The sequence below is a fragment of the Sceloporus occidentalis genome, unplaced genomic scaffold, assembly GCF_023333645.1.
Source record: "Sceloporus occidentalis isolate IW3139 unplaced genomic scaffold, rSceOcc1.0.p SCAF_1, whole genome shotgun sequence".
NCBI lineage: Eukaryota > Metazoa > Chordata > Lepidosauria > Squamata > Phrynosomatidae > Sceloporus > Sceloporus occidentalis.
In genome coordinates this window covers 287,600,545-287,665,260 of record NW_028316981.1, presented here as the reverse complement: position 1 = coordinate 287,665,260, position 64,716 = coordinate 287,600,545, and the positions used below count along the sequence as shown (strand labels likewise).

The following is a 64,716-nucleotide window of genomic DNA, read 5'->3' as shown; positions in this document are numbered from 1 at the left end:
TGCACCTGTGTGTGTATATATTTGTGAACGGAGAGAATGCTCATATATATAAATATATGTATTTATTTCATTTATAATATATACACATATGCACACATTCACACGTATACTCATATATATATATATATATACACACACACACATATATATACACACACATCCCCATATATATATATAGATCACACACACACACACACATATATATACGCATACACACACACATCCCCATATATATAGATATACACACACACATATATACGCATACACACACACTCATACATATACACATATATACACATATACTCATATATTTATACACACACACACACACACACATACACTCATCCCTCCATATTTGTGGCTTTGATATTTGCAAATCTGATTGTTCATGGATTTTATTAATATGTTCTCTCTGGGAATCTCTAGGTCCTCCAGCAGAAATCTATGGTCAACTTTAACCAAAAGTCGCACTGAAGGACCTAGAGATTCCTAAAGAGAACACTCCTCTAGGCATTTGAAGCTCCTCCAGCACAACTCTAGGGTCAATGTGAAGTTGAACTATGGTCAATGTCTATTGAACGTTGACCACAGAGTTGCATTGGAGGACCTAGAGATTCCTAGAGAGGTGTCCTCTCAGGTAAAAATATGTGTTTTTGTTATTGCGGTTTTTCCACATTCACAGGGGCCCTGTACCCCTAAACCCCAGCGAATGTGGAGGGATGGGTGTATATATTTGTGAAGAATGAGAATACTCATATACACACACACATTCAACTTGAAATCTAACTAGTCTAGTCATACAAATGCACACACTCTCTCTCAAAGGGAGTTAGGTCAAAGAGTGTGTACTGTATATATTAGTGAAGAATGAGAATACTCTCATATCTATCTATCTATCTATCTATCTATCTATCTATAAAATATTAACCCCCTCTGTTTGCTCCCTGCGAGGAAGCAAGGGTCACGGATGTGAAGTCTGCGAAAATGGAGGTGCAACTATATGAATATTCTGTCTATATAAGTATTTGTGTGTGAAGAAAGAAAATACTGTAATACATACACACACTCTCTCTAATATTTATTTCTCTCTCTATATATAATATGTGTGTGTGTGTGAGAGAGAGAGAGAGAGAGAGAGAGAGAGTTCAATCCCAGCCAGGGGCTCAGGGTTGTCTCAGCCTGACATCCTTCCATACGTAGGTCACTAAAATTAGTACCTAGCTTGCTGGGGGCAATGAGATAAGTTTACACTTTGTAAACTGCTTAGTACACTGGTAAGCAATATAGTAATGGACTTGCTATTGCTATAGGTCCAAAACACACTGCAGAAACTATCCAGTTCAAGACTGCTTTAGTTGCCCTTACTCAGTGCTAGGGTAATCCTGGGATTTGTAGTTTGTCGTGGCACCAGAGTTCTCTCTGACAGAGAAGACTCAATGTCTCACAAAACTATATAGAGACAAGAGATCTTTGTGGTCCCAAACAAACTGCAGAAATAATCCACTTTGAAACATAATCTGCTCTTACATGGTCGAATAGATGGGTGGTTGTTAAGTATAAATAGGAGTGGATAAATAGATTCCCCATCTATCAAGTAGTGTCAGATATAAATGAGGATAAAGGTAGCAAAGTGACGGAAAAATTTAAGGTACTAAGACTGGGAGACCAAACAACTAAATATGTGAAACACAATAAAGTTTAGTGTAACTAGAAGATAACAAGGAAATCTTAAATACTGAAAAGTACTTTTAGATTTGTCTGATGTATGATTTAAATCAGGAAGATGGAAGAATGGTAAGAGTGGATTTGATTATTAACAAATTTATGTATGGTATTTTTTACTGTCTTGTATTGTTATTTTAATGTAATAAAATGTGAATAAAGAAAAATAAAATAGAAAATAAATAATCCACTTTGAGACCTCTTTAACTCTCCAGGTTCAGTGCTAGGATATACTGGGAATTGTAGCTTATTGTGGCACCAGAGCTCTCTGATAGAGAAGGCTAAATGTTTCACAAAACTACCTTCCCAGAATTCCCTAGCATTAAATCAGGGCACTTAAAGCGATCTCTAAGTGGATTATTTCTGCAGTGTGTTTTGGGCCTAAAGTCTACTTCCTCAGATGCATAGTTCCCCAAATTCCCTAGCACTTTCCCAAATTCCATAGCACTGAGCCAGGGCACTGAAAGCGATTTCCTTGGATTATTTCTGCAGTTTGTTTTGGACCTTAGTCTCAAAGATGTTACAAGAACTCTCTACGGAGTCTCAAACAAGATTATTTCTGCAGTGTGTTTTGGACCATACTGGATTGCAAAGGAAATATCTGCTTTGTGTTGCAAATGGATGTTAAATTTCCTGGACTTTGAAAATCTCCCAGTTGCCACATGGCCAGAAGGAGGAGGCACCAGCCTGGAAGAGGTACCCCTCCAAACCATCTGAACTGAGAACAGAAACAGGGAAATGCAGGCCTATGACTAACATCTTCAATTTTTCCCCCTTCTGTATGGTTTTTAACACCTTGCCCAATGAAGAAGAAGCCAGTGGAGCTTCGAAAGCTTGCAACATGTAACTGTGCATTTTGGTTGGTCCAATAAAGGTATCATTGTTCGATAGATTTTTGTTGTCATTGGATTTGCTGTATGGTCAACACAGCTATCCCTTCCACTGCATCATTCATACCCAACCTTCCTTTTGATTTGAACTCTGCAGTCCCAAACCTATTGCAAAAATAATCTAGTTTGAGACTGCTTTAACTGCCCTGGCTCAGTGCTAGGGAACTCTGGGAACTGTAGTTTTGTGAGACATTTAGCCTTCTCTGTCAGAGAGCTCCGGTCACGGTGCCACATTAAACTACAATTCCCAGGATTCCTAGCACTGAGCCAGGGTAGTTAAAGTGGTGTCAACTGGATTATTTCTGCATTGTGTTTTGAACCTGAGTTTTACTCTGAAAATACTGTGTGTCTCCTCAATTAATGGAGCTTGAGTCGTATGATGTCTGTCAGCTGCTGATTTTGAAGGGATTGTTAGATGGGAGGAATCACTCTTCAAGAGGGGGAAGATTTGAACTTGAGGTTTAACTAGTCCAGTCATAAATGTACATGCATATACAGTACTGTGTGTGTGTGTGTGTGTGTGTGTGTGTGTGTATATATATATATATATAGTATATATTTTAGTGTATATATACACACACAGACACACATATATGACTGGTCTAGTTAGATTTTGAGTTGAAATTTTCACACGACAGGGTTACCATAAATCTAAAACAACCTGAAGGCACACAACACACAGAAAACACATAGACTCAAAGAGACTTAGGTCAAAGTGTGTGTGGATGTGCATGGGTATGTGTGTTTGTGTGTGTATGTAAATACAGTACACACATTTGTGAGGAATGAGAATGCTCATATAAGCGCAGGGCTCGCATGCATGTACACACACGCACATGTGCATACACACACACATATATCTGAATACCCATATATCAACTTGAAATCTAGCTAGTCTAGTCATATATATATATATAGAGAGAGAGAGAGAGAAGAGAGAGAGAGACTCCCACACACTTTCAAAGGGATTTAGGTCAAAGTGTGTCTGTGTGCGTGTATTTGTGAAGAATGAGAATACTCATACATACACACACACACACACACACATATATATATTTCAACTTCAAATCTAACTAGTCTAGTCATATAAATACACAGACTCTCAAACAGGTCAAAGAGTATATATATAAATTTGTGAAGAATGAGAATGTTCTCATATATATATTAATACGTCTGGGAAAGATACTGCTGCTCCCACTGGTTGCTTGTTGGTATGATGTTGTTGACCTTTTGGTCAGTTTTTAACTTGTATGTTTGTTTGTTGTTGTTTTTTGTTCTGGTTTTTAAATATTGCATTGAATTTAATACTTTTTTAAGGAGGGGAGGGTACCAGGGATGTTATGTTTTGTATTTTTAACTTTGTTAGCCGCCCCGATTGTTCTCAGAGGGGTGGGATAAAAATAAATTTTATTATTATTATTATTATTATTATTTGAATATATGTGTGTGTGTGTGAAGAATGAGAATACCTATATATATATATATATATATATATATATTACACACACACAAACATTACTATTCTCTCGCTATATATATATATATATATATATATATATATATATATATAGTATTCATATATGTATGTGTGTGTATATATATATATATATGCAGTATATATATGGGTATGAGTGCGTGTGTGCATATATCTGTGTGTGTGTGAAAAATTATAATACTTTCTTATATACAGTTGGCCTTCCGTATCCACGGATTTTTTATCCACGGATTCAACCATCCACTGTTTGAAAACACTAAAAAATACATAAATTCCTAAAGCAAACCTTGATTTTGTCATTTTATTTAAGAGACACCATTTTATTATGCTGTTGTATTTAATGGGACTTGAGCATCCTCAGATGTTGGGATCCACAGGGAATCCTGGAACCAAATCCCAGTGGATACCAAGGGCCCACTCTGTGTGTGTGTGTGTGTGTGTATGTGTGTATATATATATATATATATATATATAGAGAGAGAGAGAGAGAGAGAGAGAGAGTATTCTCATTCTCATACCAATAAAGGTATAGTTTTGCAGGATTTTGGATTATATTGTTCTTTGCGATATGGCCAACAGAGCTACCTCTGGATGTGCTACCCCTGGATGTGCCACACAATAGTTTGTGCAATCTTTCCCAGAGAAGAACGCAGTAAACAGAGCTAAGGAGATGCAAAAGAAGACAACATATCCATGGGTCCGGGTTATCTTCCTTACAGAGAAAAGCTTGAGAAATAAGGGAGTTTAAGTAACAGATAACACAGAACAGCACATGACAGAGGTTACAAAACAAACAGTATGGAGAATGTAAATATTTAAATATCTGTCTCTCTTCAATCACTGGAGCTCAGATTAATCCAGTTTTGGGCGGGGGGGGGGGGAGGTGAGTTCAGTAAAAGCAGAATAATTACATATAAAATCTTTTAACAATGAAAGAAAGAAATATTTCACAATGCACAAACTGGACAAATTTACAGATAAGTCTGTTCGTCACTGCAAGATAACAAAGCAAATACTGGATGTGAACTCCAAGAGGAACAGGAAGCAGAGCTTGGGAAAATTACTTTTTAGACCATAGCTCCCAGAATTCCTCAGCATCGCCAGTGGCCATGGTGGCTTCGAGAATCTCAGAGCCGTAGTCAAACAAATCAACTGTTCCAACCTGTGTGCAAAGCAAAAGGTTTGTACTTTAAATCCTCATACAGCTTATACATCTTTCTCTATGAGGGAGCATTGCAACACAACTTATTTATTACTTTTTCCCAGCCTTGGGAATTCAGGCAGCTTGCAAAAATCAAGGTTGTTTTCCCACAACACTACACCAATATAACACTATGATACTACATTAGCAGATACAGATAAAAGCATGTGTCAGTAAAAAGATGCAAAAAGGTAAGAGATGTTAATAGAATTTAAAATAATTGAAAACATATCAATTAAAAAGCAAGAAATAAGACTGGTATGGCATATTATTAAAAGCAATGTCCTCTCAAACCCTCTGTTTCCATATCGGACTTTTTTAAAAAACAGTTTGCACCTGCCAACAGAAGGACCCAAGGAAAGTCTGGGAACAGCCACGAAAAAGGCTTTATTTTACAACATTTCAGAGATAAAACTAGGACATGTGTAGCCAAGCAACATCAGAGTGTGGTCAAGACAGCAAGAGTTACTGTATTAATAAGGAAGAGCACACAAGCCAGGAAAGGCTGTAGCACTCTGCTTTTGTCTAACTCACAGGGAAGGGCAAGATTCTGCTCTCTTCTCCCCTGAGTTACAGTAACTGAGTGCAAACTACTTTTGCACTTTGAACTCTGTTTGCAGCAAGTGAAGCAAACTGAGGACAGAGGAGGAAAATGGGAGGAGAAAGAAACTGGGACATTTTAAAAGGTGGGACAACAGAGTAATTTAACTGGGACTGTTCCTCCCAAATCAGGACAGTTGAAAAGTATGAAAGACCTTCTCCCACTTTCCCATCAGATGGTCTGTGAGGTTACAGGACTGATAGAAAGATCTCGCCTGAAGAACTTCAGCTGTTATATGGTACTATGTACTTTGATGCTACCAGTACCAGATGCTACTGTTGAGTAAGGGGGCATAGTTAGCATCATCATGCCCTATCTACAAACCTTCCAGGGCAGAAGTGGGCAACTTGTGGCCCTACACTTGCTGCTATTCCTATCACCCTATAACATTGGCTATGCTGGCTAGGAGCAATGGGAGCTGCAGTTCAGCACTATCTGCAAAGCCAGCATCTGCCCACTCCAGTTTTACTGTCATATCGTTGGCCACTGTTATATAAAGATTATGAGCCAGCGTGGTGGTTTGAGCATTGAGCTAGGACACTGGAAGACCAGGGTTCAAATCCGGGCTCGGCCATGAAAACCCATTGGGTGACCATGAGCAAGTCACACTCTCTCAGCCTCAGAGGATGGCAAACCCCCTCTGAAGAAACTTGTCTCAAAAACTCCCATGATAGGTTCATCTTAAATTCATAAATTACTTGAGGGCACACAACAATGACAACAACAACATAAAGATGACTGGACTAGTTAGATCAGAGTAAGCAATCTGCTGCCCTTCAGGTTATTTCGGACATCTAGAATGGAGCTGATAAGAGCTGTACTGCAAAACATCTGAATTACATCTTTGATCTGATTGAAGGTTGTAACAATTATGCGAGCATAACAAAAGTACAAGAGATGGTATTGCTCCCTTAGCAGTTATGCATGTTCATCTACTACAACTATGCAACTATTACCACTAGCACAGTTACAACCTAATTGGTTGTGGAATGCCTTGTACTGAATTTCACACTTGGGCAAGGAAGTGGTATAAGGGAGACAGTATTGTGTGAATTGCAGTGCTCCAGGCCATGGTATAAATATAGCTGCTGCATTTAGTGCAATAAATTTTATTGTTTTCGTAAAGAAAACTGAACAGTTTTCTAGATAAACTTGATGGCGAAAACCTAATTGAAGCTGCAATTCTTGGGCCTGTTACAGACAGCCAAAATAAAGCTGCTTCGAGTCACAGTGGAGGTATGGTGTTTCAATGATGCATGCGTCCTAAGAGTCCAGAAGTCACACCAAAGCCACGCTCCAGTCTGGAGCGTGGCTTTAGTGCGACTTCTGGACTCTTAGGACATATGCATCATTGAAACACCATACCTCCACTGTGACTCGAAGCAGCTTTATTTTGGCTGTCTGTAACAGGCCTTGGACTGCTAACCCGGGAGTAAATCTTCTTAAATTAAGGTAGCCTCATGCCTGAGTAGGTGCATAAGAAAATGTGCTGTTAGATGGCAAAAGAGGGTTGTTGGGCAATGACTAATGGAGTCTGCAGGTTGTTTATATTATTTTTTAAACTGTGGGAATGTTAGGCTCAGTTCTCTCCTGAAAATGTGTAACCCCCATTAATTATTGGTTTGACCCTGTTGGTGAGGAAACTTAGTTCAGTTCAGAAGGAAAGAGAGACAGTTGGAGAGGAGCTGTAGTTAGCAGGGATTAAAAATTGTCATCTTGAATTAAGTAATATGTTTTCAATGTCTAGATTTAGAAAGCAACAGAAGGGTAAATTTTTTATACTGGACTATGTATTATGTTTTTGTATCTAAGTTGCATGTTGAATTAGGGTGTTGAGGCTGCCGTGACAGTTGTATACTGTTGAGCAGCATATGCAGAAGAGATTGACAAACAAGACTTGCAGCAGTATCTCATTTGATGCAGGGAGTTTTGAGATTGAATTTGTGTTGGCTTTAGTATATAGAATGTTGTATTCTTCTTGTTTAGTATCAAATTCAATATAAATTGGCAAACTGATTTAACTATTTTGATTGAGTTTGTAGTATTCATTTATTTTTGGTTCAATAGAATCCAAGGAGTTGGTACAATTGCACCACCTGAGAAATCAACAGAAACTATGCAATGCTGTTGGAATAACAGATATATTGCCATGATAGACACATTGGCAGAATCATTTGATGGAGCTGCTCCATCTGGCGATATACCAGTGGAATGGCAAAAATGGTAATGGATGCCACATGGAAAAGTATTAAAGCCTTGATGGTGTTAAAGGTTTGACACTAACCTTGGACCTGGAACATATACAAAAATCACTTTTCATAATATCAGTAGAGGAAGGGGGGTATTTTTTAAAGCAGCTACTTTGTGCATATTGCTTCAAGAGCATTTGATATGGTATTAATTGACTCTATCTGCTGACAGGGATAGTTTATTTTATGCCATCTACTCTTATTTTTTTTCTCCCTGCTTCCATTCTCATAAGTCATAATTTCACTAGATAAAATCGCTTCAGAGGAGAGCTGCTCTGCTACAGAGTCTGTGGTGGGAAGCCTCTCATCTGAAACAGATGTGGATATGAAATTTCTAATCATTAACAATAGAACCACCACCACTACCATTCCAGGAGAAAAATAGCAAAGACATACAACTGAGTGCTAAAGTCAGAATCGTTCAAGCCATTGTATTCTCAGTTACATGCAGATGTGAAAATTAAACAGTGAAGGAGGAGACGGAAAGAAAATCAACTCATTTGAAATGTGGTGTTGGGAAGAGTACTTAGCATACCATGGACAGCCAAAAATGCAGACAAATGGGATCAGACCAGGGCTCTCCTTGGAAGCAAAAATGATCAAGTTGAGACTATCGTACTTTGGCCACATAATGAAAAGGCACAGATCACTAGAAAAAAAAATAATGCTAGGAAAGGTAGGGAGTACAAGAAAGAGAGGAAGACCACAGGCCAGATGGATAGATGGGCAAGGGCTTGCAAGACCTGGGCAAGGAACTGGAGCATAGGGTTTCTCTGAGATGTCTCATCCACAGGGTTGCCATGAGTCGAGGTCGACTTGAAGGTAGCTAAAAACAACAATCCCAGGACAGTTTTTGTGGGTTTTTCGGGCTATGTGGCCATGTTCTGAAAGAGTTTATTCCTGATGTTTTGCTGGCATCTTTAGATGGCATCTCTGAAGATGCCAGCCACAGATGCAGCGAAACGTCAGGAATAAACTCTTCCACAACATGGCCCAAAAAATGCACAAGAAAATATGGATGCAAGCCATTAAAACCTTCGACTTCACAGTTCCAGGAGAATCCTAAACCCCCTTTCTCCTTCCTGAACACATGAAAACAACAAGACCAGTTTATTCTGCTAAGGAGTGATCTCCATCCTCATACACATTCTGAGAAGCCTTGAGGGGGTTGGTCAAAGAGAAGAGTAGACGTACCTGTTAACTAGTCTAAATAGTTACATTTTTAATAAGAATTCCTCAGATAGGCTTGCTATTAAGAGGGCTTGATTGCTCAGTCCCTCTGAGACTGGTCCTTGCCTTTTAGCACAACAGCTAAATTTTTGCTTCCATTGTTATAAGATTAGTTAGTGTGGGGGAGTGTGTGCAAGGCTTTAGGTCATTTCTAACAAGGCTTCTTGCCAAGACCTTTCAAAGATACCCTCCTTCCTCACTGCCTCCCTCTGAGGCTGGAAGAGTGAGTCTTGCTGGGGCCACCTGTGCTCTCTTCAGGTACACATGCACAGTTTTAGTGTACTGTACAGCATGTAGAGAAATCTTGTAGCACTTTTGAGACTAAGCTTTTGTAGACTAAAGTCTACTTTCTCAGATGCATTTGATCTGTGAAAGCTCATGCCGCCAACTTCTTTCTTTCAGTTAGTCGCAAAGGTGCTACAAGATCTCTCTACATACTGATCCTACAGACTGACACTCTGAAATGTATTGTACAGTTTTCAGATAGGGAGCTAGTGTTTAACACTGAGGTTTGTAGGTTTATCTTTTTTGACAGATATTCCTTGGGGGAATTCCTCCCTCTGCTATTCTGTAGCAGAAGGTTAATCCCACAGAGTCCTTTGTTAGTTTTTCATGACCCCAATCAACATGCATCTGAGGAAGTAGGCTCAAGTCTATGAAAGCCCCCCCTTTTGGGGGGGTATACTTCCACACCGCTTATCAGTGAACTCAGCACTCTCTAAGCAGTTTATAATCTGTAAATTAATTGCCCCCAACTAGCTGGGGCCTAATTGGTAGCTCATACTATCAATTTATTTCTTTCAGTTAGTATCCAAGGTGCTACAAGATCCTTTTGTATACTGATTTTCCAGACTATATCTTTGAATTCCTTAGTCAACAGATAATTTCAATGTGGAATTCAGTTTTCCAGTAACACGATTATAATCTGTTGGCATGGAGTTAGAAGGTTTCAAGTGGCTGAGCAAGGTCTTCCTCAGATTAAATCAAATATAAATTCAAGAACTGACATGTTAACACAGGGTGCATCTATATGGACTCACCATCATCTGCTGGGAGTATAGGTTAACCCAGTCCTCCGTTACCTAACCATGGCAATAGTACAGGTGTACAGATGATCTAGTAAAGAGCTGCACACCATGCTATCTGATGCCAGACTTTAATTCTCCTTTTCCATAATGGTAAATACTCATTGCTACAAGGTGGAACACCTAAAGTTAGTGTAAATGTTTTAACGTGGGAGGTGGCATAGCCTTAGATTGGATCAGGTGTGATTATGGTTGATTATAGAATCCACCAGAGTGAATTTTAGACAAATTAAATTCCCAGGGGCTTGCTGGAATCCTTTTTCTCCCCATTGGGACTGCTAGTCTCTTGAGTCCTAGACTGAAAAGAAAGGGGTAAAATGGGATTACATTACAAACAACGCTTTTTAACATTTAAACTTTTCATATTTTGGTTCACATTGGTGAAAAGCATTTGTAGCACTAACCACGAAGTTGTTTTGTTGAGCTGCACAACAATATGCCAACTTTCCCCTTCCTCAAAGTATCTATGACCTTAAATGTTATAGAACTGGTAGATACCCAAGAGGGCATCTTTCTCCATAACAGTTCTGTTAGTTCTGCTAGTTTATTTTCTGCCCTGCAGCTGTTAAAAGTAAAAGGAAATAACCAGAAACAAGTGTCCAGAAGCAGACGGCACCTTTGGGACTAACTGAAAGAAGTTGGCAGCATGAGCTTCCAAGTCTACTTCCTCAGATGCATTTGGATATAATAATAATAATAATGTAGAGAGATCTTGAGAGTAACTGAAGGAAAGAAGTTGGCAGTAGGGGTTTTTCTAGACTTAAGTTTACTTCCTCAGATGCATTTAAATGCATATATAATAGACATAATAGATGCAGATATAAAATATGTATAATATATAATAATGATGACGATAATGTATAGAGATCTTGTAGCATCTTTGGAACTAACTGAAAGAAAGAAATAGGCACCATGAGCTTTCCTAGACTCAAGTCTACTTCCTCAGATGCATTTGGATGTAATAATAATAATAATAATGTAGAGAGATCTTGTAGCACCTTTGAAACTAACTGAAATAAAAAAGCAGGCAGCATGAGCTTTTGTAGACTTCAGTCAACTTCCTCAGATGCATTTGGATATAATAATAATAATAGAGAGATCTTGTAGCACTTTTGAGACTAACTGAAATAAAGAAGTTGGCAGCATGAACTTTCATAAGACTTAAGTCTATTTCCTCAGATGCATTTAGTGGAGTGGAAGCCAGGGACAGACATATATATGCCATTGGCATACATGCCTGGCTTCCTCTCCACTAAACCTATCTGAGGAAGTAGAGACTTTAGTCTAGGGAAGCTCATGCTGCCAACTTCTTCCTTTCAGTGAATCTCAAAGGGGCTACAAGGGCTCTATTATTATTATTATTATTATTATTATTATTATTTCCCAATGCCAACTTCTTCCTTTCAGTGAATCTCAAAGGGGCTACAAGGGCTCTATTATTATTATTATTATTATTATTATTATTTCCCAATGCCAACTTCTTCCTTTCAGTGAATCTCAAAGGGGCTACAAGGGCTCTATTATTATTATTATTATTATTATTATTATTATTTCCCAATGCCAACTTCTTCCTTTCAGTGAATCTCAAAGGGGCTACAAGGGCTCTATTATTATTATTATTATTATTATTATTATTTCCCAATGCCAACTTCTTCCTTTCAGTGAATCTCAAAGGGGCTACAAGGGCTCTATTATTATTATTATTATTATTTCCCAATGCCAACTTCTTCCTTTCAGTGAATCTCAAAGGGGCTACAAGGGCTCTATTATTATTATTATTATTATTATTATTATTATTTCCCAATGCCAACTTCTTCCTTTCAGTGAATCTCAAAGGGGCTACAAGGGCTCTATTATTATTATTATTATTATTATTATCATTATTTCCCAATGCCAACTTCTTCCTTTCAGTGAATCTCAAAGGGGCTACAAGGGCTCTATTATTAATGTTATTATTATTATTACTATTTCCCAATGCCAACTTCTTCCTTTCAGTGGGTCTGAAAGGGGCTACAAGGGCTCTATTATTAATGTTATTATTAATGTTATTCATATTATTTCCCAATGCCAACTTCTCCTTTGGAGTGAGCCTCAGAGGAGGCAGGCGCTCAGTCCCCTGAGAAAGGGAGAGCGTCCCTACTGAGCCCCGCCCTGGCGCCTCCTCTAGGCCGTCTCCCATTGGTGGAGGAGGAAGGGGAAGAGCACGTGACCCTCGGGGGGGGGCGGGGCGAGGCATGGAACCTGGAGGCTAGCGGCTGCAATAGCAGTGGCAGCGATAGCGGCACGTGCGGCGTCGGTTGTTTCGGTTGGCGCTCTCCTCGCGGTTGGCGTCCCGACTAGGGCTCGAGGCCTCCGCCTCTTGGGCCTCCCAGCAGAGACTCTCCGTGGGCACCATTTCGTTTGCGGGCGAGTGAGGCGGCGTCGAGAGAGAGAGAGAGAGAAGAAGGAGAAGAGGTTTGGGCGGGAAGCGGTCCGCCTGCCCGGGAGGGAGGGAGGGAGGGAGGGAGAGAGGAGGAGGCGCGAAGGCGGTGGCAGCGGCGGCGGCTGCACGACGGTTAACTGAGCGGGGCTCGTGTGGGGAAAGGAGGGCGCCCCACTGACTCTCTCTCTCCCCCGCAGGCTCCGCTGGGCGCCATGGCAGACGAGGACTGGGAGAACGAGATCAAGGGCCAGGCTGGGGCCGCCAGCAAAGCAGAGGACGCCGCCGCCTCCTTCCCGGCCTTCCAGCCCGGCTTCCAGAAAAGGGTGAGCCCAGACTAGGCACCGAGTACCCGCCCTCCTTTTCCAGGACGGGTGCCCTACTACATGCCAGCCTTCTGATCCAGGAGGAGCCCCAAAATGGCCTCCACGATTGGGATGATGATGATGAAGAAGTATGGATGCGGTTGTCATTCTCCCACTCTTCTCCCAAGACTGACTGGGGCTTCACAACATTAAAAAACAGACAGAAACAATAGGTCAAAGTAGGCTTAAATTACTACAACAGTTAAAGTCAATGCCAAAATATCAACTACTTTTAAAAGATAACGAGAGGCTTAAAATACATAATGTTGGAGACTGGAAATGTAGGGCATGTCCTGGAAAAGGAGGACGCCTGGTCACCCTTAGTTTAAAAAAGTAATGACTGTTTTTAGCTAAGGGTGACCAGACGTCCTCCTTTTCCAGGACATGCCCTACATCCCAGCCTTCTCTCCAGGAGGAATTCCAAAATGCCTTCCTTCCTGAGCATGGCTGTGGAGCATGGGTTACATTTAGATCAGTGTTCTCAGTTTTTATTTGGTCACGTCTTCAGTTTTCCTTGAATGCCCTACATTTTGGGGTGCCTGGGCCTCCTTTGCAATGAGGGCATCTGGTCCCCCTGCTACCCTGAATTATATTACCCTCACAAAATTTATTGTAATTCAGATTTATATGAAGCACCTGGGCCCTTGCTGGGCTGGGAGACCAGATGTCCTTCTCTTCCAGGGTGTTTCTTACATGCCAGCCTTCAGTCCAGGAGGAATTGCAAAACATCCTTCCATTTTGAGCATGACTAGTGTGACGAAGAGTGTTGGACCGTCCCTTTGGAGGCCAGGGTTTGATCCAGAGCTCAGCCATGAAACCCACTGGATGACCAGGGGCAAGTTGCACACTCTCAGCCTCTGGGGAAGGCAGTGGCAAACCACCTCTGAACAAATCTTGCCAAGAAAACCCTGTGATAGGGTTGCCTTAGGCTAGCTATAAATCAGAATACTTGAAGGCATGCCACCAACACAAAGGAACACGAATTACATTTATATTAGTGTTTTCAGCTTTGATTTGGTGGTACATTTTTCTTGAATGTCCAACATTTTGCAGTGCCTTGTCCTCTGAGGTTAGGGCATTTGGTCACACTGGGTGGATGGCCGTGAGGGGTGGGAATGAGGTGGCCGAGGGGCTTGCCTTCCCCCTCACTCTCTTGTTTGATATTTATCTTAAAAGGGTGTTACTGTGCTCCCACCGCAAATCCTTTATAGCAGTGTTTGTCTGAAATGGAGAAAAAGTTTGGAAGCTCATCAACAGCTCAAAAGTTTTATTTAATAAAACCTTTGGTGGACAACAGCCAGTAGGCTTATTATTATGCCAGATAATACTTTGTAGGGTGTCACAAATGGTTTTGTTTCTGCTACAACACACTAACAGAACAACAACAAAAAACAAAACAAAACTGGAATTTGAAGTTGAAGGCTTTCATAGCCAGCATCCATATATTTTTTGTGGGTTTTTCGGGCTATGTGGCCATGTTCTGGAAGGGTTTCTTCCTGACGTTTCGCCAGCATCTGTGGTTGGCATCTTCGGAGAATGCTTGCCTGGAAAAAGGTGGTTCTATATATACTGTGTGAGCCTGGGAATGCAGGAGTGATTTGTATGTGTATTGTTCTGTGCTGATGGCCGGCCTCAGGCTGGCAGGCTAATGCAAAAGAAGATTAGTGTCTGCTAATTGGTGATCATTATCTGCTGGGAAAGCCCTGATTCTGAGTGGTTTCCCATTTGCATTTGCTGAGTCCTTATTTTGCTGTTCCTCAGGACTGGTAGCCAAATTTTGTTCACTTTAAGTAAGGGTTTCTTCTTTCCGGTTGAAATTATGCAGATGTTTGTGGATTTCAATGGCTTCTCTGTACATGAAAGTGGAAAAAGTCTCTTGTGATGGTCCAGAAACTTTTATTTTTATAAAAGTTCAACTTATTTCAATCTTATCACCAGTTGGTCTTCTTCAGGGACTATTAGAAAGTTTTGGAGTTGCAGTCTGCACTCCCAATCTGAGTCTCCTTTCATTTTTCTACAATACACTAATATACTCCTAAAATATTATGTTAAAGGGCTTTGCCAAATGTAGAGGTGGCTTTCTTTCATTCCTCAGAGAAGAAGCAGGGACTTGAAAGCCAGTGCAAAAAACCACGAAAATCCCTTAGATATTTAAACAGTATTGTATTGGTGATTTGTGGTCGAAAAAAGGTAGGATGACATGTGTCATTATTGAAGACATGCAGTAATGTACACATCCCTCCTCCCAGATCACAGGCTACTGATACATATTTTTTTTGGTTTTTTTATGTATGCCAAATGACCGCTTTATTTATCCTGAATGCTTGCATGCATTGACTTAAAATGAAATGGGATTGAGCTGCTTATTGTATTAATTGCTGGCAATTTGAATGGGCTACAGCAGGGGTAGGCCATCTTTTTGAGCCGGGGCCCGGGTTGCTGTCACTCAGACAACTGGGGGGCCGAAGCCAAAAAATAAATAATTAAATAATTTTTAAAAATTAAATATATAAATAAACCAGGACAAATGTAGGACAAAATTTTCAAATGGAAGACACTTTTTTTTAAAAAATGGAGGACACGTGAAAAAATTTGCTGATTTTTTTAAAAAATGTTAATATAAATGCATGTTTCTGAGGCTTCTATAGACAATTGCTCCCCAAAGGCCCCGGCGGCAATTGGCGGCAGGACTGGGCTGGGGCCGGTCCCAAGGCCTCGCCGGGCTGCATCCAGCCTGCAGGCCACAGGTTGCCTACCCCTGGGCTACAGTATGATGTTAGTGTAGCAGTCCATATTGGGAGCAGCAGTGTTAAAATGCTATGAGAACTCTGCAGTCTGGTGTATACTTATCTGAGAGTACAGTCCATTGAATACAATAGGACTTGTTCAAATAAACAAGTATAGCATAGCATTTTAAATTTTGTGACAAAACAAATGGTAGAATCCTACACTAGTAGAGGTAAGAGTGATATAATAAACTGAATATGGATGTTGGGTTACTGCTAAATGCCCGGCCATGTTTTTAAAACAGACTGCAATATCCCTATAAATCTGGATTGGGACTTGTGCAGCCTTCCAAATGTGAGATTGAAACTATCAACATTCCTCACCACTGGCTAAGCCAGCTAGGCTGCTGGGAGTTGCAGTACAACAGTTACCCCAGCTGTAAGTAAAATATAGCACAAAAGGCAAGAGCATTCTGGCACAGCCCCTTTCCCTGTGATCTTGGTGAACTATTTACAGAAAGGTTTCTTTTTATGACTAGAGAATGTTAAAATATTAAAAGTAAAATTATAATCTAAAGTAGTACAGTGCACTCCCGCTTCTTTTTATGGCTTGGGTAAACAAAATCTAATTTCCTACCTCTTAGAGGTACCTTCTCTACTTGGTGTTTCTTGCACTAATGACTAGACTGTAATTGTGTGAATGATACTTGGGAAGGAACCACTTTTATCTTAGTGGGTCTTACAGCCTTACAGACGGGCGTCATATGCCAGCATGGGAGGTTGGCATACGCATGCCGGCTGCCTTCACGCCGACGTCATGCCGCATGTCCAGCTGCATGGCAGGGGCATCAAGATGCTCCGTTGGCACAGTGTTTAAGCACTTTAGGGGCTGTGTGTTGAGTCCCTTAGTTACAGGCCCGTATGTGCAGGATTGGGTTGTTTTATTCTGTTTTGGTATTTGTTATTGCTTTGTTCAACTTGATATCATAAATATTTATTTTTATGGACACTATTATGTCTTTGGAATGAAGGCTTGCTTTATAATTTTAAAAAAATGGAGAAATGATATTTCAGGGATTAGTTGTTCTGAAATGCTATGATTCACTTGACTAATTCTTTTAAAAAAGAAGTATTGTTGGTATAGAATTATAAATGGTTTTATTTTCTTAATACATTATAGCTAGCAATTGTTTTTTAAACAATAAAAATAATAATTTCATTGTGGACTGACTCCTTTTTTCTTGTTCTAGGGGAATTTATCTGGCAGAATAAATGAAACAACATGTGATTTCAGCCAGATACCAGGTATGTGTTAAATAATTCTGTAAGAATTTAGAAAAGATTTGAGTGCGAACACTTCATGATAAGAGTGAAATGATTCTTTCCTTACTGTATGGAAAGCTTGTTAAAATTAGTTCTTGAATATTATTGTGAAATTTTAATGTGGGATCTCCATTTGGGCTGAATTGTGGCATTGGTAGAATGTAGTAAAATTAATTTGATGCAGTGGAAAGCGCTGTACCTATTTTTGAACAATCAGAGTGAAGAAAACAATTGGAATATAAATTGTAATTGAATGAACCAATAGTTATGAAGCAAAAATAGTGTGTTTCTTAGTTATTAGATTATTGCATGTGTTACAGCATGTGCTGTCTTCGAGGCATTTTCTTCTGTGAGAGAAGAAAAATGGCACTACTAAATACTATGCCAATTGCCAGTTACCAGATTAATCAGAAGATCCCTTAATAGCTTAAAACACTTTTAGCTGATTGATTTAGACAGATAAGTGAATTTAGCAGTCCTGCAGAGAATACCACCATCTGGACAAATGGAACTTGAGTTCTGAAGATATTGCAGTCCTCCCTCCATTTTCATGAGGGATCCGTTCTGGACCCCCCTGAAAACAGAAAACCACGCATATTCAGGCCCTGTTGGCTTAAATCGAGATGCGCTCCCACGGGGGTGTGCGAGCATGCGCAATGGGCACTTCTCCCCATTTTAACCCCCTCTGTTCGCCTCCCATGGATATTCAAGGGTCACGAATACCAAGTCCGTGAGAACGGAGGGAGAACTGTATTTATTAATAGGTTACAGGTTAAAAGCCTGAGGCTTGAGTTGTTACTCTATATTTTCTACGTTAAGTGTGTTCTTGCATTGTAGCAGTCCCTCATCCTCATTGTAGCTAAGGGATATCTAAGGCTAGTAGTCTTGATGACCACATATTATGAGATAGTTTTCTCAGTGTGTCCTTGTAGAACCAGAACAGAGAGAGTCTTCTAATCACCACAGACTGTTTAAAATTTTATGAGTTCTTGATAACCTTTCAAAAAGTCATATTTTCACACATATTTTTCATGCATTTGGGAGTAGAACTCAACATTGCCTTATGGTTCTCTTGGAAGAGCCCAGGCATGCTCCTAGAACTGGAGAGACTTACCGTATATACTCGACTATAATATAAGTCGAGAAATTTATGCCCCAAAATTTTGGGTAGATTTATATAAGGGTCAATACATCTTTAGTGCTTAGGTCCTAAAGCAAACAAGGCCTGATGCCCCAATCTCCATTGAACACCAATTCCTCCCCCCTCCAGTTCCGTTTTGCAAGCCTTTGCTTCTTATCGGAAAAACTCCCAATTTAAATCCACTTGCTTCTCTCTTTGTTCCATTTTGCAAGCCCTTGCGTCCTGTGGAAAAACCTCTCCATTTAAACCCACTTGCTTCTTTCTCTAGTCCATTTTGCAAGACCTGGCTTCCTATGGGAAAAAAACTCCATTTAAATCCACTTGCTTCTCTCTCTGGTCCCTTTTGCAAGACCTTAATATGTTTATTTATTAAGTTTCTATGGTTTCTATGGGGGAAAAACATCTCCATTTAAAACTACTTGCTTCTGTCTCCAGTCCATTTTGCAAGACCTTGCTTCCTATGCAAACAACTCTCCATTTAAATCTACTTGCTTCCTTTCTCAATCTGATGTTAAAACCTCTCCTCCAGTACCTGGGAATCAGTTGGGAGAGGTCCGGAGAAGGAGAAGGAGGGACAGAAGTGGTATTTCCCCTTTTCCATCCTTCCTTTTAGCCCCCTAGGTTTTACCCTCGACATCCACGGGTCATATCAAAATCCAGGATTTTGACCCTGAAACCTTCCCTCGGCTTATAAATAAGATTAACTTGTACACGAGTACATATGGTAATGGATTTATTTCAACTACTGGGATTTCTATTTTCAGTACTCCAGCTTGTTTTACATGCCTGATTCTGCCTAGGAGTTTAGTTGTTTGCTAGGACTGGGCAGCTTGTCTTTGTTTTGCTTTATTTTTCTCAGCTCATACATAATCAACATACCTAAATCAGAATAAATAATATCAGTATAAACGCGCATAATTGATGTCATGGTGCCTGTACACTGCATGGGAAGGCAGTTCAACTCCTTAAGTGGACAGAGAAATGAATTTATTTCATTTCAGCACATAATATACAAGACATTCTTGGCATGGTCCAGAATTTCAGTGTTTTCAAACAGTATTTTATGCCCAGGATGGTTTGTGGCATGTTCTGCTACTGCTGATTTTTCTGGCTGGCCCAGTCTGCAGTGTCTCTCGTGTTCCTTGATTATTGTTTGCACACTGCGTTTGGTGGTCCCTATGTAGACTTGTCCGCAGCTGCATGGTATGAAATTCTGGACCATGCCAACCACTACCATGTCAGGATGCACAGGGAAGCCGTTGAAATCCACAAACATCTGGATAATTTCAACCAGAAAGAAGAAACCCTTAAAGTGAACAAAATTTGGCTACCAGTCCTGAGGAATAGGAAAATAAGGACTCAGCAAATGCAAATGGGAAACCACTCAGAGTCAGGGCTTTTCCAGCAGATAATGATAACCAATTAGCAGACACTAATCCTCGTTTGCATTAGCCTCCCAGGCTGAGGCCAGCCATCAACACAGAACAATACGCATGCAAATCACTCCTGCATTCCCAGGCTCACACAGTATATATAGAACCACCTTTTTCCAGGCAAGCATTCTCCGAAGATGCCAACCACAGATGCTGGCGAAACATCAGGAAGAAACTCTTCTAGAACATGGCCACATAGCCCGAAAAACCCACAAAAAACTAAGAAATAGGAAGGTTTTTTATTACTGTGAGGGAAGAAGAAGCACACATTCAAAACTCATGCCTGTTACTAAGACAGTGTAATGTTGTGTCTTACGTTTAATGGTGAGACTAACCATCATTAGGAATATTTTCATACTGCAGTTCACAAGTGAGCAAAGTGTGGCCTTGGGACCTCAAAGTGCAGTCCCAGAAGCCTCCCACAGAGCCCTCAGCCTAAAAAATATTATTGTTTTTAAAAATTAGGAGCCGGGTTTTGCCCAAAAAACACTTTAGATGTGATCCTCTTACGACCTTCAAAACCTCAGAAATAGCATTTAGCAATAGCATTTACATTTTTCCAGTGATGGAGGTGGAAACGTCCTATAACATGGGTTGATTCCATCGCTTGTTCCGAAATAGGCAGGAAAAACAGACTTGAAGGAGTCGATGCCACTAGGGAGCAACCCCCACTATCCCTCAGTCTTTTTCTTGCCTCACTCCGAATAGGCTGTGTTTTTCCTTTTCTCCTCCTTCTTTGACTTTGTCTTAAATACTTTAATATTACTTCTAATATTTCTTCTAATATTTCTTCTATTCATGATCTGTTCTCTCCTGCCTTGACAACTACCTGAAAAAACAGCAATGTTTTCTTTAGTCTTGCTCTGTCCCTCAAATGAAACAAAGCCAGGCAGGGAAACAAAGCCAGGCAGGGAGAGACAGTTCAAAAGCTGCTGTGTTGTAAGCCAACTAGGCCCAACTCCAGCATTAAAGAAGAAGAAGACAACCCAGCCCCGTCTGGCTGAAGGGGCTAAATAGTGAACTCAGAACTCTCTAAACTGTTTACAATCTGTAAGGCAATTGCCTCCAACAAGCTGGGTACTCATTTTACTGACCTATAAAAGGATGGAAGGTTTGATCATATGGGAAAGGCGGCATATAAATCAAATATTATTATTATTGAGTCAGCCTTGGAGCCCTGGAATTGAACTCACAATGTTGTGGCTGCAGTACCGGTATTTAACCACTGTGCTACCAGCGCAGAAATCACTGAAATTGGTGACGAGAAGTGATGTCACATCACCTCAGGTGCATGGAAATGAACCTGTGCAGCAAAAGGGGGCCCAGCATAGGAAATGGTTCCTGCCACGTATATGATTGCCCATCCCTGCTGTAGATGTTTAGAGGTGTTTCTATCAGTTGAATACACAGACACACATGTATCCTTTAAATTGGGAAAAAACACACCCTTTTGAGACATATGCAGTGAGGTACTGTTCACTATTTTATTTATTTATGGTATTTATACTCTGCTCTTCAGCCCTAAAGGCTCTCAGAGTGGCTTACAGATACTTATTTAGGGCTTACAGATACTTATTTAGACGGTTCTCTGCCCTCAGGCCTACAATCTTAAAAGACATGACACAAAAGGAGAAGGGATTGGTGGTGGGGAAGGGGATCGAGTCCAGTGGTTCTTCTCTCCCTCTGCGCTTGGACCATGGAAGATGGACTGGAGGGCGGGCCCTTCTTGCTCTGGTTAGCCCTGATGGAGCTGGGCTTGCCTTTTCACACCCTCCCAGGCCGGATGATGACACATGGCTAACAACTGTAAACAATGGCTAGCAACTGTAAACAATTTAGTGGCAAAACAGATGGCGGGTAAGCATCGTTGAGTGTTGGGTCGGGGCTGTAGCAATCGCACACTGTGGCCCCAATCTGGCATTTTTCTGGCCCCAAAAGAAGCGGCAAAAGGGCACCTTTGCTACCCTGTTGACACTTTTTGTGCTCCTTTTGCCGTGCGACATTTGAATGCTGCACCAAAAGAATACCGTGATGCCGGGAGCTTGGGGGTGGAATCAGGCCCAACTACATGTGTGGTGTGCTGTCGCCATGCCCCCACTCCACCCCGAAGCCAGCCCTTTTGGCTGGTCTGTTTAGCATCTTAGTTATATGCAAGACAACTGATTAGAAACAAGTTTCAACCAATAAACACCTTCCTTATAACATCTCAGGTGTTGGTGAAAAACCAAATGGAGAGGAGAAGCTAACACGCAAATTTGGAAGTGGAAAGGTGTTCGGAAGTAGAGGTAATTTTACTCTTTTTTTCAGTTAGGGATGTCAAGACAGGGCTATTGATGATTCCTGAAATTTTATTTTAATGTTTTGATGAACGAACTTAGCCAAATAGCTTACATTATATTAGTAACTTACAGATCATACATATATTTTATACAAATACTTTTTTTGGTTAATCAAGATTGAGAATACAGTGAACCTGGTAAAACTAGCCCACTGTTCTGCAGTACTTGATAAAAAAACACATTCAATGCTGAATGTAAATCATGATAATTGAATCCAGTGTAAATCTAAATAGAACTATTTATTTTAATATAGAAATAATTAGTTGGTGATTGTAGGTGCAACCTTGTTTGTAAAAATATGTATGTGACGTGACACTGTTTTGCTTCTTTTCCCTATTGAACATGTCTTAATACTAGACTAATAGAGTTCATAGAATCATAGAGTTGGAAGAGACTACAAGGGCCATCCAGTCCAACCCCCTGCCATGCAGGAACTCTCAATCAAAGCATCCCCAACAGATGGCCATCCAGCCTCTGCTTAAAGACCTCCAAGGAAGGAGACTCCGCTACATTCTGAGGGAGCGTGTTCCACTGTTGAACAGCCCTTACTGTCAGGAAGTTCTTACTAATGTTGAGATGGAATCTCTTTTCTTGTAGCTTGCATCCATTGCTCCGGGTTCTCTGGTGACACTAGGGGTGTGGATAGTCATAACAAGACATAGAAATTCTGGAAATATGACTGTTTCTCAGTGGTACTTTGGACATTCATGTAAATTATGCAAACTATGGTCAGAATTGTAGAATACTTGTTATAGATTACTCTTGCTTTCTATAGGTGTACCAGGAAATAGGTTTGAAGATAGAAAGTGTTCGCCTTTTGAGAAAGGTAAGCTTCCCAGGAAACTTTTAACAAGCTGTGATATGGATAAATGCTGCTAAGAGTTTTGAACATAATTGCACAGCTGTGTCTCTTATATTAGCACACACTGCTATATCTCATCTTTAGATTTATGAATTGTAGTAACAGGTATCTTCTGTCACTCATGACCAGGACGTTCATATGATATACAAATAAATTGCTGTTGAAGGTAGTTGGGTTAGCTGCTTGGGGAAATACAATGTAGAGGTATTCATATTGTGGGACCTATAATTTTAGGGCATACTCAGAGTATTCAAGATAAATATTCTGGCTACTTTTGTTCCTGTAGACCAGGGATAGGCAACCTTTTTTGAGCCGGGGCCCGGGTTGGTGTCCCCCAGACAACCGGGGGGGGGGGGGGATAAAAAAAAATATATAGGACAACATTTTCAAATGTAGGACACATTTTTTGAAAATGGAGGACATGCAAAAAAATTTGGCGCTTTTTAAAAAATGTTAATATAAATGCATGTTTCTTAGGCATGATCAAAATGGAGGACATTTCAGCATTATTCCTAGACAGATGGCAGAAATGGACTTCCCTTTCTGGCCAATCCCCCCTCCCCCCATTCCAAACAGCACATTTGGGCATTGAACATGGCTTTACTTAAGATGGCCTCTTGCATATTTCAGAGGCTTATTGCATAACCAAACTCTTTGGGTTTCACACTGAACATGGGTTCACATGGCTATGCATATTGAACATGTCAAGGTGGTTTCACAGTTCTTGCACCAAGTGTACTTCTCAGAAGTGTGTACTTGGTCAAGGGACTTTGGTTTTTCTTCACTGTGCATGAGTTTGTAAAAATCACAGCAATTTACATTGGCCTTGCCTCAGAGGCTTTCTGATATCAATATCACCATTAAAGAACCAAAAACACACAGAAAAGGCACTTTGGAAAGTCACACTCTCTCGGCTTAAGAAACAGTGCCTGCATGCCTCTCAAGCTGGCTCATATCATCATCATCATCATCATCATCATCATCACACTATCACTGTCAAACCAAGGGAGACTTGTTAGCATTAAAAGCACCCAAAATAAAAATTTAAAAAACCTTGAGGCCTCTGACCACTCACCACCTCTTCCTTCCTCTTCCTCCTTCTGCTCCCCCCTCCTCCTCTTCATCCTCTTCTATCTTCTCCTCCTCCTCCTCCTTCTGCTCCCCCTCCTCCTTCTGCTCCTCCTCCTCCTCTTCCTCCTCTTCTTTCTCCTCCTCCTCCTCTTCCTCCTCTTCTTTCTCCTCCCCTCCCCCTCTTCCTCCTTGATGTGTTTGCTGGAGTAAATTTTTTTTGACAAATAGTCTTTATTTTTACTGATGCGTTTTAATGTAATTTTTCAAATTGCTTTGTGCTGTGTTTAAATAAAATTATTTGGTATTGTTTTTATATACAAAAATATTTTGAACAATATTTTTAGTAGAAATAGTAGAAAAGTGCATAATGTATCAGTGTAACTTTCTGGGTTGCTGTTTACTGGAAAGTGGTGGAAAGCACCAGCAGCTGCATTTCTATACTGCATTACACTGAACAAAGCAGTCTAAGTGATTGAAAGCAATTGAAAGGGAAGTTTGGTAAATGTTTATTGGGTGGTTATTGTTAACACTGAAATAGAATAAAACCAATCTGTATGTGATAGAATTGTTTTGTTATGGAAGAGATGATTGGCTAATTTATGCATTCAAAGAAACTAGAATTAGTTTCAGTTGATTTGAAGATGTTCATATTTTGACACGCGTCAGAAATTGCGGCTAGCTGTATTTCATAATGAGCCATTGCTTCTTCTGACTAGTTGCAGAGTTCAGTTCTGTCACACTATTGCTACACTCAGCAATAAAAAGTTAGGTTGATTTAGAAATCATTTCATACACATAGAACTGTGTTTATGAAAGGATAGTTATTTAGGTATTCTTTTTCATTTATTTAAATCATACCCTAAGCCATAAGACTTCAAGGCAATGTGCAAAGAGCCATTTAAAATAATTTAACTTAGTCCAAAATGTATAACACAACTTAAAACAATTTAAAAGTGTATAGTTAGACAGCATCTATAGACCCCAAAGAGTTTTTAGCCAAAATGAAGTCACTATTAATGCCAATCAGGCCACCAGAAGGAGTGCATTCAATTAGGGTACCACAGTCGAGGGAAGCCCTCTTCAGTTTCTCCACTTAGTACGTTGTTTCCAGTACTGGAAAACAGAGTGGGGAGGGCATCTAGCAGGTCTTAATTGTTTGGACAGTGACAGATACTATATCAGGAACGGGAATTCTAGGTCATTCAGGACTTTAAATATCAACACCAGCACCTTAAATTCAGACCAGAAGCCATTTTAAAATATTGATTTTTTAAAAAATGTTTTGGTAATATGGGTTAGGCTTATTTTTAGATACTGTTTAGCATAAAGTCCTAGGTGCTCTTGCTGGGTAAAGGGTGGTTTGGTGGTGTCTTTTCTGTAGATAGCTCTGCCTTTGTTTTTAGTTTACCTTTGGAAAGAAAACTGAAAGAATCTATAGCAGCACTATTGGCTAATAACTTTGGTTACATGACCTTCCTGTCTGTTTCTGGGCAGTGATGGATGTAATCTTTCTGCATTGTTTCTTTTTCTGCACTACCCTAGAATGGACTTCCAACAGCTTGTAATCCAATGTGCCATTTTGAAGACGCACTCCCTGTTGATTTGTTTCTCTGCTCAGTCCAAAGGGCTGGTTTTGACACAAAAAGCTTTGCACGGGTTTAAGCCGCTAGTGCTTTATGGATGAGCTTTCGCTAAAGCAGAGGTGGGCAAGTGTGGAGGTCTAAGGGGCTGCATTAGCCCTCCAGGAGACCTTGAAGACCGTTCCCAGATGTCTCCAGACAAAATGCCCCTTCCTAGGCCCCTATAGGGTATTTTGAGGACATGCAAATGTTCAAAGTTTTGTTTTTGCCCCAGGAGAGTCTAAAGGGGGTCGTGTGGTGAAAATGCTACATCTCCACAGCCTCAAAAGGTATTTTTGGGACGTTTCAGGGGTCAGGGGATATAAAAACAGCCCTGTAGTCACATGTAGCCTGTGGCCTGCACTTTGCCCACCCATGGCTCTAAAGGAACCTTACCAAAAGTTATTATTTTATTATTATATTTACATCCTGCCTTCTATTAACATTTAAGACCTTTCTTTCTGCAATCCACAGGGCTACTCTGAGTGTAGTGATGAGATGGAAGCCTCCCGCTGCCCTTAGTATATTGGATTTCCCCTTCATTTATACTTGACTGCTCCCAATTTTTTTCATTTTTGATGGACTATGCAAAGACATTTCCCTTCTCAAAAACTTTTATTAATTTAGCAGGCTGGAGGCTGTGATTATTTTTGCTGTTTACTCTCTTTCTGTATGGGGGATGGCTCGAGTCCTGTGGGTGACTTTTAAAAGATGTAATTTGTGTTTTCATCTTTTTTTAAGTCACTTCAGGGCCCCTTTTGGTTGTGGGAATCTATTCATAAATTTAATTAATTGTTTATAATGTACTTTTTTCATCATGGAAGGAGTTGTTGATAGTGAGGACAGCCAGTCACACAGAGCAGGTCTAGGGAGAGGAGGTAAGTGCATAAATTAAAACAAAGAGTCTTACTTCTTAATTCTTGTTTGTTTCAAGACAAAAGAAATGGGATATATAGAGAATACAGAAAATCTGTTCATATACTGTTTGTGTAATGAATTCTATTTAGCAGAATTAACTAGAATCATGGTCTTTCAAAATACTGACAGGCCATGTAGTATTTACTACATCTGGTCATTCCTTCACAAAAATAAAAGTATTTGTGTTTTGCAGGAGCTCTATAAAGTATGTTAGGATGAACGGCAGTAATTCAACCAAAGACAGCCTAGCAATCTTCATAGTACAGTAGATTTGTGTCTCAAACCATGGTTTGTGCTTACAGTGGCTTAGAGCTTCTTGTTTGCTTCTGTTTGTTATTATTATTTTATTATTATATTTACATTCTGCCTTTTTCTCCATTTGGGGCTTGAGGCATCTTACAACATAGCCAAAAATTCACAGTATACAAAGTTAAAATTGTAATAAAAATCAGATTGAAGTCAGTTAAACATAAAAAAATAGACAGTATAGCACAACACAATACTTGTTCCTTCTAACCAGTCAGTCCTCAAAGGCCTGTTGAAACAAATGTCTTCACCTGCATGTGGAAAAATAGCAAGGAGGGTGCCACTCTTGACTTCTCTGGTAAGGGTGGCAGATGTTCTACAGCGTGAGAGCAACTGCCAAGAAGGCCCTTTCCCATCTTCCACCTGATGTACAGAGAAAAGGACCTCCTCAGAAGATCTCAAAAATGGGCATGCTCATATGAGAAAATACTGTCCTTCAAATAACCTGAACTTGAACTGTATAGGACAGTGATGGCAAACCCTCCCAGGCACACAAAGCCATTTTGGAGGGTCCGGAAGGTGGGGGAAGAGGAGGAACAGTCGCGTGCCTGTTCCTCCTGTTCCCCCACCGTCCTGTGCCTTCAGCTACCTCTCTGGAGACAGCAAAAAGGCCCAGGAAGGTGGGGAGAAGAGGAGGAACAGATGCACATTCCTCTTCTCCCCCTCCCCCCAGCCTTTAATGTCTTTGGGGAAGGCCCGCCATCAGAAGTCCTGCTCTTGGAAGGCTACCTGCCCCTGAAAGTAACACCCAGTGCTGGAATACCTTAGAGTTTGGGCACTCAGTCCCTAAAAGGCTCACCATCACTAGTATAGGACTTTATAGATCATAATTAGCAATTCAAAAAATACCAATAACCACTGGAGCTGTTGCCTCAAGGGAGTTGTATGCTTTGCATCTCAAAGCATCTTTGCATCTTCTGTGGCAGTCAGCTATCAATACTGCTCATCTTACCATCCAAAACGGGCCTCTTTTTATGGCCTCTACAGGCCTAGTCTTGCATGCTTTGGTACCATCATTTCCATCTGCCACCAGGCTGGGAAAGGTATAGCCCATTCAATGACAGGTCGGTAGAGACCCTACTGTCCATATCCTTTATTACCAAGATTTTCCTGTGATTGTACATCTGCTGAATTTGGAGGTCCCCTGATCCCAAGGACACCATCATAGGCATCCTTCTTGTGCCCATTTCCATCTCTTCCATCTGATCAGTTGCCTTCTCTAGGTTGACTAGGATCAGCTAGGTCTGAGAGTGCAATGCCTCCGGCTCCTTGTCCCTCACAACTATATACTGCTGCATTGGCAACTGGTTCAGTGCAGTGCATGTGACTCTTCCTCCATCTGATATCTTTATTTGTAGACATTCCTCCTCCACTCAGTCTTGGTTCTCTGTTTCTGACAATTCTGATTGTGATTTGTGTTCTACCACCTAATCAGTCTCCGAACCTGACATAGCCAACGAGGACCTGCCATTTTCACCAGATGATGTAGATTCATATGCTGACTGAGGATAGCCAAGGCATTGGAACTGAAGATCCACCAGCCGTATACCATAGTTCCTGACCCAGTCTTTTGTTGTACTGACTCTAAAGCTCATCCTCCAGTGGCTATTCCATTCTTACCTGGTTTAGTACCGTATTTTCCGGCGTATAAGACTACTTTTTAGCCCAGGAAAATCTTCCCCAAAGTCCAGGGTTGTCTTGTGCTCCGGGGAAAAACAAAAGCCAAGCCTGCCGGCTGGGTCCTAAAAATAGCCCACAGTGGCAAGCCTTCTCCTGAAGGCAAAGGAGCCGCATGGTGTGTCCCTTCCCTTTCCTTCCTCCCCTTTCTTCTTTCATCTCCTTCTTTCCTTCCTACCTTTCCTTTCCTCCCTTCTTCCTTCCCCTTCCTAGGTTTCTCTCTCTTTCTCCACCACTTCCTTCCTTCCCTCCCTTTCTTTTTCCCCTCCTTCCTTCCTTCCTTCTCTCCTTCCTTCCTCCCTTCCTTCCTTCCACTTTTCCTCCTTTTCTTCTCTTCCCTTCCTTCCTTGCTCTCTCCCCTCCCTCCCCCCTCCTGTCCTCCTTTTCCTGGGCGGTGGCATTCCTCTCTGGGGAGGGATGGCAGGAGGTCTTTCTACCTTCCCTCCTGAGGCTCAGTCCTTCCCACGAGAAGGAGCAGAGGGTTTCCTGCGCTCTGCCTCTCCTTCTCCTCTTCCCTTCCCTTGTGTAGAATGGAGCCTTGTTGGGGGAAAGAAAGAGCTCCGGAGTCATTTGGGAAGGAAGGACCCACTTTTTGTTGCCAGGCAAAAACACACTGCAGCAATAATCCAATCTGAGACTGCTTTAAGTGCTCTGGCTCAGTGCTAGGGAATTCTGGGAAATGTAGTTTTGTGAGAGATTGAGCCTTCTCAGAGAGCTCTGGTGCCACAATAAACTCCATTTCCCAGGATTCTCTAGCACTGGGCCAGGGCAGTTAAAGTGCTCTCAAACTGGACTATTGCTGCCCTGTGTTTTGGACCTTTGTTTCTTTTCTTTGGCTAACTGGAGAGAAAAACAAAAACAACAACTCTTGGCACACAGAGAAACCAGCCAGGCTGCTCCTTAGGAGTCTGGCTGGAGGCTTTCTTTCTTTCTTTCTTTCTTTCTTTCTTTCTTTCTTTCTTTCTGTCTTTCTCACATGCCTCTCATGGTGTATCTACACCGTAGAAGTAGAATGCACCATCCACTTTAATTGTCGTGGCTCCATCCACACAGAAGCATAGGATTTGTAGTTTTTATAAGTTTTATAAAACTACAAATCCTAGGATTCCAGTAGGAGCCACTTGAACTGCCACAGCTCCATCCATACAGAATCCCTGGGATTTGTAGTTTGGAGCAGACCCCCCCCCCCACATTCTTTCGACAGAGAAGGCAAAAGACCTTATAAAACTACAAATCCTAGGATTCCAATAGGATGGAGCAGCGGCTCTTAAAGTGGCGTCAAACTGCATTAATTCTACATTGTAGATGCACCAAGAGGAAGGGCAGGAGGAATTGTTGAGGCGGGTGAAATAACGTTGTGTATGCTGTTATTTCAAAAGTGGAACACACTCCTTCCTTGGAGTGTACTGGAGTCTCCTTCTTTGGAGGTCTTTAAGCAGAGGCTGGATGGCCATCTGTCAGGGATGCTTTGATTGTGATTTCCTGCATGGCAGAAGAAGGGGGTTGGACTGGATGGCCCTTGGTGTGTCTTCCAACTCTAGGGACATTATCAGAAGGCCAAGCCAGCTGGTTGAGTCCTAAAGAGAGCTTGCAGCTCCCCTGACTCGGGAGAAGGCAGCCAGCTAGCTTGGGCCTTCCTCTTTCTCCTCCTCTTCCCCTCTTCTTTTTCTCCTCCTCCTCCTCCCCTTCTTTTTCTTCCCCTCTTCCTCTTCTTCTTTCTCCTCCTCCTCCTCTTCTTCCCCTCTTCTTTTTCTCCTCCTCCTCCTCTACTTTTTCTTCCCCTCTTACTCTTATTCTTTCTCCACCTCCTCCTCTTCTTCCCCTCTTCCTCCTCCGCTTCTTCTTTCCCTCTTCCTCCTCCTCTTCTTTTTATCCTCTTTTTCCTATTCTTCTTCTTCCTCCTCCTTTTCTTCTTTCTCCTTCTCCTTTTTTCTCCTCCCCCCTCTTTCTCCTCTGCCACTGCTGCTACTGTTATTGTGTGCCTTCAGCTCCTTTCTGACTTATCATGGAAGAGAGGGGTGGTCTTATACGGTGAGTATATCCCAAACACTCTATTTTAAGTTGTAAAGTTGGGGGTCGTCTTATACGCCTGGTCGTCTTATACACCGGAATATACGGTACATGGTAAATGTTCCTGGAGGTCACCTTTGTAGATTAAACATCTTTTTTACTGTATCAATAACCTGTGTTGCGTCGATTCCAGTTGTACCATGCTTTTTAAACATCCATTGCCTAACTCAGGCAGGTTACAGACCGCCGAAAAGCGGCGCCCTGCACCCGCCCCTTTCCCAGCTGGATCGGAGTCTCAGTGGCCAGAGCGGCAGCCGCTGAGGCCCCGATCCGCCACTTTCCAGGCTGCGGGGAAGCGGCAAAAGGCCCCTTCCCCACAGCCTGGAAAGGGGTGTCCTTGGGGCTTGAAGCCCCAAGGACACCCCGTGGCGGTGGGGAGGAGGAGAAAGGGGCCACTTGGCCCCTTTCTCCTCTGTGTCGCTGGGCGCAGCCGTCTGAAGGCTGCACCCAGCGACGCAAACGGCAAGAGGAGCTCCGTTTTGGAGCTCCTTTTGCAGCCGGGGAAGGGACGCACTATGCGCCCTGGCGCGGTGTGACGATGTCACGTCCGCCCCACCCCATGATGACGTCACGTCCGCCCCGCCCCGTATAGAGGTGGCACTGTCGTAATGGCGGCGGCCGTGTGGAATGGCTGCCGCCATTTTATGTGCGCTCCGTGCGTGCTAGGGTTGGGGGCGTCTGGAAAGGACGCCCCTTTTTAACCCTAGCACGCGCAGAGCACGCACTTTTAGGCCCGTTTGTAATGGGCCTCAGTCATCATGAAAATGGCTGTTGCTACACTATAAGGGAAGCTGCATTATATCCCTGGCGATAGTGCTGGCTACAAGCTTGACTCCATGCTTTGAAAGGCCCATGTCATGTTTTCTCTTTGAATTTCCAACAAACAGGTCTATATGGGAGGGTATCAATAGTGTCTCTGAGAGGAAATGTGCCCACTTTCTGTCAAGGTTCCTGAGGAGGATAGGAAGACTGCCTCCACTTTCCTTCTTGACATTCATGCCTTACATGTTTAGCAAATCTCTACTTCTAGGCATGCTGCTGATTGTGTGGTGAAATAGATTGCTGGAGCTAATGCTTTGAGATGTCAGACTTGGCTTTATTTGTGCAGTCTCTCCACTGAAGCTAGAGCCATTCTTGGAAGATATTTCATTTGATGTAGTGGGCCTTTTCATGCCACCATGAATGAGAAGTTGGATGTGGAATAAGACTAAGAAGTATACTCTCCAACTATCTTCTCCCCATTACAATTTTATTTATTTATTCATTTATTGGATTTTTATCCCACTTTTCTCCCAAAATGGGATTCAGAAACAAATAGAACTCTTTGTGGACTTGTCATTCCTGTTCATCTTCTACCCAACACTTCTCTTCACCTCTGAAGCAGCTATGTCAAGGATCTTCTAGACATGTCCAACACTTGGACAAGTGTCATTCTTACAGAAAGAAGCAATCTGATTTGCAGTGTTGTGTTTGACTGTCCTTGTTTTTCCATTGACCACAGTCCCCCCTATGAGTGCACATCTGTCTCAGTCCCTTCCAACTTGGGATTTGATAACCTTGGATTCATGGAGAATCAACGCTGTTGCCCATGACTGTACTAACAGGTTCTGTACTATCCCAGCTCACAGTGTTTATCATGCACTAATCTCAAACTTTGTACAAAAAGATGAACACCCTTTCCCACAAGAGCACCATAAAGATGGTACACAGCTTCTGCACCAGATGTTATTGCAGTCTCCATGTTACCATGTCTCTGCTCCACAATCTTGCCCAAGGTAGTTATGGAACTCATAAGTGAGGTTATAAAATTTCCTTACAGTGCGTTTCTAAATGGGTGGCATCCACCGTCGTAGTGTACCAGACCTCCGGTAAGCCAACCTTCCTCTGTTCTCATTTCATGAGAGCTGTGTTCATCTGCTTTTTTGGCTGCATGTCCATTCAGAGTATCTGACAAACAGCTACTTATGCTCAGCCACTTACCTTTGTAAAACACTATTATTTACAGATTTGATGTTTGTGCCAGAGACACTACTACTTTTTGCTTGTCTGTGCTTTTTTGTGAGCATAGTCATCCTTCATCTAGGTGTGTCTAATTTGCTTCTGAGTTTGCCTGAGTTTCCATGAATGAAAAGAGCCACTGTAAAATAAGTCCCATTGTAGTAAGGCAGTCTAGAAGGATGCTGTAGTTTTTGCTATCAAAAGCTGTTGAGAAATCCAGAACCAATGGAGGAGATCCACCTGCCTAGTCCTGTCATGAATCATCTACCAAGATGATTGCCACCTTCTATCATTTAATTTCGTATGGTCCTTCCCTTGTTATTAGTATTTATTTATTATTTATTATATTTATTTGTATCCTGCTCTTTTCCCAGGACTGGGGCTCAGAGCAGCTTCACAGCATTAAAAACAGTACAATTAAAACATTTTTTTTAAAGTACATTAAAAAGGAATTAAATTATTGTGGTATTAAAAGAGATAGTTAGTAAAAGAATACAACATATTTTAAAAAGATAAAACTATATATAGAGGAAAAAATGGTAGCAAATTTTTAAAATGGTCCAATATTCCAGCCTGTCCTTATAGTAATTCCTTAAACACCTGTGTGAACAGGTAGGTCTTCACCTGTTGGTGGAAGACCATCAAGGAGGGAGCCATTCTGATCTCCCTGGGCAAGGGGTTCCAGAGTCTAGGGGCAGCCACTGAGAAGGCCCTCCCTCATGTCCCCACCAACCGTGTTTGTGATGGTGTTGGGACAGAGAGAAGGATACAATGTGCCCTTGCCTTATGTGGGCAATCCACTCTGGACCCCTCTGCCTAAGGCAAATAGTGCATATGCTTGAGCCCTATTGAAAATAATGGGGCTCGTGCATGACGCGTGGTGTGCATAAGCTGAAAGCCGCATAAAAAGTACCCACGTATGACTCAGGCGCACTGTACTGTGACTTCTGAAGAGATGTGTAGAGATGTGGTTTGTCAGTTGAGATAATGTTTTTAAAGCACTATAATTGAAGTGCCTCAATTATGCTTTAACATAATGTCTGAATTGGGTTGATGTGCCTACCAATATCCTTTGATGTTACTGATTAAGTATTATTTTTCCTTTTGGGTGTTCAAGGAATGAGTGATGGTGTTCGTAGGGGTGGAAGAGGATCATTTCGAGGTGGCAGAGGAGGATTTGGGCTATTTACAAGTATGTACTGCAGCTTACTGTTGATTTACATTATGATTGAATTATTCCAATCCTGTCTTTAAAAAAGGTAGGATTTTGATTGAGATGCAATTTGGTATTATCCATAAATCCATTTGTTTGAAAACCATTTTGTGTGTACTTCAGACTTACAATTCATATGGTACTCATTCTGTCTTAGAAATAAACAATTCATTATTAGAATTTAAAATAATAATAATAATAATTTTTATTTATAGACCGCTATTCCGCAATGATCATAGCGGTGTACAGTAAAATTGCAATACAATACAAAAAATTGCAAGGCCTCTCTCCCCCTCAAGATGGTGGTTGGAGGAGGGCTCTTTTTCTTCCAGGCCAGGCCTCTCTCCCCCTCAAGATGGTGGCTGGAGGAGGGTTCTTTGTCTTCCAGGCCAGGCCTCTCTCCCCCTCAAGATGGTGGTTGGAGGAGGGCTCTTTATAAATACTCTTTATTTTTCTATGAAACATTTCTGATTCATAAAACTGAAGAAGTCTTTGTGTGGATTTTCTTATAATAGATGATGAAAATGAGAAGCAGGATGTAAGACCAAATTCTGGTAACTTTGGCTTTAAAAGAGGAGGCTTTGGTGCTTCAGCAGGTAAGAATTAGAGTGAAATATACTTGCTTATGGTTGGATTAGTATTTTCATATATATTGGTGCTAGTCTGAATTTGGAAATTGTGCATGGGGATGTTGGCAGTGGATGTGGATAAGTGGTGGCACAAGGGTGGTCAACCATACGTATGCACAATCATGTGGAAGATATGCACTCCACCTTTTTGAAAAAAAATCTTGCAAGCCACCTTGAATCCTTTCTGATAAATAAGATGTGGTAGTTCATTTATTCTGATGGGTAACCATTACATTTTTCTAAGAATTATCATTTATTTTTCAGGTGACTTTGAAAATAGAGGTAGAGGAAGCAGAGGTAAACTTCTGTTTGTATAGTTGCTCTTATTGTATAAGAAAGACGAACAGCGTACAGAGATACATTGCAAGTTCTTGTTTCATGGTTTTTTAAGACCATAAGAATTCCATCAGATATTCCTCAAAACAGTCCTGTTTAATTTTGGTCATTGTTTATTTTGCGGCCTAATAATCTGTTTCATCTCAGTTAAGACCATCTGTAGTTTGAGCTGTAAGACTAAGGTTCTTCCATATAGCTAATGCCACATTCTTGCCTGTTCCATTTCATTGTATTGTTGTGTTATATTCCAAATCATTGCATTATTTACCATCACACACATATCCACTATAACATTTAACAGGGGGATACAAAGGAAACAATGAAGAAATAACAGGAGGTCCTGGAAAAAGTAAGTATTAAAAAAAAAAGCAATTTCCAAGAATTTTTTATTATTTATTTCATCCTTCTTTTAATGAGTTGTTTTTTCTTTTCCTAATAAAATACTTATTTCATTTAAGGTATGTGGAAATCAGATGGAGACACAGAAAAGGGTGACTGTGGAGGTATGTTTAGTTAAAAGAAATGAGATTCAGAGAGTGACCATGTTCAAATGATTGTATGATCATTGAAAGCTTTCATGATACAAATTATACTCTGAGAGAAGAATATGCTTAATATTTTTGGTTTTCCTAGTGGTGATTAATAAGTTTTCACTTTTATATTTGCAGGTCCAAAGGTGACATATGTACCACCACCACCACCAGATGGTGAAGATGCCATCTTTGCACGTTACCAGACTGGAATAAATTTTGACAAATATGATAACATACTTGTGGAAGTTTCTGGACTTGATCCCCCACCAGCAATACTGGTTAGTGAACTTTGTCTTTAAATACATCTATTTTAAACACCTACTAGTAAACTAATAATAAAAACAAAATGAAATTCAACACAGAGAAATGTAAGGTACTGCACTTAGGGCAGAAAAATGAAATGCACAGATATAGGATGGGAGACACATGGCTGAATGAAAGTACATGTGAAAGGGATCTAGGAGTCCAAGTAGACGATAAGTTGAACATGAGTCAACAGTGCGATGCGGCAGCTAAAAAGGCCAATGCAATTTTAGGCTGCATCAATAAAAGTATAGTGTCTAGATCAAGAGAAATGTGGCATTGTATTCTGCTCTGGTCAGGCCCCACCTGGAATATTGTGTCCAGTTCTGGGCACCACAATTCAAAAAGGACATTGAGAAACTGGAGCGTGTCCAAAGGAGGGCAACTAAAATGGTGAAGGGTCTGGAAACCATGCTCTATGAGGAACGACTTGGAGATGGGGATGTTTAGCCTGGAGAAGAGAAGGTTAAGAGGCAATATGATAGCCCTGTTTAAATATGTGAAAGGATGTCATATTGAGGAGGGAGCAAGCTTGTTTTCTGCTGCTCCAGAGAACAGGACCCAGAACAATGGATGCAAGCTACAGGAAAAGAGATTCCACCTCAACATTAGGAAGAACTTCCTGACAGAAAGGGCTGTTCATCAGTGGAACACACTCCCTCGGAGTGTAGTGGATTCTCCTTCCTTGGAGGTCTTTAAACAGAGGCTGGATGGCCATCTCTTGGGGATGCTTTGATTGAGAGTTCCTGCATGGCAGGGGGTTGGACTGGATGGCCCTTGCGGTCTCTTCCAACTCTATGATTCTATGATTCTAATAGATGAAAACCAGTGGCAGGTTTTCTTAAGGACAGTTTATATTAGTTTTGAATCTAAAAATCTAAATCTAAAAAAAATAGGAGCCCTGGTGGCGCAGTGGTTAAATGCCTGTACTGCAGCCATTCACTCGAAACCACAAGGTTGCGAGTTCAAGACCAGCAAAAGGGCCCAAGCTCGACTCGGGCTTGCATCCTTCCGAGGTCGCTAAAATGAGTACCCAGACTGTTGGGGGCAAATTAGCTTACTTGCTAATTAGCTTACTTGCTGTTCACCGCTATGATCTTTGGAATAGCGGTATATAAATAAAACAAATTACTATTATTATTATTATTAAAATGGCACAGGTTGCTTTTTAAACTCCTCCTTTATAGTTTTTCCACATTACAACATGTGTAATGTTGTATGTTCTATGTGTAATGCAATTTTTAAAAGATCGCCCAATAAAGAGGAAACAAAATGTCTGATTAAAGTCACTTGAATATGGATCTAAACCTTTTTGAGGATTTGATATGAATCTTGTAAAGTAAAACATGCAGAAACTGTACCGTCATACATAATTTAAGTTTTCTGAAATTCATCATAAATGTAAGTTTTATGTCTGGGTTTTCTTCTTGTCGGAAAAATTAGGCCAATATTTTCTTTCAACCATTTCCAGCAGTAGAAATAATTACCTATATATGGTGAAGGAGACATCCTATATTGGGTTATCTCCTGTCACCACCCAGGCTAGGCAAGGGTCACATGAGAGGAAGTTAGATAATGCCATGCTCCTAACTCCACCCCCAGTTCCAGGTTGTAACTGAGAGGGAGTGGAAAAAGGAAGACGATAGGACAAGGCAGAACCAAGAGAAGAGAAAAACAGATCATGCCACTACTAGAGTGGGCTGGATATCTCCTTCCTCATACATGAATGGACTTTAATGGTAAGTATTGACATGCCATTCTCTGTATGCAGTGAAGGAGACATCCTGTATTGGGATATGTCCAGTCTTACACAGTTCTGTAGGGTGGGTGGCTCTTAAGGTGGAAGGATCTGCTGAAGGATCATTCTGCAGAGAGAAACGTCTACTTTATATTCCTAGTGGATCTAGAACAATTCGACCATGTTGCTACCTTGCAAATCCATCCCAGCGAGGCATTGGTGGAGAAGGCAGTTGTAGTGGCAGGTCAACTGGTAGAGTGCGAAGTGACATGGGAAGGTTTTGACAGATTGCGAGACACACCATTAGCCAACATGCCAAAGTGGAAGGTTTAACCTCCCCTCCCCTCCAAAGAGATGGGGAGAAAAGAGACAAACAGACCCTCAGCATGCCCAAAAGCCTGTATACATTGAATGTAAGTTTATACAGCTCTACACACATCCAGCTTGTGCCAGACCTTTTCTATGAAATGGCAGAAGGACAGAAGGAAGGAAGGACTTTGGACAGAGAATACTGAGGAACTTGGGGATTAGCATTACAGTAGCTGAGTCCTTTTTGAAGGAGCACCTGAACGTATGAACAGAGATTGGCTTTCATATACAAGATGGTAGCTACAGAAAGAGGACCTTGATGGATAGTAGACTAAAGGGTATGGTGTGAAAGGATTCAAAAAGAGCTTTAGTAAGTATAAGAACTGAATGGAGGTTCCATGTGGGAAAATGGACAACTGGAGGGGAAATGTCTCCCCTAATGTGAGGGTGAGTGGAAATAAAGTCTTGATAATGAAGAATGAACTAAGGGCAGAGCAATGGTTTGGTGCTTTGAGTGTTGTAACTTTTAGGCTCATATAAAGTCCTGATGTCAAAAACCCTTAGATATTGGACACTTTGGAATTAACCCAAGGAAGGAAGGTTTCATACATCCTTACTGTGGAGGAATGGCATGAAGGTTAATAATCCTGTGAGAATAACCCAAATGTAGATATGCTTTGCACTTGGTTTCCAGGCAGCTAAAGGAAGCCATGTTGGGTCTGGATGACGAGTAGGCCCATGAGAAAGTGTGGATCTGGGAAAGATCAAGAGCAAATTGTTGAACAGACAATAAATAGCCTTAATACCAAAATTAAAACTAATAATTAATTATTATATAGTGTCAAAATGCAATATGAAGAATGTCCTTGTAGAATCTAAAGACCAATGCAAATTTGCACTGCTAAGACTAATTGATGAAACCAGGAGGACTGTGGACCAAATGCAGGGACAATAACACAGAAGAATGCAAAGATTCTATCTGTAGCCAAAAGGAAAGGAAAGTCTCATTGGCTGAATAATGAAACTCCTCAAACAGTTAAGGGCAGGTGAGAAGTGAAAAGTGACAAGGTGAGAATCGTGAATGTAACTATTCAGCAACTAACATCTAGGGTTAGCCGTGTTGGCCATATAGCAAATCCTATATGAGGGAGCGATCAGGCAGACCCAGCAACATCAGGGACTGCCTGAAGGAAGAGGCCCCTCCCTCCTCAACTGTCATCTCGGCCTCAGAGGGAGCCATCAGGCAGACCCAGCAACATCTTGGACTGCCTGAAGGAAGAGGCCCCTCCCTCCTCAACTGTCATCTTGGCCTCAGAGGGAGCGATCAGGCAGACCCAGCAACATCAGGGACTGCCTGAAGGAAGAGGCCCCTCCCTCCTCAACTGTCATCTCGGCCTCAGAGGGAGCGATCAGGCAGACCCAGCAACATCAGGGACTGCCTGAAGGAAGAGGCCCCTCCCTCCTCAACTGTCATCTCGGCCTCAGAGGGAGCGATCAGGCAGACCCAGCAACATCAGGGACTGCCTGAAGGAAGAGGCCCCTCCCTCCTCAACTGTCATCTTGGCCTCAGAGGGAGCGATCATGCAGACCCAGCAACATCAGGAACTGCCTGAAGGAAGAGGCCCCTCCCTCCTCAACTGTCATCTCGGCCTCAGAGGGAGCGATCAGGCAGACCCAGCAACATCAGGCACTGCCTGAAGGAAGAGGCCCCTCCCTCCTCAACTGTCATCTCGGCCTCAGAGGGAGCCATCAGGCAGACCAGCAACATCTTGGACTGCCTGAAGGAAGAGGCCCCTCCCTCCTCAACTGTCATCTCGGCCTCAGAGGGAGCGATCAGGCAGACCCAGCAACATCAGGGACTGCCTGAAGGAAGAGGCCCCTCCCTCCTCAACTGTCATCTCGGCCTCAGAGGGAGCCATCAGGCAGACCAGCAACATCTTGGACTGCCTGAAGGAAGAGGCCCCTCCCTCCTCAACTGTCATCTCGGCCTCAGAGGGAGCGATCAGGCAGACCCAGCAACATCTTGGACTGCCTGAAGGACGAGACTTCTCCCTCCTTTAACTGTATTTTGTATTGTATTACGATTTTACTGTACACCGCTATGATCATCGCGGAATAGCGGTCTATAAATAAAACTTCTTATTATTATTATTATTATTATTATTATTATTATTATTATAACATTCAAACAATGATACCTTTATTGGGCCAACCAAAATGCACAAGTACATGTTGCAAGCTTTCGAAGTCACACTGGCTTCTTCATCAGGCAAACAGGAGGAAAAAAAATTGAAGATGTTAGTCATAGGCCTGCATTTTTTGTTTCTGGTCTTAGTTCAGATGGTAGGAAGGGCTATCTGCAGGCTGGCACCTCCTTTGGGCATGCAATCACTGGTAGATTTTCAAAGTCAAGGAAATTTAGTGTCCATTTGCAATTCAAGAAAGATGTTTCCTTGGATTCCAACATGTCTCTTCCTTTGTGAAGCCACAAGCTCCTTTGTAGGTAGAGAACACTGAATTTCTCAAGAAGTCTTCTTGTTTTGCATAAGGAAAACTTTAGGTGGTCTAGCGGTAAAGCATGCTAATCAGTCCCAGTATTAGAAAAAATGCTTTACCTTTGTTGGAGGCAGAAGCCTCAGATGGCAAAGTCCCAGTGCACTGGCTCTCTCTTTAAAATTTCCCTGCGATGGCTAAAATGTAATATCTTGAAATCTGCAAAACATCTAGGGGATAGCCCTGTTAGCCATATAGCAAATCTCATAATATCCAAACATTGGCAGTGATTGGCATGCTTTACCTCTTGACCACCTAAAGTTCGAAAGCTGGCAACATGTACTTGTGCATTTTGGTTGGCCCAATAACAGTATCATTGTTTGGATATTCAGCAACTAGTGTGTGGGAACAAAGAACTGTTATGATAATGAGTGCAAATAAATGGAAGAACATAACAAAAATGCAGAATCATAGACCTTCCATAAGATCCAAGAAATTAAAAAGGAATTTTAAGCCCAGAGTATAGACACCAAATAATCCACAAGGAAACATATATAATTATGTCAAAATAAAGGTTAGTGGAAGCAATACACCAAAGAACTATACAAAAAAGATAAAACAAGCAAGTGTGAGCTTTAAGATCTGCTGGGGAAGGCTTTCTCTCAGTCCCACCACATCCATAGACACATTTGATGATGTGGGAGAGAGCCTTCTCTGTGCCTGTTCCCAGGCAGTGGAACGGCCTTTCGCAGGACGTCCGGTTGACTACCTCCCTGCTCTTTCTGCAGGTGAAGACATTTTTATTCAGGCATGCCCTTGAATTTTAATTATGGAGTAGTAGTAGTGTTAAGACGTGGGGTGTATTTTTAATCATTTAAAATTATGGAAATTTAGTTTCCAATATGTTTTAGTGTTTTTAATTGTTTTAATCTTGTTTTTAAATAACATTGCTTATTTTTTTTTAGCTTAATCTTTTTTTAAATTATTGTAAATGAAATGAAAATTATTATGGTTGATGACCAGCATAAAATTATTGTAAGACACCTTTAATTCCATCTCTAGAGGAAGGTGGGCTGTAAATTCAATAAATAAATAATAAGAAATAAATAAGAATGACAGATACCTTCAAAGTTAAGTTAGATCAAAATTGATTTTAAATTGACGTAGAAAGCATTCTCAGAGCACCTCAGGGAATTGAAATGAGGATGGATATATATATATATACCCTATTTTCCGGCGTATAAGACAACTGGGCATATAAGACGACCCCCAACTTTTCCAGTTAAAATATAGAGTTTGGGATATACTCACTGTGTAAGACTACCCCTCTTCCAACGCACACCAAATAAAAATTTAAAAAACATCAGATTTGATTTCAATATGGTAATTTTAATTCAAATGACATGCAGGTACTTAGCAGGAAAACTTGTTGTATACAAAGCCTGCTTGGATTGGTCAGCTCTCCCTGCCTGCCCAGCCCTCCCTGTCTCCAAGACTATCAAAGTGGTAGCTGCTTTCATATGGTTGCCATATATGGTGGGGATGCGGCCGCAGCCGTTTTTGAGCTCCCCCCACCATATGCAGCGACCACAGATTCTCCATTCTGGCTCAGAAATTTCAGCACCTGCCCTATAAGACGATACCCAGTGTATAAGATGACCCCTGACTTTTGAGAAGATTTTCCTGGGTTAAACAGTAGTCTTATATGCCAGAAAATACTGTGTGTGTGTGTGTGTGTGTGTGTGTGTGTGTGTGTAATGAAATTTCAAGGACAAGTCATTTGAAGATGAGCCCACAGTTTTAGAAACTGAAATGGAAAAAGCTGTCAGAGAGCTTAGAAGAAACAAATGACCAAGAACAGTAGAGCCCTTACAAGCGGTAGTACAGAAACCATGCAAATTCTAACATTTGTCAAAAAATAAGGAAACCAAAAGAATTTCAGAAGAAAATCAACCTGCTCTTCACTAATTATAGCAAAGCTTTAATTCATTATATCACAGAGGAAAGGCATTTATTTCCACCCCTTGGACAACAGGACTTTCTAAGCAGAAAGTTGAGTCTGGAGACTTCTGATGTCCAACCGAAAAGGCCTGGAAGTTTGCATTTGGCCCAAGGGCTGGAGAGTCCCCATTTCCTGCAGTCAGTCTTTGAGAGATCTAACTTCCTTATCATTCATTTGATTAATGAATTTAACAATTTGATTAAATTAATTTTAGTATGAAAATTGCCCTTTTGTCTGTTCTCAACTGCTTTCCTATGACTCCTCTAAAAAAGAGAAAAAGAAGCAGCAGCAGAACAGACAGATAGCTCAAATGTAGCTCCTTCAAGCTTCCTTGTGCTGCTCAGCAAGCGAGAGACGTGAATATTGTCAGATCAGTTTCCCAATCAACTACCATTGTGCCTGATCTTGAGTCACAAGGGAATTAGAGGCTTCCTTCTATTGTATAACTTCCATGCTTAAAACATAAGGGAGCAGACAGATACATTTTGCTCTGTTGACTAGAAGTTATATGCCTTACTCTTGAAGAAAGATGGGGAAGTGCCATACTGTCTAAACAAAACAAAACCAGGAGCAGATTGTGCCACAGACTACAAACTCCAAATAGCAAAAGTTAGAGCAAAACTAGGAAAAACACTAAACCAAACCGTAACTTCAAAATACAACTTGGAGAATATCTCTGAAGAATATAAAGACAATGTGAAAAACAGATTTGCTTTACTAAACCTAATAGACCAAGAAGCAGATGAACTCTGGTTTGAAGCTAGCATCATTGTCAGGTAGAAATGCAGAAAGACACTATTCATAACTAAAGAGAAGATAAACCTCAATGGATGACAAAAGAAACTCTTCAAGTAGTCTATCTTAAAAGACAGAAAAGAAGTACGGTGTCCCTCCACATTCATTGGGATTAAGGGTGAAGGAGAAGTTGCATCATCTAGACCTGTGGATGGCTTCAGCCTTCTACACTGATAGGACGTCAACCAATCAGACTTCACAAAGACTTTTTGTGTGCTACTCTTCGGCGAATAAAGGACTGCCTGTTTAGCTGCTTCTTGAAGTGAGTAGTATCATCTGTATGTCTTGCCTACGAACTGGCTTGGAAGGACCCTCCAGCTTGAATCCAGGCCCATTGCATGTGTACTGCTGCCGCCTGCTGCATCTTAGACTTTCTTGGCTCAGGGACTCAGGGACATTTATTTGGCTGCTCCTTTGGTCACAGCCAGTGATTTTTATAACTTGTTACAGAATGGATTTGACGTCTCGAGCTGATCCTGTCTTCAGGAGAGCTGTACTTTATTCTTCCCTGTCTTGGCTATATTAATGTTTCAAGACAATTTTGTCTTCTGAAACTTGCTATGAATTGATACAGCCTTGGTTGGGTGATGCTCATGTTTGATGAGTTGCATTGATTTGATGTTTAGTAAACTTCAGATTTGTTTGCAATGGCACTCCTCCTCTTAGTTGTGTGGCTTGCTAATCTCCCATTTGTGTGAGTCACAGAGACCACAAAGGACAGGTTGCATGCCTGTAACTGTGGCTCTTCGAATGGTCATCTGTGAACTCACACAACCCCACCCACTCTCCCCTCTTTGTGTCCTTCTTGTCCTATGGATTGCTGAATCAGCTTCCATGGAACTGGCGGTAAGGCCCCTGTGTAGGGGTGTGGGAGGTGGATGGGGCTATGGTTAAAATACTTAAGTAATGTTCGGTAAACTTCCAAAAAATGCACTGCATAGGTGCAGGATAACATTTGTGTGAGCTCACAGGTGACCACTTGATGGACCAGTTACAAGCATGTAGTCTGTTCTTAAATTACCAGAAGTTAGCAGGTTTGCTAAACTACATCCTTGTCTTACTGATTGTATTTCATATGTAACATGCAAATTATTTTCTTTAGACATTTGAAGAAGCTAATCTGTGCCAAACATTAGTCAAGAACATTGCTAGAGCTGGATATTTTAAACTTACTCCAGTGCAGAAATACAGTATCCCTATTGTGCTGGCAGGACGTGATTTAATGGCATGTGCTCAGACAGGATCTGGGAAGACAGTAAGTATAAAATACAAAATTCCTCTGTAGAATTTAAGTTGATATTTAGAATTTTGAGCTCTTAGACCACCAGTGAGTCTACAAGGGTGACAGTGAGTCTGCCAACCCTACTGAAATAGGTGCAACTTCCAGTATTTCTCAAGGAAGCAATTCATTTAATTTAATTGTTTGGACAGATTTTTTTCTACTTTATATTTATCAGTAACCTATAACGTACTAACAAATACAGTATATGCACTATGGAAAAATGATTCAGGACAGTTAGTTGGTGAATTCAGGTATGATATAGTTAAGTGGTTTAAGATAGATCTCTTGATAGATTTGTATCTGTACTATCTTGAGATGAATGAGCACACACACTTGACCATTTCTCTGACAGTTTTTTGCAGGGTATTGTCCCTCTCTATTGATAAAGGTCTTCATTGCTACCTTAATTTGCTTCACGTTGAAGATTCAGGCTAAAGTTATCCATGTTTGCTTCCTACAAACTGGATGACAAACCAAAGATACTTTTTATTTTTATGTGTGCTTCATAATTTTCTAAAAAAATTTGTAAGACAAGATTGCTGAAATACATCCTGTTTTTTAAAAATTAGAAATGTTTATATTTTAGAGCCAAGAAATTCCTAAATTCAATTCTAATTTTCTAATTTTCATTTGTCCTTTAGGCAGCTTTTCTTCTACCAATTTTGGCTCATATGATGCGTGATGGAGTTACTGCTAGTCAATTCAAAGAGCAACAAGAACCAGAATGTATAATTGTAGCTCCAACTAGAGAACTGATAAACCAGATCTTTCTGGAATCAAGAAAATTTTCCTATGGGTAAGGGTTAAGCTAATATTCAGTACAATGTTACTCCTAAAAAAAATATTGAGTTGATCATGCAGCAAAATACAATGAAATCTAAATCCATGAGCAGCGATACCGTTGTTGGGCCAACTGAATAATTGTTAGCCGCTCTGAGAGCCTTTAGCTCTGAAGGGCGGGGTATAAATACCACAAATAAATAAATAAAATAAACTCCAAAGCATAAAATATATTATACAAGCTTTCAAAGCTTCTTTGCAGAGATGTTAAAAATCATACAGGAGAAAAATGGTGATGAAGTTATACTCACAGGCCTACATTCTGTATGAGAAGTCAGTATTGAGGTATCTCAGTGCAAGCAGGGGACATTCCCCCTATTGTCCATGTGAGGAGCAGGGACAAAGATCAATAAATAGCTTCCCACAGGACAGACAGCTGGATCTCAAGAGAAGTTATTTTTCTGTGGCTAATCCAGTTGAAATTTTACTACCTGTCTTTTATTGCTCTTTGTCCCTATTCATCACAGGGCGAGTAAGGGAAGTAGCCTCTGCCTGCATTGAAACTGCTCAGTATTATTTTAACTGACAACATCTCAGATATAATGTAGGTATGTGAGTCTTAACATGGTCACCTTTTTTCTCCTGTATGACTTCATTTGCTTGATGAAGAATCCAATGAAGCATTGAATGCTTGCATAATGTATTTTATGTTTTGGAGTTGGCCCAATATAGGTATCATTGCTTGTGAATTTTGTATTTTGTTGTTTTTTACGTTATAAAACAGTGCTGTTAATATGAATCCATTAAATAGCTGAATTTAGTTACAGTGGTATGCTTTTTTTTAAAATTAAGTCTTAGTTTGAATGGATATTGGCTAGACTGGTAGCAAGTTGCTACATTAATTTGAAATTGAATTCCTTGGGTAAGTCAAGCGATTGTTTTTTTTTTTTTAATTAAAAAAGGTTGGAACTAAACCTTTGCTCAACATATATATCATAATGACAACAGGAATTCCTTTATGATTCCTGGAAAATATGGAAAATAATATTAGAGGCTTAACTTTACAGTTCCTTACTGTACAACTGGTTCGGAGAACAAAATCTGATAAAGCCATGAACTCTGGGAAATTCAAAATAGTTATGCAGTAGTAAATATTAAAAACTGAGATTTCAGAACACATATGTGAGGCTGACCTCTGAAGGGGAGGCCAACACTAGCATAATCATGTAAGAGACCACTTAAGAACAGATTGCTTATCTGTAATAAATCTGTAATTATGTGTACCGTATTTTCTGGCATATAAAGCGACTTTTTACTCCTGTCTTATGTGCCAGATTCTGACCGCAGAGACAGGCGAATGGTGTAGCCACCTCTCTGTCTCTGGGGTCCTTGCTGGTTCCTCTCCCAGCAGGCACTTGCACCGGCTTGAGGTGGTCTCTCTGGAGGCCTGAGGTGGGTACCGCTGCTGGGCTCTCTCTCCACCATTGTTGCTGCAAAAGGCGGTGGAGAAGCGGCTCCAGAGCCTATTGGGCTGAGGTAAAGAGCCGGCACCTCGCTACCTCCACTCAGGATACACTGCTCCTCCAGTGGCTTCAGATGTCCGCCACGGAAGCCGCTGGATGAGCGGAGTATCCCGGGTAGCAGCAGTGGCAGCCTTCTGAAGCCGCTGGAGGAACGGAGTATCCTGAGTGGCAGCAGTGGTGGCGAGGAATAAGGGGCTGGCTCTTTATCTCAGCCCGACCAGCTCTGGAGCCTCACAAGCCAGCGCGAGACCCCCTTATAAGAGGCCAGGGATGCTGCCAGTGTGTGACTTGGGGGTTGTCTTATACCCCCAGTTGCTTTATATGCCGGAAAATATGGTAATCACACAGATGGATTTTGTGCTTGCATAGAAACCCCATTTGGATTGTTCTAGAGCTGAGTAGCTTTGTGGGAGTGCTGCTCTCTCCCTCCCTCTCTAGCATGATGTCCTAGCCTGCCACACTAGCACACCGTTAGTTTTGAAGTTCACTATGAAATATATAGGGACTTGAAACAGAGGAAAGTACGGTGAGTTATGTGAGGGGATAGATGACCACTCAGAGAACCCCAGTTACATGTAAGTAACTTGTTCTTCTTCATGGTCTCCATGCCTCACACAAATGTGTGACTGTGAAGCTTACCATAGGATGATGGATCAGATCACTTGAGAGAATAGAAGAGAGGACAGTGTGTCTAAATCAGGCATCCATTCTGGCTTTGCAGTCTAATTTGTAATGTTGAATGAAAGTGGGCGGCTGTGACCATGTTGTAGCTTTACCTAGGTCAGGTAGAGGAACACCATAAAGTAAAACTGTAGAGGAAGCCATTACCCTTGTACAATGGGCCTTAAGACCTACTGGTATGGGTTGTTTGGCCAGCTTGTAACTAAGGCATGTAGTTTCTGCTTACATATTTGGATACTCCTTGACACAACACTTGCTTCTTTCTTCAGTCCACCATAGCAGATGGACAATCCTTTTGAGAGTCAGAAAGTAGCTGTCTGCTGTATGTAGAAAACCAGCACTTGATGGACAGCTGGTCACTGAAGTGTCTGTTCCAAGGGAGATGATGTCTGAGGGTAGGAGGTAGGAAAGACAATGTCCTGATTCATATCGAAGTGTGAAACTACCTTAGAGATGAAGACAATTCCTGGACAAAGCATGATCTCATCCTGGTGAAGAGAAAGGGCTCATCAGACCAAAAAGTTGTGCGTTCACTTGTCCATCTTGTGGAAGTGATGGCCAGCAGGAAAATCACTTTCTTAGTCTGGATGCACTCATCCACAGATGCAAAAGACTAAAAAGACCTGTGCATGAGAGGACCAAAGGTAGTAACCATGGTGGAGTTGGAGGAGCCACTGGAGGGTACAGATGAACTAGATCTCTAAGAAGCTACTTAACTACTGGGTTTGAAAAAGCATAGCATAAAATGGTGATGGTGGTTGATAAGCCACAATCATAGCCAAATACACTTTCAAGGAGGAAAAAACTAGTCCTTGCAGACTAAGGTGCAACAAGCAGTGCAGGACCATGGACACTGCCTCTGTAGTTGCAGATTCAAACCTAAATGTGAATGCAAAACAACTTCCATTTGTGTTGACCTTCTGGGCAAATCCTTCCTTAAAACAGACAGAATCAATATGAGGAGGAAGTTATGGAAGTATTCTCCAGGCTATGAATTGCAACATTTTGACATTTGAGTGGAGAACTTGCCAGTTTGGGTGGTCTAGTATCTGTAGAAGAGACATATGATAGACATAAAAGTGAAGCAACTCATAATTGTTTTGGCTAATACTATAGTGTAACCAGAATTGCATTTGGTCTGTCTCTGTCTATTTTTCACTATGACCTTCACCAGTAGAGGAAAGGGCAGAAACAGGTATGGTAAGGTGCATGAGTATGACTGAGAGAGAGAGTGCCAACACATTTCTCAGTACCCTCTAGATGTACAGTGACAGGATGAAATTGTCTCCTGATGCATGGTTAGATTGAGTACTAGCTTCACATATGTACTTCCCTCAAGCAGATAGTTGTAATGTTTGATGTAACTTGCACCACTCTCTTTCTTAGCTTTTGTGTGAGTGCACAGAAGGCCTTGACAACTGCCAGTAGCATTAAAGTGTTGATATGTAGCCCTACTTTATGATGTACCCAATGTATTTGTACAGTGACATCGCCACAGTGTGATCAGCAAAGCATCTGTAGTCAGCATGCACAACAGATCTGGGAGATGAAAGAACATGCTACAAAGGAGCTTGGATGGTTGGGAGGCATTGTTAACTTCATGCACTAAGGATCTCAGAGAGGGTCAAAATGTTTGAAGAAATCAATGCTGAAGAGTTTTTTGAAGAGTTTTTTGGGGGTTTTCGGGCTATGTGGCCATGTTCTAGAAGAGTTTTCTTCCTGACGTTTCACCAGCATCTGTGGTTGGCACCTTCAGAGAATGCTTGCCTGGAAAAGAGTTGGATACACACACACACACACACTGTGTCACCCTGGGAAAGGAGGAGTGATTTGCATGTATATTGTTTTGTTGCTAATTACGGGCCTCAGGGTTGGAAGATATGCAAAGGAGGTTTAATGTCTGCTTGCTGACATGCTGAAGAGATTGGAACTGCAGGCGTGCCATGTGATTACCTACAAGGCTCAACAGTCTCTCTTGTATGAGCAGGGTGCACAGTGATGGTGAGAGAGTACTGCTCAGACATTGTCTTTGATTGCCTCTGCCCTGTTGAGCAGAAGATAAGTCCATCATGTGCAGGAGCCTCATGTCACCCATGTGAAGTAAATCATCCTCATTGGCTCTAAAATAGACTTTTTGGGGTTGACATTGTGGCCTAAATCCTGAAAGTAGAGAGAGAGTCAGATGAATTACCAGTAATTATTTTGCCCTAACAAGGATTCTACTTGATAGACTGAGGGAGACACCAGTACTTCTGTAGGTACAGAAGGTGCCATAGATGGAGTAGCAGTAGTTGATGCCATATATGTCTGAGGTGTAACCAGCAATGAAACCGAAGTTGTTACCAATCAGTGCTTGGAGTGTTTTCATTTCTTCCGTCCAGGATCGCCTGTCTCCCTGGAGAAACTGGTCTCTTATGGCCAAATTTAGAGTGAGCAGATATTCCAGGCTTCACTCCCAGAATTGAGGTTAAATCCCTGGTTACCATGTAGATTCTGGGGTGAGTAAAGGCAATGATGTTGAGTTGGCAGTACCGTAGAAATGGCTGATAACAGTCAGTACTGAAGCAGCCATCAGTACTGATGTTGATTTTGACTTGCATGTGGTAATTTTGGCAGAAGCTGAGAAGAGAGGCTGGTGGGAAGCAGCCTGGTGGGCAACTTGAAGGGATTTCTCCCAACAGTGGAGCTTTAAGCAACAAGCCCATTTTTTCATGGCTTGTGCTGTAAAACCTACAAATGGAGGGCTTCTCCATGATGTCCCCTTTTTCCAAACAAAATATATCTGGAAGCACAGTTAATTTCATGCACTAAGGATCTCAGAGAGGGTTGAAATGTTTGAGAAAGCAACGCTGAAGAGGCTGGAACAGTGTCTGTCGTTAAGTGAAATGTTCTGGCCTCAAGGGATACAAATTTTAGAGAGGGAGGTAAGCCCACAGGAATGAGAGAGAGGAAGGGAATAAGGAGATGTCTGAAAAAAAGACAAGAATCACACACACACACACTCTCTCTCTCACTCACTCACTCACTCACTCACTCGGCTCTTCATATCTGCAAGGGTTTCCATTCTGGACCACCCCCCTGCAAATGCGAAAAATCGGCATGACCTCAAGTCCCATTGATTTTAATGGTGATGGGCAACATGTACAGCCTATCTGTGGATGACAAGCCTGCAGTTGGGGCTGATCAGCTATATAGCAGTAAAAGAAAGAATAAGAAATCAGAATAAGAATTTAATGAATTAAAGGAGGAAGGATAAAAAAATTAAGGGATAACTACTTAGCCAAAGAGCAGAGCGACCGAATGGAAGTCAGTCTGCCTGTGGCCATAGAGAAACTGAAGGCATGGTAGCTTGAGGGGGCTTAGGAAATGCACAGTAGTTAGAGAGGGTGGGATTCCTGTCAAGTTATTCAGCTCTTGAACATTCTGAATGGGGGCTATCGTGAAACCCATTTGGGTGAAGCACAGAGACCAAGAATGAATGTATAATATCTTATGTTAGAAAGACAGAATGACCTAAAATCTATAGAGATGTAAATCCAGGTGTAGGAAAATGTAGCTCCCCACTCCATTTTTTCAGCCTCCGTGTCCCTGACGCTCTGGCCCTGAAACCCTGGAAAATTATTTTTAAAAATAGGGAGGGGGGGAATGCCTCCAAACCCAAAATCGCCATTCCTGGAGTGGTACTTTTCCATATAATTGTTTCAAACCTGACAAGGAAGTGAAAATTGACCAAAACTCACCAAAGCAAAAACTGGAAATAAACTTATAAACCACATTTTCAGATGGAAATTGACCCCCATTGATACCAAAATTGATGGAAATGTTAATATTCCCACTAAGAGGCTCATATGAACTGATGGTTTTGGAGTCATTTTTACTGTTAGGGAGCTATAACTAACTGAAGGTACAGAAAAAAGGGAAAAATTGTCATTCTGATCTGTCATTTCATACTTAATGTATTCTACAATAAAGGATTGATTGCCATCATTATTGTGAGAAATGAGTTGCTCTTATTTGTGGGTTTGCGCACCACAGAATCATGCTATATTAGATCCCAAAAACATACCACGGAGAAGAAAAAAAACTTGTGGAGTATAACCACAATGGAAACTTGATGTTGATGCTTAATGGTAGCTATCCATAGACTTTTACAAATTGGTATTAACAGGGAAGTGATTTTGGAGAGAAATAGGATCTGGATTATTATTATTATTATTATTATTATTATTATTATTTGTATTCAGCTTTTTCACAAAGGAATCAAAGTAGATTGCAACAGTATAAATAAAACATTAAACAATTAAAAATTACAATTTAAAACCCCAAAACCCCAGCCCTCCCTCCAGTGATAAGAACAGTGATCAACCTATAAAAAAATAAACATAAAAAATTAAAATTATCCAATAGGAATACATTAAAATTTCAGGCAGATTAGCGCAAGAAACAGCAATTAATGTTGGGGACTATACCATTCTTGTGAAGTGGTAATATGATATTTCAGTCAGTTTTTGTAACTGTTTAGCTGTTATGATAACCTCAGAATTAAAATACTATTAGCTTATTGTGATGGACTAGAGTGGTCTGACCTGTTGTCCTGGGCTCCACATAATAGCACATATGTGCCACTATGATGGAATTTCCTTTCTCTCTTCTCTCCCTTGCAGCATTCTGTGCTGTCTGACAATTGGTGCAGTATTGTTTATATGTTCTGGGGAGGGGGGAATGTCCTTCTTATTTCCCTTGACAAAAGCACCCCTTAGGGTGCTGATGAATGTCATATTAAAGTACTTTTTCTAACTCCAGGAGGAATAATATGTGACCACATAATTTTGAATGTAGTCCATCAAACATCACTGCTTTTCAACCTCATGTTTTAAGTAGGTGTGCTTAGTACTTGAATTTAGTTCAAGCTCCAATAAAATGTACAATGGGGATACTGTTATTACTCTTCTTTGGGTTTGATTTTGGGCAACTAAATAGAGTATGACATGTTGCAAATAAGTAGTGCCATTTCACTTAAACATTTTGTTAAAAGTAACACAGATTTAGTCCTAGTACTATTTTGCGATATGAGTGCAGTTGCATCCATGCAGTTAGGTTTATATGTGTTAATATTAATGCATTTACTGTTTATAATTAAATGAGAAATGTAACATGGATTTTTTTGTTGAATAGAACATGTATAAGGCCAGTTGTCATTTATGGAGGTATACAAATGGGTCATACAATTCATCAGATAATGCAAGGGTGTAATATATTGTGTGCTACCCCAGGAAGGCTGTTGGATATCATAAACAGAGGAAAGGTAGGATCCATGTGTGAATATTTTCTTACTTTTTAAGGCTCTTCTAATTCTTAAATACTTAGCACTGCTTCAATAAAGGGGGTTGGATATATAGATGCAAAATAAGATCTTTCATGAAAACTAATGATCAGTAGGATGAGTTCATCCAGCTTTACCAAAAATGATGTTCTGTATTATTAGGCAAGGGAGAAATTAGGGCTTTTCTTTCTTTCTGTCATTGGGCCCAGAAGAATGGGAGAGTGAATTCATGGCCAGCATAGCAGGCTACTCCATTTTCATTAGCTAAGGAAGATATGAGTTGCCCTTGATGAGTTTACACCAGTAATCCAGTTAACCAAGTGTTGTCTATTATGGCAATGGTGCTCCCAAGCTCGCCATTGAATTTCACGTCTTAGGCATTCTCATGTATGTGATTTGTCATTAAACTATCAGAAATTAGACTGCACTACTGTAGTATGATACATTTGAGGCAGGAAGGGGGGAAAAAGGCATCTGAATTGTTGTGAAGAGAAGAAATTTGGGTAAGTACACCCTGAACACTTTGAGACTATGTTAAATGCAGAAAAAAAACTTATGGCCAAAGTTATATTTCTCTTCTAACTAGTAGCACCAGTTTAGCTGCAGAAAATATACTTTCACTAAGTGTAAAGAGGCTCAGTTCCTTTTCAATGGTGACAGGTTGGTACTTTGAAAACCTGTTGTAGTTAGGTCATAATCAAGTCATAGAAGTGTATTTATTAACTGTTAGTGATTTATGTTTTGGTCTGGAGTTAATGTGAAACTTAATATCCAGTAGATGGAAACACAGAAATGTCATAGATTATCTTTATTAAGTGCTATACTGCTTTGTGTTTGTACAGCTGTTACATAACAATCCATGTGTGCCTTTATTTGTGGACTAAATTTTGTTCACTAAAATTTCTTTAGATTGGGCTGAGCAAGTTAAAATATTTGGTGTTAGATGAAGCAGACCGTATGCTGGACATGGGATTTGGTCCTGAAATGAAGAAATTGATTTCAAGCCCAGGCATGCCCTCAAAGGATCAACGTCAAACACTTATGTTTAGTGCTACCTTTCCTGAAGAAATCCAGAGGTATGTATTCACAATTGATTTTAAAAATACAAATCATTAATCCAGACTTTTGTATTATCTAACCAGAGAAAGAATATTCCTAAAGAAGTCAGTTTTTCAAACTGGTAAGGCCTAAATACCCTGAAGACACCATATCTTGTTTGATTTGGAAGCTAAGCAGGATTGGTCCTGATTAGTACTTGGATGGGAGACTACCAAGGAATACCAAGTGCTGAAGGAAGGCAATGGCATAACCTCTGACTATTCATTTCCTAAGAAAACCCTATGAAATTAATGAGGTTGCCATAAGTACAGGTGATTTGAAGGCACACACACTCACATTCTCTGGTGTGAGAGGGTATCCAAAATTATAGGCATCATCTTGACATGTAAGGCAAGAATCATATGACAGGGATGTTTATATTTAAAATCTGGTCCTCTAGCTCTGTCTTACTTACCTGCCTTAGTTTAGAGCAGATTTTTTTTCTCCTCCTTTTTAAGCTTTTCTTGTTCTTAGGTATTTTTTTTTCAAGTCTTGTGTTCTGTCAGTCACTCTCCTCTTAAACTTCATTCCTTTTATTTGTCACCCCCTTTAATCACAACTTTGCTTTTAAAATATCCCCTCCTTTCTTTTTTCATATGACCTGTTTGGACAAAGAACTTCAATGGCAGCAAGTTAAGAAATGAATACAATTGTTCAAAGACAATAAGCCCTAGGAATAGAAGACTAAAAATTATCCCATTTTCAAGTGGTTAAAACCTGTCAAACCCTGAAAGCTATTTTAAAACAAGATCATAGTGCGCCAAGCATTTTGAATCTTCAGTCATAAGGGAGAGGCCATTGCTGACCTCTTAGAGAATTTACAGGCCCTGGTGGTCTAGAAAAACCCATTTTCAGTCCATTGTGCTGTCCAAAAGGCAGTGTTGTTACAGTGGCCCATGAGCTTGACTACAGAGATGCATTGTTAGAATGGAGATTGACAGAGTCTTGAAGACTTCATGGGGTTATCTTAGTATATTTTGGCCATAAATTCTCATTTTTGCACCTAAGGTGGAACGCACACCTTTAAAATGATTGTACTTATGTCAATGTTGATCCTGTTGGAAATACATGATATTCCTCTTAATTCGCAGTGAAAGCACTTCTTTTCGACTCCTAAGGACTTCAAAGTGATTTTAAAAAATTGTCACAGACATGCATATGATTCCCCTCTCAAGAAGCATAGAGAGGTTCAGGTTGTACTTTTTGGGGTGGACCAGTTTACAAGTATTCCATTCTGCAGGTTTTTTTTTATGTTGAGGGAAGATACATGGGGCATTTTAAATGTTGTGGCCCAACTGAATAAAGAAGCGTTTAATTTTTCCAGGCAAGGGAGCCATCCAGTGGGACTTGCAGGCAGGAGATAAGAATGACAGAAAACAAGAATAGTTGCTTGTTGGTAAGGATATGCATGCTGAGAAGAAAAAACTGCAGCCTCTGCTGTTGTGTGACCTAAAATACTTGGATTTAGACATGGGAAAAAACTGTCTTTTGTACTGATTTTGAGTTATCTACCTGAATAAAGGGGCTAGGTCCCATCCAGTCTTTGAGGCTAAGCAGGGTTAGTTCTGCTTAAAACCTGGATGGCAGATTGCCAATGAAGATCAGGTACAGGAAGGAAGTGACATAATTTTCTCTGATTATTACTTGCCTAAGAAAACTGAAATTCATGGGGTCGCCATAAATTGACTGACAACTTGAAGGGACATACACACATCTCTCTCCCACTTTCTTAGGGGCTCTGTTTGCTCTCTCTCCACATCTCCATAGTCTGATAGGAAGAAAGAGAGGAAAATTGGTGGTGGGGGGGGGGATTTCCTGGTTTTGAATCCAGGTGAAGAACTTTTTGATATTGTCCTGACAAAGGTTTTGTGAAGCAGCAGTTTTAGGTAGACTCACCATTAGTATTTAGCAAATCTACAGTGCAACAACAACAACAATAATAATTTAATATTGATATTATGGTCTGTTTTCACTCCAAGATACTTCTGATCATTATGGGAGGTGTGGGAGTTTCCTTCAAGAAGATAGGTAAAAGTGTATGGCCAGTACTTCCATTAGCAAAGTGAAATATATGTTTACTACAGTTTTGCTCAAATTCAAAATTCATTGTAAGGTCTTCATTCCTGGCTCTCTGCATGCACCAACTTGTTCGAAGTTCAGAATTAAACACACTTATGTGTGCTGAAATAGTTTGGTTTGGAAAATGGAATTTTGAGATAAGGCCATAGTTTGGTATAACATTTATATTAATATATTACGTGTAGAACTAGTCTAGTAGTACATTTTTTTGACTAACATGTAATCTCATAAATTTGTGTGTTCCAATAAATTTACAGCGCTTTATAAAAGGTTAATAATAATAACAGTAAACAGTATATAAGTAGAAACATAATTTTGTAGGTTATTTTTCTGATTACAGCCCCCACCACGCAGCTTTTAACTGCTATCTCAAAGTAACCTTTTTCTGTTCATTCTAAAGACTGGCTGGAGAATTTTTGAAGACGGACTACTTATTTGTTGTTGTTGGACAAGTGGGTGGAGCCTGCAGCGATGTTCAGCAGACTATACTTCAAGTAAATCAGTATGACAAGAGAGAGAAGCTTGTTGAGATTCTTGGTGGCATAGGTAAAATAACTCCTTATACTTGTCAGCAGGCTCTTCTCTTAGATAACTACAGTCAGCCCTCCATAGCCATGAATTCTACACCTACAGATTCCACCATTGGAACAATAAAGGGTGCCCTCCTCTTTTTCACCCCAAGCTGCATTTAACAGCATTATGGTGGAACCTAAACTGAGACTGCAATAGCTATTATTAATAAGGGCATAATGTCTAAGCTCCTCAGAGACTGCCAAGCTTATATAGTAATGCCTCTATTAAAAATGGCTGCCATGGTCTCCACTGTTGCTGCACCATTGCTCAGGCCATAAAGTAGGTGAGGAAAGGGGGATAGCTGCCTTTCTGTCCCTGGGTTGGGCGAGGAAGGGGTAATGGGAGTGCTGCTTCCATGCCCTGGCATGACTACAAAGGCTTCTCACCTCTTCCTCTTGTTAATGTCTTTGCACTGGGTCCCTATTCCACCATTGACCCATGTATAAGCCGACCCAAGTTGTTGGTTTTTTTTTTTGGGGGGGGGGGGGGTCAGTTTTTGTTAGAAGATTTTCTTCTTATATATGTATATACACTGTAGATTCAGGAGCAATGTATTAAGCATGGTTTAAACACAGTTTTACTTTACACAATTAGTTAACTACTCCTATTCTAAGATACCTGTTAATATTTGCCTTATTACAGCTAATGAGCGAACAATGGTGTTTGTGGAAACTAAGAAAAAAGCAGACTTCATTGCAACTTTACTTTGTCAGGAACATATACCAACAACAAGTATACATGGGTAAGCATCTGTCATTAGGGGCGGTGCATCTTTTTCAGCCTGGAGCTGAACTCCACTTTGAAAAGAGTCTTGAAGGCAGAATTTCAGCAGTGGCTAAGGATAATGTCACAATGTGGGACCAGAGATAGTAGCCCTTAATACAGTGCGACCGCGTTATACGCAGGCACACTATATGCGGACTTGAGTGTACATGCTCAAGCTGCAGGGGCCGCTCCCACACTGCCGCGCACACGAGCCTCATTCAAATGAATGGGGCTCAAGTATACGTGGAATTAGCCTTACGCGGGGGGGAGGGAAACAATTTTTTTTAAAAGTGCATTAGCCAGAGCAGATGGCACAAATAACTCACATAAACAAAAAAAAACTTGTTCTTTACATTTTTTTTCTTGCTTTTCCAGTGTTTTGGTCTAATAATTACCCTTTTCAGTTATAATCAGATTTTGTCTTTTACCTCTGGGACTGTTGTGATGATCCATACTGTGCTTACATTTGTGGCCGGGCTCTCTTTTATTTCTTGTGTTCTTTTATATTGGGGTGGAAAATATGCATCTTACAGGTTGTCTGTGACTCCCTGAACCCTAATTGTGTGACCTTGCCCACAGCAATACACAATGCCCCTGCAACACCCTTCCCATTCTTGGAATAATTATTATTATTATTATTATTATTATTATTATTATTTATATATCCCGCCTCTCCCTACGGATCAAGGCGGGGGAACAGCACATATATAAAGTTATACATAGTTAAAATACATTCTCATTGTGCAAAGCAAAATTTAAAAACACATTAAAATACCTGTACATGTGCAATATCAAAATCTGATTCCTCATCAAGTTCCGAGTGGAGTATCATCTTAAGCTGTTAAAGCAGGTCTGGGGGGTGGCTCGGAAGAGATCCGTCTTGATTGCCTTCTTAAAGGCATCTAAGGTGGTAATGCAGGGGTCGGCAACCGCGCGGAGGAGGAAGAGGAGGGCCGTGTGGCCTGGGGCAGAGAAAGCAAAGGGGGAAGCCCCGCGCCGCCCTCCCCGCCTCCCTGCGCGGGCCCGACGCGCCCACCTCCTTCTCCTCTGACTCCTCCGCCCCCGGTGCATGGAGGAGGGGGAGGAGGAGAAGAAAGAAGAGGAGGAAGAGGAGGAGGGGGGAGCAGGAGGAGGAGAAGAAAAAGAGGAAGAGGAGGAGGGGGAGCAGGAGGAGGAGGAGGGGGAGCAGAAGGAGGAGGAGGAGGAAGGAAGAGGTGGTGAGTGGCCAGAGGACTCAAGGTTTTTTAAAATTTTTATTTTGGGTGCTTTTAATGCTAACAAGTCTCCCTTGGTTTGACAATGATAGTGTGGTGATGGTGATGATGATGATGATGATGATGATATGAGTCAGCTTGAGAGGCATGCAGGCACTGTTTCTTAAGCCGAGAGAGTGTGACTTTCCAAAGTGCCTTTTCTGTGTGTTTTTGGTTCTTTAATGGTGATATTGATATCAGAAAGCCTCTGAGGCAAGGCCAATGTAAATTGCTGTGATTTTTACAAACTCATGCACAGTGAAGAAAAACCAAAGTCCCTTGACCAAGTACACACTTCTGAGAAGTACACTTGGTGCAAGAACTGTGAAACCACCTTGACATGTTCAATATGCATAGCCATGTGAACCCATGTTCAGTGTGAAACCCAAAGAGTTTGGTTATGCAATAAGCCTCTGAAATATGCAAGAGGCCATCTTAAGTAAAGCCATGTTCAATGCCCAAATGTGCTGTTTGGAATGGGGGGAGGGGGGATTGGCCAGAAAGGGAAGTCCATTTCTGCCATCTGTCTAGGAATAATGCTGAAATGTCCTCCATTTTGATCATGCCTAAGAAACATGCATTTATATTAACATTTTTTAAAAAAGGGACAAAGACCAAGCGGATGCCAGATGATCATCCCAGTCTACAGGTCAAAGAATTTAAAATTACAAAAAAAGTGGAAGTGACCAGGCAGTAGCCTGGATCCTCCTCTGGGGAGATAAAAGTATCTAAAAAAGAATTGAAGTAGAGGAAGAAGTCTGGGCAGATTCAGGGCTTGCACCTTGAGGGAAAAAATATTAAAGTTAAACATGTTAAAAAAGGAAAATTAACTGAGAAAATAGTGGCAGTTCAAAATGTTAGCTAAAAGTGTAAGGCTGATCAACAAACTAGTATTTACCAGGAGATTAGAGGAAAAACCGCTGCAGTAGTGGCAGTTTCTCCTAGTTCAAAAAATGACAGTTGTGGAGAACAAATGGTGAGTAGTCTGATCCACCATTTTGTAGTTCCTTCAGTGGGCAGAGAATGTTCAAAAGACCAGCTGATTGGCCAGGGCAAGAGAAGCTTGGGCTGCCATTTTCTAATGCCAGCAGTAGGCGGAGAATCCTCAAGGCAACGAGAGACCGATCAGGATGAGACAATCCTGATGCCTCATTCTGAAATACCAGATTCATCTAGTAGCATGTAAGATGAAATATACAAACAAACTGAATTATTAACTTTGTTATTAAATGAGATAAAAGAGCAAAACAATATTGACATGAAAGGTACTGAGGTCGGAAGAAGGTTATTAAAATTTGGCTACATATGGCAAAAAATTACATTGGATCAATGGGTATTAGATAGTAAAATCTGGTTATCACATTATATTCGACGAAATACCCAAATCAAGATACAGTGGTACCCCGGGATACGAATTCACCGCGTTACGAAATTTCCGGGGTACGAAAAAGTTAGATTTAAAAAAACTGTTCCAGGTTACGAAGATTTTTTCGGGTTACGAAAAAATTTTCGGCGCGAAATTTAAAAGTGAAGCGCGGCTAGCGGCTTTCCAGCGCCTTTTCGGGTTGCGAAATTTATCGGGTTACGAACGGCGCCGCGGAACGAATTAATTTCGTAACCCGAGGTAGCACTGTACCTCCCTTCACTTGAACCAAGAGACAAGTTGAAACAACAAATTGTACAAACAAAGATTCAACATCTTTTCAAATTCAAGCAGTAGAGGAAGTTCCAATAAATCAAAAATTTTCAGGAGTCTACTCCATTTTCTTCACAGTACCAAAAAACAAAGGAGATCACTGCCCCATATTGAATTTGAAATATCTAAAACATTTTGTAAGATACTGCAAATTCAGGATGGAGACATTAATGACAATCAACGATTTTGTAAAATGCAAGTTCTAGTCTTGCTATTTAAGCTACTGTGGGCCCTTGGTATCAGTATCTAAGAACTCACCCCCATGGATATCACAATCCATGGATGCTCAGGTCCCATTACAGTTGGCCCTCCATATCCATAGATTCTTGATCCATGGATTCAGCTGTTCACAGCTTGAAAATATTAAAATATATATATAAATTCCCAAAAGCAAACCTTGATTTTGCCATTACATATTAGGGATACCATTTTACTATACTATTTTTAATTTGAACATTCACATATTTTGTTATCCACAAGGGCTCCTTAAACTAAACCCCAGCAGATATCAAAGGCCCACTGTATATACAATGGAATAGTAAAATGGCGTTCCTTGTATAAAATGACAAAATCAAGGTTTGCTTTTTGAATTTTTAAATATTTTCAAGCTGTGAGTGGTTGGATCCATGGATGCAGAATCTTTGGATACAGAGGGCTAACTGTATAAAGTTTGTAACAACAAAACTGTATAAACTTTTTTTGTGACAATCTCCTTTTTATTAAGATGTCATTGGTGGTCAGAAAAGAAATACATGTTAATATGGGTTGAGGGGCACAGGTTGAGTTAAATATTTGTAGGGTTGTGCTTCATTGTACATTCCCATAAACATATTCTTACATATTTTTGATTGCTATTTTCACTTCACAAATTAGTTTTTCAACAGTGGAGGGGAAAGATCCTACATTGGGTTGGTTCCCCTTCATCATTCCAGTAGGCAGGACGTAGACTTTGAGGAAGTGGCCAGTAGAAGGAACAACATCCCCCCCCCCCAACCCTCAGTCTAGTTCCTGCTTCAGCTCCATGTAGGTCTTTGAAAGTAATCTTACTGTCAACTTTATAAGCATGGTTTGTATACCTGTGTATTAGAATTGCTGTCAGAATACATTTTTGAAAAAGAGGTAACTGCTTTTTGTTTGTTTGTTTCCAGTGATCGAGAGCAGAGAGAACGAGAAGAAGCTCTTCGTTGTTTTCGTTCTGGAAAATGCCCTGTGCTTGTTGCCACATCAGTGGCAGCAAGGGGCCTGGATATTGAAAATGTTCAACATGTTATAAATTTTGATCTCCCTTCTACGATTGATGAATATGTTCATAGAATTGGACGAACTGGGCGCTGTGGTAATATAGGCAAGGCAATTTCTTTCTTTGACTCTCATACAGACAGTTCTATTGCTCAGCCTCTGGTCAAAGTGCTAGCAGATGTAAGTTGCTTTTTGTTCTTTGAATTTCTATTTTTTATTAAATTGCGAATAGCAAATTAAATAATTTCTAATGCGTTTTTTTCTCTTGAGGCTCAACAAGAAGTACCAGCCTGGCTAGAAGAAATTGCTTGTACTGCTTGTGGAATTGGCTTTAGCACTCCAAGGGGAAATATGTTTGCATCTGTTGATTCTCGAAAGGTGAATCTTAAAAATAACTACATACACTGTGAATGATAAGTAAACTGTTTGGAAACTAGAATGTACTGTAATTCTGAAAGAACCTTTGGTGTAAAGTCGAAGGCTTCCATGGCCGGCATCCATAGTTTTTTGTGGGTTTTTTGGGCTATGTGGCCATGTTCCAGAAAAGTTTCTTCCTGACGCTTCGCCAGCATCTGTGGCTGGCATCTTCAGAGAATGCTTGCCTGGAAAAAGTTGGGTGTATATATACTGTGTGAGCCTGGGAATGCAGGAGTGATTTGTATGTGTATTGTTCTGTGCTGATGGCCGGCCTCAGGCTGGCAGGCTAATGCAAAAGAAGATTAGTGTCTGCTAATTGGTGATCATTATCTGCTGGGAAAGCCCCTGACTCTGAGTGGTTTCCCATTTGCATTTGCTGAGTCCTCATTTTGCTATTCCTCAGGACCGGTAACCAAATTTTGTTCACTTTAAGAGTTTCTTCTTTCCGGTTGATATTGTCCAGGTGTTTGTGGATTTCAGTGGCTTCCCTGTGCATCCTGACATGGTAGTGGTTGGCAATTCAACAATAGAACAATACCCAGATTAACATGCACATCACTTCCCATTAACCAACAGTATATATACCCCACTCTCTTCCATTCCAGCATTATCTGAAGATGCCAGCCACAGATGCTGCTGAAGTGTCAGGAAAAAACTCTTCTAGAACACGGCCTCATAGCCTGAAAAACCCATAAAAAATTATGGATACTGCTGTGAAATCCTTTGACTTCTCATGATGACTGAGGCTTCTGGGAGCTGAAGTCCAAAAACAATGCAAGACCAAAGGTTGGGAATCACTGGTCTAATATGATGAGAATAGGGTTGCCATAATTCTCTACTAAAAATTGAGACAAAATGTAGACCAAAATGTAGACCAAAATATAGGACAATTGTAGGATAAAATTTAGCCCAAAATGTAGGACATTTAAGAAAATGGAGGACCATAAATGTCCTGCATTTTGGTCTAAATTTTGTCCTACATTTTGTCCCGGTTTTTAGTAGAGAATTATGGCAACCCTAGATGAGAAGAAATTTCATATCTTTGCACTGTAAACGTGAGCATTATATGCATCAACTTACTGACTTCTCCTCAGACATCATTTTACTTATTTCTGTAAACCAATAAATAATTCAGATACTTGGAACCACCAAAGTGGGAGTTCTTTTCCTAATATTCCCAGTTGTTAATCTTCAATAAAGTTATTTACTGTAGTCTATGTACTTACAACTACTTTCATGTATATAAATATTACCTCACTCCAATTTCATGAGCTGAATGATCATTCTTGAAATTACCTTTACTTCAGGCACTTGAATTCTGAAGTGTAGCTTGAGACCATTCACCTTTGATGATCTTGACATGGTTAGTGCCAAGCTTTTATGGAAGCGCATTACATTTGCAAGAGCAGCAAAGGGCAAGCAGTTTTGTGGACCTGTTATGTCAAATGCTATGCTTTTGTTTCTCTTGTACAATAGAAACATATACTTTTTCAAGAATGGCAAAAGGGAATTGAAACTCCCTTGTGCTGGTAACTATTGTTAAGGAATAACCTGCTTACTAAGTTTGCTGTGTAGCAGTTGCTGCAGATAGTCTAAATGCTACCAAATGTGTCCCAGCAGTCATATGGGTACTCTGATGGAAGTAATCCCATGATCAGCATAGAGATTACTTGCTACATTTGCAATAGCCAAAAAAGTAGCATGTTTTTCAGATTGTAATAAGCAGTCTTGTATCTGACAAGCAATTGGAGACTTTACTCAAGAATTCTTGGTCCTGAGTTCTAGTATAGAGTTGTGTTGGTTTGTTAATACTATCATGTAGAAAACTGATTAAATGAGCTAATATAAAAATAGAAATGTTTAATACTGAGATTTCTGCCAACCTTTAGGCAGCCACTATGAAGCAGGTACTTTCTAATACATCAAATAAGAGAAGTAATCATATGAAATAAAATTTTATACCAGTACATAGTTTTATCTATACTAACTGAAAATCTGCTCAATTTGGTTTGTGTAGGTTTTCCATGGCAAAGAGAACGAACACAGTGGAGGACATGCAGCTGACGAATCATGGGATTAGGGCTACCTTCTGACATGGGAAAAAGCTTTCAGTTTACAGAATCTTTCAAATAACATGGTTGGAATAGGATGGAGGGAATTGACTGGAACTTAAAACACAATTCCTGGTTTGAGTCCCTGCAATTTCAGTGATACTTCCAAGTAAATGCGTTTAAGATTATGACCTTAAAATGTTTGAAGAAATGCTTTATGTGGCCAATCCTTTGTGTTCAGAAAATACAGATAGACTAAACATACCAGAGTTAGAATTAATTTAGTTTAAGTTCAGTGGTTGTGTGGAGTAACACTTTGTTATAAAGAGCTGTTGTAGATTATTGTAAAAATTCTAAATAAAAATTTAGGATCATGCCCTGTGCTGTGGATTGTATAGAATTTATTTTAATCCCAAAGAAGAATATTCAGAAATAGTCTATAGTGTTGAGAATTAATTAACTTGCATGGGATTGCTGAAGTATATGTACTCAAAACAAGTGCTTTCCTTCTTACTGATTAAAAAAACCCTTTTATTTATTTCTGCTTCACAAAGAATACTAAATCATCAACAACAAAATGTTTAAATAGGCTTAAAATATGAGTTAACATAAAAACCTCACATATAAGGAATGCTTAACAGACAGTTCCATTAGGGTAGTTGTTTGGATGGTATTGAACAATTAGGATGGACACAAAACTTCACTGAGGGAACCTTTCATGATTGGTTTGGGTTCAAGTAAAAAATGTCTCTCCATAAGTCAGCAGTTCCTGATGGTGGTCTGAGCAAATACGAGGTAGTATAACATAATTAATAGGAGTTGACTAGTCCTCATAAAAGGAGTGTGCTTTCTTTTATCCATTACA

The 64,716-nt window shown here is 40.7% G+C and overlaps 1 protein-coding gene across 3 annotated transcripts; it reads left to right on the top strand.

Moving 5' to 3' along the window:
• Positions 1–12,779: 12,779 nt before the first annotated feature.
• DDX4 (DEAD-box helicase 4) lies at positions 12,780–64,224 on the top strand. Of its 3 annotated transcripts, XM_089495566.1 has the most exons (21): positions 12,780–12,927; positions 13,093–13,218; positions 17,234–17,288; positions 22,091–22,165; positions 22,995–23,045; positions 26,596–26,649; positions 33,858–33,932; positions 34,469–34,549; positions 34,847–34,879; positions 35,220–35,267; positions 35,377–35,421; positions 35,587–35,729; positions 44,194–44,346; positions 45,015–45,169; positions 52,533–52,662; positions 53,590–53,756; positions 56,258–56,403; positions 57,073–57,172; positions 61,293–61,563; positions 61,654–61,761; positions 63,818–64,223. In XM_089495566.1, the coding sequence occupies exons 2-21, from the start codon at positions 13,108–13,110 to the stop codon at positions 63,878–63,880; spliced, it is 2,064 nt and encodes a 687-aa protein (XP_089351692.1). In that variant the 5' UTR covers positions 12,780–12,927; positions 13,093–13,107; the 3' UTR covers positions 63,881–64,223. The 3 variants fall into 3 exon arrangements, with proteins under 3 accessions (XP_089351692.1, XP_089351703.1, XP_089351711.1); XM_089495577.1 differs by lacking the exon at positions 26,596–26,649 and having other exon boundaries at positions 63,818–64,224; XM_089495585.1 differs by lacking the exons at positions 22,995–23,045; positions 26,596–26,649 and having other exon boundaries at positions 63,818–64,224.
• The last annotated feature ends 492 nt before the right edge of the window (positions 64,225–64,716 follow it).

Coding starts and splice junctions, on each gene's coding strand:
- DDX4 (XM_089495566.1), top strand. CDS start 13,108: ATGGCAGACGAGGACTGGGAGAACGAGATCAAGGGCCAGGCTGGGGCC. Junction 34,550..34,846: donor AGGCTTTGGTGCTTCAGCAG/GTAAGAATTAGA, acceptor TTTATTTTTCAG/GTGACTTTGAAAATAGAGGT. Junction 34,880..35,219: donor TAGAGGTAGAGGAAGCAGAG/GTAAACTTCTGT, acceptor AACATTTAACAG/GGGGATACAAAGGAAACAAT.